Consider the following 71,791-nt stretch of genomic DNA (forward strand, 5'->3'; position numbering starts at 1 on the left):
GCATTAAACACACAGATAAAAGAGCCCAAGCTGATGCTGAAACAGGGTAGTTCCTCCACAGACTGACGCTGAAGCACTCTCCCTGCAGAGGCCGGTCAAACCATGTGCAGTGGGACATTTCTAAACGTAGAGAATTCACTTTTAGTCTGATTTATCTCATATAGCTTTTTTTCAGTATAATAAAATATATGTTGGAACACACAACCATCCCCCCAGGGGCGGCACGGTGGTGCAGCAGGTTAGTGTCGCAGTCACACAGCTCCAGGGACCTGGAGGTTGTGGGTTCGATTCCTGCTCCGGGTGACTGTCTGTGAGGAGTTGGTGTGTTCTCCCTGTGTCTGCGTGGGTTTCCTCTGGGTGACTGTCTGTGAGGAGTTGGTGTGTTCTCCCTGTGTCTGCGTGGGTTTCCTCCGGGTGAATGTGTGAGGAGTGTGGTGTGTTCTCCCTGTGTCTGCATGGGTTTCCTCCGAGTGACTGTCTGTGAGGAGTGTGGTGTGTTCTTCCTGTGTCTGCGTGGGTTTCCTCCAGGTGACTGTCTGTGAGGAGTGTGGTGTGTTCTCCCTGTGTCTGCGTGGGTTTCCTCCGGGTGACTGTCTCTACAGCAAGCATTACCATTAGTAGACCTCTTTCCAGACCTGATCTGAGTGATGATTCATTCCGAATCTGGGACCAATATTTGATGAATTATTAAAAATAAAAAACAGAGGATTGTGGCTGATGTGCAAAATGCACCGCTGATTCAGTCAATAAGGCAATAGCATCACTGAATCAAGCCAATGAAACTGTTAGTTTAACATGTGTGGCCAGTTCACTAAAGACAGCTATTGAGGCGCGAGAGTGAGGGCTGCAGGGTTTGGTTTAAAAATAAGGCAAGTGGAAAATGTACCTCTTGTTCCACTGTGCCCATGTACCTTTTGAAAAATTTTGTTATCCATTAATTCTTGGGGTTGTTTTTGTCTGTATTTTTTGGTAGTCGTGCCACCTTTTCATCATGTTTCTTCATGTTAATTAGAAATCTAACATTTGGAAACAGGAGCTGAAGGAGTTCTTTTGTATTTTCATGTTCACAAAACCCTGAGTGAGGTGAAAAACAAGGCCCACTGGATTCATTTGGAAACACACTCTGCTCTGAACCTCTTCATTAAAGGTTTGATGTGAGAGTGTATTTTGCCGTTGGCGATCAGAGGTACATGATGATGCGAGCGGTGGAGTGTGTGCGGCTGAAACAGCGTGGTGCACACTCCGCACGTGTGCCAGGGACAGGGCTTTCATCTTGTGGCTCTGTTCCTCTTGTTTACTGCTTGGTTGCTGGGTGTGTGTGTGTGTGCGTGTGTGTGTGTGTGTGCGATCAGTGTGGGTTAGTGTGAGGACAGAAATTGATCATAGCAAGCGCACATTTTCTACTTGAGATGTGGACCCCTCACAGTGGCAGTGAATCTGCTTAGCGTCACTTTAATAACAGCCTATGTGTGAGGCCACAGAAAATGTATACACCCGATCAAACAGACTTGTTTGGCACAGAGCCAATAAGCTAACACAGTTTTGGAAACAGTATGATACGCACTGATACACACCTATCCACAAGCACCCAGCCCTTTTCCTTTCTACTCGTTTATTCCTTTCCTTTCTTCCCCTTTTCCCTTGGCATCACAAGTTCCCTGCTCCATTTACAGTGTGAGTGATGGAGCGATTCCCTTGTCTCTCTTTCTCTCTGTCTGTGATGGCGGTGGTGTATTGACCCGTGTGATGTTGCTCTGGAGGGGCTAGGAACCGGACCCTCGGTGGAAAAGTGAGCAGAGGGGAAGCTGGCTGAAGGCTATGCACTTTCCTCATGCCTCAGCACTACAGACTTTTACTGCTGCTCAGGCCTCAGTGAGAAGCAATGGCAGAGAAGGCAAGCCTCGGGCATCAGGGTGACCTGCTTCTAACAGCTTATTAACCCTTTAAACTGCGGCCTTATTACTGAGCTCTTCAACTCAATCACATTTCACTAACCACTCTACTCACAAACAGAAGGGGGTACTTTATTACTGTAGCTCTCAACCAGGACCTAGCTAATGACTGCAGTATGAAATTTAATGGTGCGCTGGTTGAGGACTTGAACAAATTCATGATACCAACTACTTTTCAGACAGGAATAACTACTGATTTAGGCAGCATGGAAAATGATAACGTGGGCGGCACGGTGGCGCAGCAGGTAGTGTCGCAGTCACACAGCTCCAGGGGCCTGGAGGTTGGGGGTTCGATTCCCGCTCCGGGTGACTGTCTGTGAGGAGTTGGTGTGTTCTCCCCGTGTCAGCGTGGGTTTCCTCCGGGTGCTCCGGTTTCCTCCCACAGTCCAAAAACACACGTTGCAGGTGGATTGGCGACTCGAAAGTGTCCGTAGGTATGAGTGTGTGAGTGAATGTGTGTGTGTCTGTGTTGCCCTGTGAAGGACTGGCGTCCCCTCCAGGGTGTATTCCCGCCTTGCGCCCAATGATTCCAGGTAGGCTCTGGACCCCCCGCGACCCTAAATTGGATAAGCGGTACAGATAATGGATGGATGGAAAATGATAACTAGGTGGTGACTTATTTCATAGTGTGTGAATAAGTAGACTCCAAGTTAAAGGCAATGTTCACGTTTTGTAAGGAAAAAAAATAATTAGATTTGTCTGTTTGTGTGCTCAACGCCGATATAATGTGTTTATAAAGCCCTGGTATCTGTAAATGAGTAAATAAACAAGCTGTCTCGGTCCGGTATGCTAGGTTTCTCTCTCTCTCTGCTCTGTCCTACACGGACTAAATTCTCCTGAGCCCTTGTAAATGTTCCGGGTAAAGTCTGAGTCAGCGCTGTACGTTCCGGAGTTTCTCCCGCACGCGCTGTACAAGCGCTGTACGTCACGCCTAAATCACGTGATTCATCTCCCGCTGCAAGAGCGCGCCTGAGGCAGAAAATCTCCCGCTGTGAGCTGCATGTCATAACGACCGTTCCGGGACATCTCGGGACCCGAATATTTCGGAGTTTCTCTAGAAATTCTGTGTGAAAGGGGCAATAGTACATCTCCATTAAAGTATTTGCTGGGGTTGCCCAGATTTAAGGAGATAAATGTAGTTAATATATTCCTTGTATTTTTCCATTTTACAATATTTAATAGCATTTTTAGCAGCATAAAAACATTAATTTATTACTTTCATATATTTAATCATTTTGGGAATTGCTACAGATGGGAATTTATTTTTTAATTAATAGGAGAACTTAAAATTATGTTTAGGCATAGCTGCTCAAGATGAGGGTGGGTACACGAGCTTTGCCTGACGTAAACAAGGGCTACTGACGTGCAGACTGACCAATTAAATGTTTACAGAGAAGGTTATCGACCAATAACGGTAGCTCTACAGTCAGACCGTCCAATCAGAAGATTTTAGGGCACTTCACCACGCCCCCTTCTCACTCAAGCGAACCAATCGGAGTAGTGGAGGGCGGGACTAGTTTGTGAACGAAACTTCTCGAAGTTCTATGTAAGCGCTAGAAAAACAAAATCCCGGACGTTTGTGAAATTCCGGCCGGACATTTTTTTAAGTGTAAAAAAGAGGACATGTCCGGGTAAAAGAGGACGTCTGGTCACCCTACTTAAATATTAAAAGAGTAAATCGATTACTGGGCTACTGAGTGGTCAGTGTTGACCCTATCTTAAGGCAATCTTATCTTCAGTCCCCTGCGGGAGACTCACTGTTGTGAAGAACTGGTGATAACTAATAATTATTTAGCAAAATCACCAAAAACTTGTGCTGTTAATCACACAGCTCCAGGGTCCTGCTGTTGTGGATTCGAGTCCCTCTCTGGCATACTGTCTGTGAGGAGTTTGGTGTGTTGTCCCTGTGTCCACGTAGGTTTCCTCCAGGTGCTCCAGTTTTGTCCCACAGTCCAAAAACAGACATTGGCTTCTCGAATGTGTTCCTAGGTGTGACTGTGTGAGTGAAAGGGTGAGTGTGTGGTGCCCTGTGATGGACTGTCCCCTTGTCCATTGTGTGTTGCCCAGGCATTCCGTGTAAGCTCCGGACCCAAAGTGACCCTGAACTCAAATAACAGCTACAGACTATACATGACTGAATGAATGATTATATAGCACCCCCTTGTGTTGTGGTTCCTAATCATGATTAAGTACGTATGACTGTGAATGTGATTACAAACCAATTCCATGTGGAGTTTTGCATTTAGAAAGTGTTAGAGGTTGGCCACTTTAATGACTATCCATGACTAGTCTATAACCTTGGGATTAACATAACACAGAAACTTCCATAGTGGAGCTTCTTGAGATGTGTTTTTATGGTGTGTGAGGGCTTGCAGCATGTCTAGCATAATTTTTGTTCCTTCCAGCATAAAGATGGAAATGAGTTCCTCCACACATGTAAATCAATGTAAATCAAGGATAGTCTTAATGGTGTTGGACCAGGGAAGCATCCTTACGAAACATCATTACACTCATAATGAAAGGTGTTAAATCAGCTTGCAATAAATACAAAGAGCTCATGGGCTGTTAAATTCCTACTCGCGTTTGTGTTTTGGGGTATTTTTGAGCAACACCACAAGTCCTGATTCTCTTTTTATTTAATTTTATTCTGGAAAATATTTGTGAGAAGAACAGCAGGGGCTTTCAAATGAGGCTCATCTTTACCCTGATGAGGAAAGGCATCAAAGCATGCGCTGTATGTCATTTTATGGCATTATTAGTCGACATCTGCTCATACTTTACTAGGATTTTTTTTGTCGTTTTTTGCCATGCCATCTATTGGATTACAATTAATTAGTTTATATATGTAAATATATTATAGTTCATTTAAATTAGATATTTACAGCTCAATTTCCACTGTCGGGATGCAATATTTCTTTCATTCTTAGACTCCTGGATACAATCATAGCAATGTAGCAACAATCTGGGCATCAGCACATCTCTCTGCCACTGGATTTTAGACTTCCTGTCTAACAGACCCCAATCTGTTAAATTAGGCAACTTTCATTCATCAACCATCACCTTGAACACTGGCGTTCCACAAGGCTGTGTTTTGAGCATGATTCTGTTCAAACACCATAGTCAAATTCGCAGATGACACCACGGTAATAGGCTTGATTACAGACAATAATGAAACAGCCTCCCGGGATGAAGTACAGCATCTGTCTTTATGGTGCCACAACAATAACCTGGCACTAAACACGCTCAAAACAAAGGAGATCATCATGGACTTCAGACGGACTAGGAACCAAGCTCACACCCCCATTTACATAAATGGAACTGCAGTGGATCAGGTGTCCAGTTTCAAGTTCCTTGGTCTCCACATTTCCAGTGATCTCACCTGGTCCTTGAACTCCTCCGTCCGTCCTCATCAAAAAGCCGCAGCAGCGCCTCTATTTTCTTCGGAGTCTGAAGAAAGCTCACTTGTCTCCCAGGATACTGGTGAACTTTTACCGCTGCACCATCGAGAGCATACTTACCAACTGCATCTCTGTATGGTACGGCAGTTTCTGTGGTGCAGACCCCAAAGTTCTCCAGCGTGTGGTAAAATCAGCACAGCGCATCATAGGCACCGAATTACCTACCATCGAGGACATCTACCACAAACACTGCCTGGGCAGGGCAAGAAACATCGTCAAGGACGTCACCCACCCAAATCATGGACATGTTATATCACATGTTATATCACAACTGCACTTTATGTAAATAATCACAACTGCACTTTATGCAAATTACGTAAATAATGTTATATATTGCACTTCTGGTTAGACGCTAACTACATTTCATTGGCCCTGTACTTGTACTCTACACAATGACAATAAAGTTGAATCTAATCTAATCTAATCTAATCTAATGTGTAAAGCATTTTTTAAGAGTTTAAGAAGCGAGAACGAGAGCAGAGGTCCTTTTCGTCCTGTTTTTCTAAGATGGGAGCTGATGCTTTGGTAATGTTTCTAGTTTTGCACTGGTTTTCATTGACTATTCCCTTGTACATTCTATGCATTTTCCAACTTTTACACGTGCATCCACACACATATTTAAAAGGGCTGTCAGATTGTACTCATAAAGCCAGAGCACCATCGGGCCTGTGTGTGTATATTTGTGTGTGTGTGTGTGTAGGGGGGTGAGTGGTAGTGTATGGCACTATTTTTAGGATGAGAACAAATTTCAAAGTAGCTTCAGCAAATTCTCCCTCCCTAACCCCCCAAACTGAGACAATCCCAGTCCCTCTGTGTGTGTGTGAGTGTGTGTGTGTGCGTGTGTGTTTGCAGAGCCTCTCCTCAGACTTCAGTGCACAGCAGAATTATTTTGGGGGTGAAATCTGACTCACTGGGCTCACAATGACAAATCTAACCTCATTTCAGGAGTCTTTCACACAGCAGAGAGGCACCGTTGGCGTGCACAGATTTTCTAACTGTACTCATTCTGCTCTTCAGTAACCTATTTATCCCCCTTATTATCCACAGACCCCTGTCCTGGAGCAGACAGTATATTGGCAGATGCTGTTTCCCATAAAATGAATCATGTTACATTCATTCATTCATTATCTGTAACCCTTATCCAGTTCAGGGTTGCGGTGGGTCCAGAGCCTACCTGGAATCATTGGGCGCAAGGCGGGAATACACCCTGGAGGGGGCGCCAGTCCTTCACAGGGCAACACAGACACACACACATTCACTCACACACTCACACCTACGGACACTTTTGAGTCGCCAATCCACCTACCAACATCTGTGGGAGGAAACCGGAGCACCCGGAGGAAACCCACACAGACACAGGGAGAACACACCACACTCCTCACAGACAGTCACCCGGAGGAAACCCACACAGACAAAGAGAGAACACACCACACTCCTCACAGACAGTCACCCAGAGGAAACCCACGCAGACACAGGGAGAACACACCACACTCCTCACAGACAGTCACCCGGAGGAAAACCACGCAGACACAGGGAGAACACACCACACTCCTCACAGACAGTCACCCGCAGCGGGAATCAAACCCACCACCTCCAGGCCCCTGGAGCTGTGTGACTGCGACACTACCTGCTGCGCCACCGTGCCGCCCCTGAATCACGTTACAGATGTAGGCTAATGCAGTAAAGTGCACTGTGGTGGCCCAGGCAAGAAACTGAACCCCAGTCCAGCGTGCGGAGGGCAGTCTGTGTCTGTTTACTTCCACAAACAACAAACCAGGGGCATCGTTACACACCCACCCCAACCGTACAATACAGAATTGTCCCATATTTGGACACCAAAAGGCACGTTTCATTTTGAAGCGATACAGGATACTGTCTGTGAACTTTCCACAGGTGTGAGTGTGTGTTCCTGCCTTGCACTCAGTGGTTCCAGGTGGGCTCCAGGCTGACTGCAACCCTGAACAGGAGGAAGCAGCTACAGAAGATGAATGAATGATATGGTAACAAAATAAGTGTTTGTGTGTATGTGTGTGTGTGTGTGTGTGTGTGTGTGTGTGTGTGTGTGTGTGAATGCATGAGCAAGTGCCTAGACGTGTGTGCTTCTCAGATTTCTCGTTCAGTTTGCCTACAATGTGTATTACGGGATGCGGTCAGTCAGAGAGATATGTTTTCTACAGTGTCTGTGTGTTTTATGACCCAAACTGACCGAGAGGAAAATCAATATGTGCCTATAACTGTCTTCTGTATCAGTGACAAAGTGGAAAAAGAGTGCTTTCTCTCTCTCTCTCTCTCTCTCTCTCTCTCTCTCTCCAGAATTAGACTGAAGGGATGAAGAATAGAAGAATGGAGGAGGGAGGGATGTTGAATAATGAAATTTGAATAATGGCTGTCTAGACATGGCGGCATGTGTGGTATTCACTGCAGTCAGGGCCTCCATCAGTGAGTTAAAGCTACTGCTTCATCTCTGGATGGCTCCTGTGCCACAGCGTTATTTCACAATTAACTATCACAAGCGTCTTCAAGCAGTGGCTGTGATGTGATTCGTCCTGGAAGGAGGCTCCGCCTCGAGAATGCGCAGAGCTCTGACTGTGGGGCTTGACGATATATCAGTCACGTGGTCAGCAGACTGACAGCCACTATTACTGCGCCAGTCCTTCACAGGTCAACACACACACACATTCATTCACACACTCACACCTACGGGCCCTTTTGAGTCACCAATCTACCTACCAACGTGTGTTTTTGGACTGTGGGAGGAAACCGGAGTACACGGAGGAAACCCACGCGAACACGGGGAGAACACACCAACTCCTCACAGACAGTCACCCAGAGCAGGACTAGAACCCACAACCTCCAGGTCCCTGGAGCTGTGTGACTGCGACACTACCTGCTGCACCACGGCACAGTGTGTGTATATATATACACACAAAATACATGTACTATTTAGTCAATGGCCATCCAATGTCAGATAGCAACCAATGATCCAATGATGAATAGGGTTGACAAACTGCACACTGCCAGATACATGTAGTGGGTCAATGGGAGAACGCTATGCTCAATTGGCCACATGTAGAAACGTAAGGGCCATCCCTTTTGGACACATTCTTTCTGAAGATATGTTCAGAAGGATTCCCAGACTGAAAAGAGTGAAGTAATACAAACTGTGGAGGAGCTGGTTTAAGTCTATTGACAGGGTACAGTCTAGCACATGAATTTTTCCAAACAGGAACCACCAACTGTGGGCAGCCTATAGCACAGCAGGGTATCAGACCTGAGTCTCAGCAGCACACCTCACTTCTGCAGTGGAAACAGTTCTGCTTCTGCTTTGGCTGAATGCTAAAGTGTGTTTTCAAGGGGAATTCCACTCGTTTTTCACAATGTCTGCATAAGTAAATGTTATATTGCAAATGCTTCATTCTGGAGAATCTCCGGCAGAAACAGAAACTATAAACATATTGGCTCTAAAATCTTATTTACACACAATACCTCTCGTCATATTTTTAAATTCAGGTTGGATGCTAACTGTAGTTTGTTGGCTTTCTACTGCTCAAGGATGATAAAGTAGAATTTAATCTAATCTGAACACATACAGAACTGTTATGAATGTGCTACATGGTGCCTTTAACCCTTTCTGAAGTGGTCCAAGTGAACACCATGTCTGTCGTTTTGTTTACTGTTCTGTTAACAGCGTGATGTGGCATTACACATGAATATGCACATGCGGTGACTCCTCTATCGGCCGATTTAAAAAAGTGAACATGCTAATTACGCCAGCTGACCTGCAGAAAGTGGCTCACATTGTTTAAAAACAAAAGTGTGGCCTAAAACATATTGTTAACAATACACGTTCATGTTGGAGATATTCATGTGTGCAAAAATATAAGATCAATATTTCATATTGCATGGTGCTGCATAAACTACCCAGTCACATGTCGTCTCCTGAGGACAAAATTGGACAGCTTTTTCCCTTCCCCTTAAAAATGAACTTACTGAGAGTTTAATGTACTGACATGACCCCGTGAGACCCAGTGAGGACCAAAGTAAGTGCTGGATTTGGCAATTACAGGGAGCATTCTGACTTGGCTGGAATCCCCACATGAGTCTGTGAGTGTGATGGAACTGTGCCTGCTGACTCAACCTTTAAGTGTGTGCCAAAACCCACAAACAGCAGCTATATCATTCATTAGCTCTCACTCCACTCAGATCCAAATAATCAGATTAGATGGGCTCTGATACACACCCCTAGTCCGTGAATGTATTATCCCCTTGTTTAAAAAAAATCCTCCCATGTTCCCAATTAATTTGCTTCACTGTCTGGATGTTGCAAAATCCTTGATCAAGATTTTATAAGATCCCCGCATTAGGCTGAAAACTATTTGCAAATGTATGTTGGGGATGATGCATTTTCAATGGCACTGACATCTGTAGGTGAATGGATTGATTCCATGACTGGACACGGACTGCTAAATTGGCTTTAAAAAAAAAACAAGGATTCTAAGTTTTTAAACAGCTTTTTATGTATTTTAAATTTTTCTATTAATTCACTTTTTGTCAAACCCCAATGCAAGCTTCAGCCTTTTCAGTAAGATCAATGTTTATAACTTAAGTCTTACAAATTTCATGAAGGTATGAGAAGTCTTGGAAAGGGGACAGTTGGAGTAAGACTCATAAACTAATAAACCCTCATGGTGTAAGTTCCTAAATGTGTTCACTTACATGATCTCTCATTAGTGCCATTAGCATTCAAAGAAAATTGGGTGCTGTGTTAAAGTAGTGCTTTGGACCCTATGACAAAATAATGTGTCCATGTTTAAGCCATTTCATTCATTCATTGTTCAGGGTTGTGGTGGGTCTGGAGCCACCACAGAATCACTGGGCGCAAGGCCCATCACACCATGGATGGGACGCCAGTCCATCACAGGGCACCACACACTCATACATTCACACCTAAAGACACTGTTGAGTAGCCAATTCAACTACTATTGTGAGTTTTTGGAATGGGGGAGGAAGCTGGAGCACAGGGAGGAAACCCACACAGACACGGGGAGAACACACTAAACACATAGAGTCAGGGCTCAAAGGTCCCAGGTCCCCGGAGCTGTTCGCTGTTCTTGTTTTCTTTTGTTGGTTTTGCTCCATTTAATATGTATTTGTGCTCTTACATAAACATGAGTCGAGGAGGCGGGACAGTCCTTAAGTCCCTGCGCTACACGTAAGACGCAGCACAAAATCAGAACTTATTTTAGGCCATGTTTTCTGATTTAGGCAACCCTTAAAAAAAAAAAATAAAAATAATAATAATACCCAGGGGTGGCACGGTGGTGCAGCAGGTAGGTGTCGCAGTCACACAGCTCCAGGGACCTGGAGGTTGTGGGTTCGAGTCCTGCTCTGAGTGACTGTCTGTGAGGAGTGTGGTGTGTTCTCCCTGTGTCTGCGTGGGTTTCCACCGGGTGCTCCAGTTTCCTCCCACAGTCCAAAAACACACGTTGGTAGGTGGATTGGCGACTCAAAAGAGTCCGTAGGTGTGTTGCCCTGTGAAGGATTGGCGCCACCTCCAGGGTGTATTCCCGCTTTGCGCCCCATCATTCCAGGTAGGCTCTGGACTCACGTGACCCTGAACTGGATAAGCGCTTACAGATAATGAATGAATGAATAATACCCGGGTGCTCTTGCTTCATGGTGCATTGGTAGGCTTCAGATATCTAGTTAATGTGCACATGCACTAAAAAAATGTGTCCCCTTTAAATAACTCTAGCGAAACCACTCAAAGGAAAGCTTTTTGGATCATTTTTTATTTTGTAAAATGTAGTAAAAATCAATGTATTAATGCAGGAACCCATATATTTTGCAATCCTTTTCTCACTGTTGTGCACAGCAAGGTAATACAAACTCTGGTGGAGTTGATTTAAGCCTGGTGATTGGGCACAGTCTTGCACATGCTGCTAATTTTTCAATCCAAGCCCTCCAGGTCATGAGCAGCATACGGCACAGCTGGGTCTCAACCTTGAGTCACAGCGGTACTGCTGCTGTTTGGGCAGAATGCTAAAGTATGTTTTAATAACCAGCTTGGTGAATGGCTCTAGTGCTGAGGCATTGCAGCGCTCGTTGCTTGCTGTAGCGTAGTGATTCATGGCGGAGAGGGATTCACACTGGTTGTATTTGATTTGTCCAGCCATGTAGGACTGCCGAGGGAGCCTGAGGCTAATAACACTTTTTTGCGAGTTTCAGCAAAGGACTTCTGTCTTAACTCTTACTGACTTTCTACACAGAATAAAGTGCGTCAATGTTGCTGTAGCCATTTAGCTTCCTGCTGCTCATTTCATTTCAGATTAGGGCCCGTGATTCAGGCGTTTAATAGATCTCTGTACTTCCGGAGTGGATGAATTTCATGGAAATTCTTGCTGATGATGATCCAGAATGTCTTATTCCTTTTACCTTATAAATATCCACCTGTGATAGTATCAGCATGATGGCGCAATAAGCTCAGAGCAGATGGATTTCAGTGTTATTAGACACAGTGAGGATGCTGAGGCGAATTTTTGTGGTGCTTTTTGTACCTGGAATTAACGTTACGTAAGAAGTTAAGAGGCTATGTGTAATTCATCAATAGGCCTGTTCCATCCGCTTAGCCACACTACATCACTTCAGTGTGAGATGTGAGGAATATAAACAGTGTATTAGCGTAGGACAATGGCTCTTTCAGCTCCCATCTCTTTTCGAATTTAATGTCATCTGCTGTTCTGCTGGCACGACAAAGATCTCCTCCTTTTATGTAATCAGAAGGTCGCACACAATCTACCGGCTTTAATTTATTCAACGTGAAATGACACACTCGGTCTGTGCAGGCAGGCGCGAATGCACACTTGCACACAGACTTCCTGAAGGCGTTTCAGAAACGGTTTCCGGGAACATCCTCTTGTCTGCTCGCATTATTCCATAGGTTTGATGAGTTCAGTATGTGCAGTGAGGTGAGTCATAAGTGCATGCAAACAGCAACATTAGTTCATTCACGCAACCCCAGACATCCTTTCAACAGTTTCCCCGGCCAAGGTCCAGGCACAAAGTGCAACAGACGATACAAATCCCTTGTTTCAGTACCTCTTGCCACAACGTGTGTTAATCTACACATCATGCAGTTATTCAAGGGGTGAACATGTAGAGTGCACAGCTGTTCTAATTACATACTTCCCCCTCTCTCCGTCTTTCTCCCCCTCCATGATCCCCAACCGCATGCTGGTCTACTCCATGTCTCTTGTTTTCCATCCATCCTCTCCTTCACTATCCTCTCTGCAGGTGTGCGGTAGACTGATCCCTCCTGAGTGAGGTGGCGGGGTGCTCATGGCTACCGCACAGGGCCTTGGCTGGCTGGGCATTAGCCTGGCACTGCTGGCCCTTAGCGCGGTGTGCCAGAGCTGCCCTCCACGCTGTGAATGTGCAGCTCAGCTGCGCTCCGTGTCCTGCCAGCGCAAGCGGCTGTCCGGCGTGCCCGAGGGCATCCCCACGGAGACGCGGCTGCTGGACCTCAGTCGGAACCGGCTGCACTGGGTGGCCCCAGGAGACCTGGTCCCGTACCCCCGGCTGGAAGAATTGGACCTAAGTGAGAACCTCATCTCAACGCTGGAGCCCAATGCCTTTGCCAGTCTGCAGGCCCTCCACACATTGCGTCTCCGTGGAAACCAGCTGAAGCTGGTGCCCATGGGCGCCTTTGCTCGCTTGTCAAACCTCACCACCCTGGACCTTAGTGAGAATAAGATTGTCATCCTGTTGGACTACACCTTTCAGGACCTGCGCAGCCTCAAACATCTGGAGGTAAGAATGGTAGACTAATAGATTATGGGTGGAATTAGCATATCACAGGGAGAAGATCCTCATTAAAATGGGTCTAGAAAATACTACATTAACGTCTATGTTTCATCATGTATGTCCCACAGGTTGGTGACAATGACTTGGTCTACATCTCCCATAAGGCTTTCTCAGGGTTGCTAGGCCTGGAAGACCTGACGATAGAAAGATGCAACCTGACTTCCATCTCTGGCCAAACACTTTCCTACCTGCGCAACCTGGTCACGCTTCGACTACGACATCTGAGCATCTCCGCCCTTGAGGACCAAAATTTCCGTAAGCTGTCAGCTCTCAGGGGACTAGAGATCGACAACTGGCCATACCTAGAGTACATCTCCCCCCTTAGCTTCCAAGGCCTTAATTTGTCTTGGTTGTCCATCACATACACCAACATCACCGCTGTTCCTTCTGCTTCCTTCCGCAACCTTGCTTACCTGACATCTCTTAACCTGTCTTACAATCCTATATCTGTGCTGGAGCCATGGGCATTCAAAGATCTGATAAGGCTGAAAGAGCTACACATGGTCAGCACTAACCTGCAGACGGTGGAACCCCATGCTTTGGGTGGTCTGAGGCAGATCCGGGTGCTCAACCTGTCCAACAATGAGCTGATCACCTTGGAGGAGCGCTCATTTCATTCTGTCAACAGCCTTGAGACTCTTCGAGTTGACGGGAACCCTCTGTCTTGTGATTGCCGGCTTCTATGGATCCTGCAACGCAGACGTACCTTGAACTTTGATGGCAAGATGCCGGTGTGTGCCGGACCTCCTGAGGTACAAGGCAACATGCTGAGCAGTTTCACAGATTCAGCACTCTTTGATTACTTCACCTGTCAAAAGCCCAAGATACGCAACCGGAAGCTTCAGCAAGTGACGGCACGTGAGGGCCAATCTGTCTCTTTCTTGTGCCGTGCTGATGGTGATCCAACACCTGCCATCATCTGGATCTCACCACAGAGGAGAAGGATCACTTCGAAAAGCAGCGGCAGGATCACAGTCTTGCCAGGGGGAACACTGGAGATCCGTTACGCCCAGGTGACCGACAGCGGCACATACATCTGTATTGCAAGCAATGCAGGTGGCAATGACACCTACTTTGCCACGCTGACAGTCAAAGGACATCCTCTGGACTCTGCGCTCTTTGCCAATCGCTCATTATACGCAGTAGACTTCAACGACACGGGTCTAAACAGTACACGTGTCTTCCTAAAGTTCACTCTGGACCTCACCACTATCCTGGTGTCCACAGCCATGGGCTGCATCACCTTCCTGGGTGTAGTGCTCTTCTGTTTCCTGCTGTTGTTCGTGTGGAGCCGTGGAAGGGGCCAACGCAAGAACAACTTCACAGTGGAGTACTCCTTCAGGAAGACGGAGGGGCCCACAACCAGTGGGACCTCCGGAGGGACCCGCAAGTTTAACATGAAAATGATATGAAACAACGCAGCCAGGGGCCCCCTGGGGGAGGCATGAACACCCAACACAAACACACAGCGCTGACTCGCAGATATACACGCAGCAGATACAAAATTTCAAGAAGATCCCAGGTCGAGATTTGATCTTAGGGACTAAATGTGATTAAGCTTACTTTGATCTCACTGCCTTTGGATTGCAGCAGATGGTATCATAATTAACGTGACCGTAAGTCACTTTTTAAACATTGTTATATCAAAGATCTTTGAATTCTAAGCTGAATGTATAAGTTTCCTTTCCCTAAAATTGCTTGGGTGGTTGGTTGCCACTGTTCCACAGTTTTGAAAATACATCTTATTAATACTGCTGTAGATTTTGCAAATGCAAATGTGAGCAGCAATTAAGAGGAACAGGACCCCTAACCAAACCTAAAGCGCTTTTATTGAATACATACATTTAATATAGAGTTGCTTAAGAAAATGGCATGCAGATGGTCTCTTTAGAAATTTCAAATATGAAAAAGTATTTCCATAATGTCTTTGAAACATCCAACATGATCATCATGTCACGGCTGTAAAAAAGTCTTTGAGACCAGAAACTACTAAGATATGTTTGGTCTAATTTTTTGAAAAGTAATCAGCCATTTGTACTTCTTCACAAAACATTAGCATTAAAAATTACTTGGAAAAAGGTGCATTACAAAACAATACCATCATTTAGAGCTTGACATTCTGTTGTGTCTGCGATTAGGTGCTGTGTGAGTTGGGGCAAGCACACTGGCCGCAACACTGAGTGCACAGCTGCTATAGTGGTACGACGGTACCTTTGTAGCAGATTTGCATCACAGTGGATATAAGCTAACGTGCAACCAGGACCTCAGGGTCTGGTTAGGAAGCCAAGCCGTGGGTACTGGCTGCACTATTAGTGGATGTATAGTGCTCAGGCCAGAGTGGTGGAGGGCTGATATGGGGGTCCTAACACCTTCATATCCTCCCCACCGCTGGGCCAAGGCACAAGCCGACGACCCATAAGCCTTCATGGGGGGAGGCTTGCAAGGGCGTCTGGGCCATTTGATGTCAGAAAATGCTGTATGCATACACACAAGTACATGCAAGCACACACACTCAAGCCATATGCATTTATTATCAGGCACAGCTCGATGGAACAACTATAGCTTTATTCGTTCACAGTGATATGCAGGGAAAGATCCACACAAGCTTTCCTCACCACACTTGAGCTTCTCATGATTGATTTTCAGCTTATTGTAAAATAGTAATATAACCAGAGCGAATTTTATTTTTATATTATACCATTGTACAAAATTTGTGTTTGATTAACTGACTTAGTAATCAATTGATTCTCATGTTTATTGAAATGCATGTTTTGATCATGGTTGTTGCCCATGCCTCATGCACATTCATTTCATTATGTTAATTTGCAGGCACAGGCATTGTTAGCATCAAGTGCAATAACAGATATGGTTTATTACTAGAAAAATCACTGGATTGATGAAGGTAAAGGCAGTTCTTTAAGGGTTATAATGACAGAGCATACATAATAGTGTCATAACGCCATTGAAAGTCTTTTAACGTCATTTATTGACTTGGAGATCGATGGTGTAGAGAAGTTTAGCATCATATCACTGACACAGACATGATTTATATATCACTACAATGCAACACGACACCCAGAACATCTATGAGACACAGTGTTTGGTGATGTCATCAACCATCACTCCAATCTCGGTTTACACTCTCTGACACCATTGGCGGCCTGTGTGCGAAGGTCTCTGCTTCTCCTGCCCAGTCTTCACCCCCCATTAGTCCCCATCCCCCACGCCCCGACTGGGTCTCAAAGAGGGAGGGGTCCCTGGCTGGTGACCACGGATGTAAATGAAACTCATGACACCCATCTAGCCCATGTGTATTTGACTGTAGAAGGTATCTTTACATGTTGTTTTTGATCTGTGTTTTATACTTATTTTGAACTGATCTTTTGTTGTTGTTTCTTTGTTTGTAGTTTTATTAATGTTTTTTTTTTTAAACTGCCAGCTGTTTTTCAAAAAATGTGTTTGAGGAATTATCTGTTCTCAATACTGTACCTTTACCACAGAACGTTTTACAGCGACAGTAAAAAGTCAAATATGATGTAATATCAACACTGCTAAAAATGCTGACGTCATGTTTTAGGTAAATCTTCACAAATACTGGTTATTTCCCAAGTTATAATTACAAGTACTTTGATTATTATATATATATATATATATATATATATAGTACAAAAATAACGTTAAGTAGCCACTAATTAGGCCATGGGTATTTGGTTTCACAATGGCAAAAACCGTTAACAAGTCACCAAAATAATTTGGGTTAGCATACCGTGTTTCCAGCTCCAATGCAGTTGAACACAGACTCACAGACTATCAACCAATTTCAGTAACATTCTAACAGACTCTCATCAGCTTGGTTTTGCCATTTGCCCTTTTCCCTCAAGGGAGTCCCTGACACCATCTTTTAATTCATTAGTACAAGTTCAGTTGATTAGAACTGAAGAACATACCCAGACATAATCATGACAGAACAGTTTGGTAGCAATTAGCCTCTTACCATTAGCACTAAAATATGGAAGCCAGATTTAGACTTAAAACATGTCTTGGCCAATCAGCTGTCATGTTAAGAGGACAACATATTAAGAAACCAGATCAATAAATAATTTCGATAGCAAATTACACCAGCTGTTATACATGAATTTCTTTACAAGACTAGCTTGCTAGCTAGCAACAACAAAAAATAAATGCAATTCTTCAGGACTAAATTTCACACAGAAAATTTCTAAAGTATGGACTGAATTATAAACATATAAAGCAAGGCCTCACTGAAGCCAGTCTTGCATAAGGCAAATATTTTCTAATTAATACAGGAGGTCCTCGGGTTACGTCAGTCACGAATTACGATGTTTAGTGGTTACGACACATCTGCCATTTACTGTATAAAGCCTTGTTTCGACTTAAGTGGTTTTGCGTCGTAAACGTTGTAACGTGAACTTCGTGTGTGGTGTGCGCTGCGCGGCGGAAGAATACACGGTTACGCGGCTCGGGACCGAGGAGGATAGGTGTTAGGATAGGATAAGTGCTTACAGTATGTTATTTACGTACAGTATGTACGTATGTTCTGACTTACACCAAAAATTGGTTTACGACGCGACGTAGGAACGGATCAACGTCGTAAGTCAAGGATCCCCTGTAATTCGTGTTTGTCACCCCCTCCTCTACTTGTATTTTATTAACTGTATTAACAGTTTAAAACTGTAATTATGACTTTGCAAGAGCGAAATATCAGTTGACAAAACATGATGGCAGCATGACTTTGAAAGTAAGCTGTGGCCGCTCCTCACTGGCATTCTTTGTTAATCCTCCACAGAAATTCAGTAAAATGCTTCAGCTGATAAATGTATATTAAATTCAGCCTTTAGTGTCTGTTTGGTGCTGTTGGTAAGAACTGTGGGGTTCAGCTGGGAGCTGGTGTTGAGAACAGATTGATAAACCAAAGAGCCATAGGTATAAAGATGATTTTAAGTCTATTTTTTAAAAAATGCTCTTATTTGGTGCCCCACCCCCTTTACTCTGTTTTATTTTTTATGTTTGAAACATAGTTAAGTGTTCTCAGACCTCACCGACATCATCAGCAGTGAAGTAGGTTGGCGTGTGCTTGTCGTGAGTACAGTCGATGTTGTCCTTGTGGCCTGTGACTCGGTGTTGTTCGTTCAGTTGGTCGGTCCAGTTCGTTTTCTAGTTTTCTAGGTTCTTAGCTCTTTCTGTTAGCGTTAGATCCTTAGCCGTGCAGTCAGTCACTGTGTGTAGGTGTGGTGGCGGAGGGAGAGAGAGGAGGCTCAGCCGGGATGTGAAGCCATGCCCTCCCAGCATCACCTGACCCTATATCCCAACCCACCTCTAGTTTGTGGACACTTTTTTTCCCTCCTACAATGGCATCAATGGACTGTAGCCTCTGCAATGCTACATTTCTGTCATAACTGCATTGATTTCCTGTTTACACTTCAGAATATAGAACACACAGCTGAAAGATGTTAAAGGGGTACATTTTGCAGTTGAGGGAAAGAGTTTGGGGTTTAGAGCGGTACAGCAGTGAGACGTGTTAGCATGTTAGCATGATGTGTTCCCTCTTCTGAAGTGACAAATTGACCATGGAAAAAAAAAAGCATGTAACTTCACAGTTATTTAAGATCAATATGTTCGACCTTATATGGAAATAGCTAATATACCGAAATGCAAATGACTTATGGTCTATGGAAAGGCAGGTAGAATCAGGGGGAAGGAGAAACCATGACAATTGGAACGCTGTTCTGACAGAGCAATATCTTCTTCTGAGCGTTTGACGGTTTTCAGGTTTCATCAAACACACTCAGTTGAGTTGCTCCATTTCTGTCACTGACTCTGCTCTGCCCCCTACTGAGAGCAATATTGACTGGCAGACAGGAATCCCTTTGACCTCCATTTTCCTCCATTCTTTTTCTCTCACATTCTGTTTGTCTGTTTCTCTTTCCTGCATGTCAGTTCTACCTCACATTTCTTTAAGTTTTTCTTCTTCTAATTTTCTCTTTCTGTCTCTTGCTTAGTTTTTGACTCTTATTCAAGGTCTCAGTCTTTTCTCCCTATTCCACACTCTTTTTTTTCTTTCTTCCAGTCCTTTTTCTCTCTCTCTCACTCTCTCTCTCTCTCTCTCCCTCTCTCTCTCTCTCACTCACTCCCTCTATTTTGGTGTTTTCTCTATCTCTCCCTTTCTCGCTGTTTTCTCTCTCTAGGGACCAAAGCTCTGACAACTGCCTCCCAGACACACATTGTGCAGCAATAACTAAAGACCTAGTCTACAGAGGAGCTGTAGAGCTTCACATATTCTACTGGCTGAATTTGGTGATGACAACAGTGTTTAAAACTATGACTGTCAACTAGGTGCTATAGTTATTTATCCATCCATCCATCCATTATCTGTAACCGCTTATCCAATATATATTATATTATATTATAGTTATTTATATTCAATTTAATTAATCAATACAAATGACAAAAAGTCAAAAGTATGATTTTATATACTGTTTCCATATCCACAATTATTTTTTATCAAAAAACACACACCATATAGTGATATTTAATGCAAGGTGCACAAAAACAAACCTTGTGAAAGCTCGTGAAAAATTAATAAATTGGACTTACTGGCCATTTTGACCACAGTAACATGCAAGTAACTGAAAATATATTCATGAAATAAAATCAATTCAGAAAAGCAGCTGTTAATTCTGTTAAAATACTGATACTATGCTATATATTTGAAATAGATGACATACATTTTCCTCATGCTGGCATTCGCAGTAACTTTTCTACTCTGATGTTCAGAAAGTAGGTCTAATGCTCCCTCGCCCCCTCATCAGTCTGGCCTTGTCTTCGGGCTCCTGCACACACAAGCACCTGTGGACCATGGTATATCTCTTTTTTTTTTAAAGAGAGAGAGAGAGAGAGGGCAAGGATACATATTTTATTTACAAAGAAAGATTCAAGAGCATATCAAAGGCAACAGTATTTACAGTTGAAAGCTGTTTTTATTGAGGGGGCGCTAATAATTTCCCAATTGTTAAAAAGGTCAAAAAGAGCCAGTAAGATTCAAATCTGATTGTTGAACATCCTAACAGGAAATGGCTTAATATATAAATTGTCTTGAGGGCAGATTTTGGTGCAATCCAGCACCAAAGCTTCAGCAAGTCACCTCCAATTACAAGGTCGTGTCTAGTGTCATACAATGATATTGCTGGCTCTAATCAAAATGCAGTGTTAACTTAAATAGTGCTCAGTGCACTGTAGATAAAGAGCCACATGCATAAAACACTGAATTTCTTTTAAAACTCTGTCATATTAGAATTATTTATAAGCAGTTGCAGTGAAACCATCTTGAAATTGTGGTGTGCTGCAGCCCCCCCAGCTCTCTCATACTTCCCATGTCCCTGCTACTGCTCACACAAACAAACTCATTACCAGCAGTCATCTGCAGACACACACCACAGGACACCACTTCACACACCCCAGCACAGAATTTATTCAGCTGTGGTCTAATGGCTCAAATAAAGGCAGTTTTAATTTGTATGCATGCATCTCTTTCATCTCAAGGTCACTGAGAGTTTTATTATTGAGGCGTCAATTTGACCTTTATTAAAGGTTAATGTGGAAAGGTCCTCAGTATTCCAGCGTGTATAACCTCCAAAACACCTCTCATTCAAAGCTACTAAGGCTTTTTTCTCATCTTATGTAGATAAGAAAGGGATATGTAGGCTATTTCCAATGTCATGGTAATGATGTACAGTGATACCCCAGCTGTGTTAGGGAATAAGCTATCAGGCCTGCGTTAGCTTTTATTTAAGCAAAGCCTTTCTTTAAAGTGTCTGGGCGGCAGATGAAAATTCAAATGGTGGTTAAAGGGATTCCATTTACATTAAAGTAAAGAGAAAGGAGCGGAGCCTAGGGGTTAGGGAAATGGACATGGAGACTCCAATTTATCGCCTACAATAAACCATCCTTATAACTCTTTCTTCCTCAGTCAGAGAAGAAACTATTTAATGCACTCTATATACATTTTCAGATAAAGGAAATGATCTGTACTCTTATACGTGTTGATAATTATTACACCACTGCCCTCTGGTGGTGAAGAGCTCTAATACAACACAAGTCCTTCCGATTAAACCAAGCAGGGAACTATTAACTCTATTTCCCTCCACATTATCAGATTTTTCTTATAAGCTTATTACCTGCCATATGCTCTAGAACAGTTTTACTTAGAGCAAATTATGACTGTTAGCCTTAAAGGATATTGCAGCGCTAAAATCTCTACAGTCAGAGGGCTTTAGTTTAATTAAACAGGGACAGGCCTCATTTTAAGGAGAATTTTCCAGATATATCTTATGTTCAAAGCTTTTTTTTTTCACAAATCAGTATTTTCTGAACTTGATGTATGTAACAAACATCGTTCTAAGCTAGCCCTGAGTCTGTTAGCATAGCAGTGTTTGTTGGAGACGTGAATAATATGCTAGTAGCCTTTTTGCTAACTATGAAAAACAAAAATAAAACCTGACATAAAATAGTAGTAGGCTTACATGAAGAAGATGAAAAAGTGCCATGGTTTGGGTGACACATTTCCTGTTAATATTTGTATTTATGAGAAATAAATCTTGGTTAAAGAGATTCAGGAATGATACTCTCGAAATGGTTTTCTCTCTTGTGAACTTGCAGCATTTGAACTATGCATGCCTTTCTTAAAATCCCAGAAAACTCGCCGAGCACACGTGTTCTTGTATTTAAAAGCTCATTTAATGTGCTTTAATCATACTGTGGGATTGGATGAAAAAATATATATATATAAAATATTTATTAATCCAGGTCTCAGATCTCTATGAATAAGAGCCATATGTGCACGATTACCCACTGGTGTGATGTGCTTTGATTATTATTATTATTATTATTATTATTATTATTATTCTCCAGACGTACTACTAGTCTACTAATATTTATATAGATATCCTTTGTCTTCCTGGGACCAGTGTGCTGCTTTCAGCTGCTTTAAAAAAACATATAATGCTTATGCGTTTTTATTATGTGATTGCAAGTGTTCATACTGTGATTATCTTTAAGCCATTCTGTCTCTAAGGCATTATTTCTTGTGGCTTTTTGCTCTTTCTGGTCTATGATGACAGGATTGATCTGTGATGTGACCATGTAATGCTGATGATTCTCTCTCTCTCTCTCTCTCTCTCTCTTTCTCTCTCTCTCTCTCTCTCTAAACGTAATCCAGACTTGCTGATAAAGAGAGCCACACACACACACACACACACACACACACTCAGTGCCACAGAGAAACTAAGCAAGCTTATAAGTGCAGAACAAGTGCCATAGATACTGCCACAGAAGCACAGAGAAAATGTACTAATCAATATATAATATGCCATTGATATTTCATCCAGGAGAAAGGACCAAAATGAAATATCTGTCACAACAGTGCCATAGATGCGTAGAGAAGACACTTGCTAATGTGTTCAGGTGGCATCACTGACCCCAGGTTCTTCAAACAGCTAATATAAATAAAAAAAAGCTAATATGCTTGTCACACTATGAATACCTATAGATTACAAGCGATAGGTTATTGCTTTTAAACTGCAGTAAAACAATACCACAGTGGGCTTTGTTTTAATATTAAATGGCTCACTACCTATGTAGTGCACTGCCTACAGACTGGACATAGCCTACACCATATTGGAAACGCTTCTGTTTATGAATAACCTATATTTAGTGGTGATGGTTGACCCCTTATGCCTCTCTTGTACATTTAATGCACCATTTCACGACCTGTGTAATGCACTATGGAGGAAGCAGTGATCCATCTGAGAGTTGGCCATTGCGATCACAATGCCATATTTTACAATGTCCAATATCCCTAACACAAATATGCTTTTATTATGATGTGCTATTACAGTGTATATTTTTAGCTTTGCTTTATCATAGAGACCAATTTGTGTGTGTGTGTTTATATATATATATGTGTGTGTATACTTTCCCAAACCATTCAGGGACTGTGGTCGGCAGTAGAATAGCTGAGCTGAGCTGGTTGTGTGAGAACTGCATGCTTACTTTGATTAGGATCAGTCGAGCGTTGATGATGTACATAATATTTCATCCAACCCCACAGCAGCCTGGTCCTGTCTGGAATAATGTGTTTTTTAAGCATATGTTTGTTTTATACTGTTTGTCTTGTAACAAAAGGAGGAAACCAGACACCTTTTATTCATAAAAGCATGTTGTGGACACTGTGGACTGTCTCTCCGTCCTCTTTTTCTTATCTGTATGTGTAAATGTGTCCCCTCGATCCACTGTACACACTGCACACGAAACAGTGTGCTGTGTTCTGATATGCTGTTGTTGTTCGTGCTGGTGTTTTTTTGTGTGCCTGTAGGTGGCAGTGTAGAGCTGTAATTGAGCTGTAATTCAGGGCTTAGACCACACAGCAGTGTGTAAAGTTAAAGCCCTGCTATTCAAAAGATTTTCTAAGTGAAAATGAACTACATGTCCTTCTGGAGATTTCATGCAATGCATGTTTACTGTCTATTTGCTGAATGAAACATACTGGAAAAAAAACACATTGTGTCAAGTGCAAAAGGTAGTGTACATTGTATATTTTATATCTTTTTTCCGCAACATGTTAAACTCAGCAAATAACACTGAAGTCAAAGGCCATGTTCATGTGTGATCCCTGTGGAAAATGTATATTTTGGGGATTATTTTCACTTAAAAATCAATAGCACACATCACAGTTTGCGTTCAACTCTAGCTCCAATTTATGTCCAACTTCTGTATTTAATGAAATCAGACGGAAATCCACAATAGTATTTCATTTGTTCTGGGTGGGAGTTCCTCTTTTTTTAGTTACACAAACATATATTCTTTGGTTGTGTGTGTGTGTGTGTGTGGTTGCTGTCCAAAAAAAAACACTTATCAAAACAAAATAAAAAATAATTACTGAAATTATTACTAAAATAAAAATAAAAAAAATGGAAATACGTGTTTTTTTGGGACAGCGACAATGTGTGTGTGTGTGTGTGTGTATATATGTGTGTGTGTGTGTGTGTGTGTGTGTGTGTCCCTTTATATATATATATATATATAAATAATTTTGAATGACACAGTCACAAAACCGAACTGAGACTGAGAAATGTCACAATGTTTACACCCTACACCAGACTACAGCTAAACCCCAAAATCTGACATTAATGAACAATAATAATAAATCAAACACAATCACAACGTAACCGGTAACTGAAAGACAGAGGTCACAGCTTTTTTTCCCAATTATTTCTTTATTTAATTAACCAAAACACACAATTGATTTATTTACCCATACTAGTCATTTTAAGATCATTTATGTTCTGTTACAGTTATTACTCGGTTTTTGCCTTCTTTAAAGGACGCAACACGTGAACATAAGTAACTGTACAGGCCCACTGGTTGCTGAGAGGCCGAGACTGGGAGAACAGACTCTCAGAGAAATGACAGCGCTCCGTATATCAGCTATTTTCATTGACGTGGAAGTCATGCATGGCTGGGCAGGTCACTTTGGGAATGAAGAGATGAATCGAATGGTGAGATTTTAGATTGTCAATCCCACAATCTTTGCTTCCCCATAGGCACTCTCATAGTGCAGGTTATGTGTGCGAAGATCATGTGTCTTTCTTATTTCACTGGTCACCTGTCTGTCTCCCATCCCTCTCTCTCTCTCTCTCTGTGTCTTTGTTTATATCTCTCGTTTGGTGAACTCCTCCTGTTCATTCCCTTTTGTACCTTGCCACATCTGTCTGTTCGATGAATCAAGGTCGTAACCCTGAAACAAACAATGCTACCGACCCTTCCTGCCAGGCCCAAAGCTATTAGACTGTAATCCTGTTCTGCACACGAGTATGTGTGAATTGAGCTTGAGATCCACAAGGAGCTCAAGTACATAGCCCCTACAGTGTCTCTGGTAGCTTCTGGTTTGTAGAGAAAGAGTGAGAGAGAGAGAGCGAGAGAGAGCCAAGGATTTGTTAGTAGCGTAGGCACTTCTTTGAGAATAAAAGTTGATATTGTGTCTGATATGGGAACAACACGGTGGCTGTATTAAACAATAACTGGGTTTTAATATTCTGTGCTGCGATTCCTCCTCCAGGCATTCAATCCCAATACCCTGAGCAAAAAAGTGACGTCAAAGAACCTAACAGATGGAGTGAATACAGGAATAAATGAGGAGGAGAGGAAGAGAAAAAGAGGGGTGTTTGCATAGCTCTCTGTGCAAAAATGACTCACTTTTCACTCCTCGGTTTTCAGATTCTCTAGACACCACACATTAGAAAGATGATAAACAAACGGTGCTGTTATAGAGTGTTGGGAGACAGTTGGGAGGAATCCCCCCCTCCTACCACACCGTACAGTCTTCAAAATAAAGATCCCAAAATAGACTCTGCGAAGCTATATCCTGCCCACCTCCAAAAGTGCAGCGCCGAGCGCAGAGTAGCAATGACGGAGGTTCTTTTTGTTATTACAAGTCAGTGAAACATCGCAATGCTTCTGAAGGTGTGATTCTAAGGTAAAAAATACTACCTAGTGTTGCTTTATCTGTTTTGTTTGCAGCTAGCTATAAAAGTAAAGGTTCCTAGTGGTGGAAACTTAAGTGGCTCCTGACACAGCTCACGCTCCAGCACCAATCAGAAGCTGAAAATGTTTGTTGCTTTTTGTAAGACCATGGTGTGTCTCGATAAATCTGTATTTTAAATTCACAGGTGTTCACCTTGAAACCAACAAAGAAAACGCATCCTATTCACATTCAGATCCTTGCACCGTAAATATAAAATTGTGAAACTACCGGTGTGTAACATTTCCCAGACTCCAGGTCCTGTACTAATCAAAGGCTCCCCTGGAACCCTACATTCAAGCCAAGCACTAATATGGAACCCTTATTTTACAGAGTGAAGAAAAGCGTCTGGAGTGTTCTCTCTAAAATTAGACCACCATCAACCAAACTACATCTTAACCTTTACATTCAGAGGAGGGCATTAATCTGCTTCCACTGGGGCAGTGTGTGTGGCCTTTATCAATATCAATATGAAGGGAAATGTCACGGTGAGAGCTGTATGATGTCAATGGCCCATATTTATCAAAGGTCTCCGAGCAGCGCTGATCAGGACTATGAACCCTTAGAATCATTCTCTTTGGGATACTTACCAAGCACCGCTTTTTCTGCTCTAACATGCCCACATCAACTCAGGAAGGGCTTGGTATTGAGGTTATTGGTCAGAGTCAGGTGTGTTAAGAGCACCAAATGTTCAGGGCAGGAGTTCTCCAGAACCAAAACTGAAAAAAAAAAAAAACACTCATTTAGTTTTGATCATTCTGCCCTCACAGGGAAAGGTCTGATAAACAAGGCCTTGGCGACATGTAACCCATGCCTGACCCAGCGCATGTAAATATGGAGGCTCAAGTCCGCAGAGATCTTATGAGTGGATTGGACGTTGGGATGCTGTTGTCAAAGCAACCCTCCCACCCAAAAAAAAAAAAAAAAACAAATATCATGACCTATCATAGATTGTATTCAAAGGTCATTGGTTGGAACAGAGCTTTAGTCATTTCTCTAAGGGTCCATTCTCCTGCTCTTCCAATCTCCGGCCGCTTGACAGCGACTCAACCTTCCAGCTTTCTTTTCTTCTTTCCTCGCTTTCTTTCTGTCTTTCTTTTTTCAGTTCTGGTCTTTCTCTCTCCTCCTCATTGGAAATTGATTGTCTTCTACCATCACAAAGACACTTGTAATCTGATTGATTCTTGGGGGACCAGAGGAGGGAGAGAAAACATGGCTGCCTCTGGCTCGCCTCAGCTCTGTTTCTCTCAGAGGCTCTGAAAGCCCTCGCTCAACGGCAATCTGACTCAAAGAAAAAAAAAAAAAAGAAAAGAAAAAAAAAAAAAAAAAAAACGTAAAATAGTTTAGACAGTAAAAGAATGAGACAGCAGGCTAGGAGGGTCCGGCCGCCATGCACACAGACGTCTGGGCATTGTTCCCTCTAAAGCACCATTTGAGTTGGGTAAGTTTTACCAGGGGATGCTCCATAATGTCAGTTTATAAGAATATCAATTATTATAGGATAAAAAAATGAATTTCACTATATTACCAGGGAATACTACAGATACCAAAAGCAACAACAATGATAAAAAGGCAGATGACAATGTCTATTACTGGTACTGTATTACAAGGAATAACAACAATAACAGCAATATCGGGTTTTGGTAATAAGCCGATTGGGCTCTATTATTCATTAATTATAAATATAAGGTTCATCAGCTCCTGTAACAAATCCAGCACGAAACAGATTTTATGCTTCTTTTCTATATATATATATTTTTTTGAATACGAGTTTTATATTATGTGAAGTGTTTAAATTAAAATACAAAATTAGTTAATATTAAACCTTAGTAGGTATTAAAAGAAAATTATCAGAAAGGAGTCAATGGTTTTTATTATTATATTGACATTAAGTAGATTTGAACATGACCTGGGTTCAGGCACTCTGGGGCCATTTTGTTAACAGTTGGTTTTTGTTTTGTTAAATAATAATAATATACTACAACTAGAAAGACTAAAAACATATTATCCTTGACCTGCACCAGAAACAAAATCATTTTTTAAATATGGGTCGTATGATTATTTTGGCCCATATTAACAGACACAACTTTTACTTCTAAATATATTATTTGCTCTTGGAGGGAACAATGCTTGTGGGCTTTGGTAAGTAAAATGTCAATGATTTAAACGAAACTATGTGAAGAGCAAACGCATGGGGGCGCTGTAGCTACATTGTTTTTTTGCGGCCGAATCCCTCCATGACCCTTTATAGCGTTTGAATTCACTATTTACATTTCAAATGCAACGCGAGGAAACGAGAGGATACAACGCATGCGCATTAACAAGAGAAAAAAAAAAAACAACACAAATAACAAAATGCACAGGAAAGTATATCCAAAGAAATAAAGATGGCTTTGTATCTATTTTTGACATCTCTCCCACCCCAGTCGGCCTTTTGTTCCTCCTCATCTCCTTGGCCAAGACGGACGAGTAATCCTGCAGTTTCTAAACACTTAAGTTTAATATCCATGCATAAAAGAATGGTCTGCATCTCGCTAACGACAGAGCTGCTGTTTCTGGGTTTCTTTATCTTTTTTTTCTATTTTAAATATCAGAATCACTTGAACAACACACAAGAAACATTAGAACAGAATTGCATTTGCATTTTGCAACACAGTAACAAATGACTTGAGGGTAATTTTTAAATGAAAATAAATCAGATTTGCTCGTAATGTCTCAGTAATGGTCTGAGAAGGTTTTGTTGATGAATTTTCAGGCCATCTTCTTCCTTAAGTGACACTTAATATCTCATTGAAAACGCAATTTTCTACTCGTAAAACGGACATCTTTCCCTCTATGATGATTCATACTCGAGTTTTCGATTCCACCTGGAGAAAAATCCAATCTTACGAACGGAAAATTCCAGCAATAAGAAGCCAACTTAAGCTTCGTCGTCAGGCCATTTACAGAGACAAAATGGCGCCACGTCTCCAACAGAGGGCTTTTCTGGCCCTTCTGACAGCAACAGGTACATTTCTTTCTTCACCATTTCGTATTATTAACGACCCGCCACAGTTCTGGAAATGCTGTGTGCCCATTCAAAGAAAACAAAAAGAAATGGGTGGAATTTCAGAAAGCATGCCATTGCGATAGAACGCAAAACATAAATAAATAAACAACGGTAAACAAAGATGGCGAAGCAACGAGAGAAAAGGGAAACAGTATAAAGCTTCAAGTCACAATATTTCCAAAACTATTATTTAGCAATATTCATTATCTTTAGGTATCAGTACTATCATTGTTATTGTTTCATTACATAGCCTTTACATTAAAGTTTTTGAGGTATATCAGAATTTTCATTGTCAACACATGCCTGCCAGATTGTACCGGTAGCTAAAGGACATGTAATTCATCTGGGGCTAGGATGGGATTTGGCAAGATGCTTATGAACATGAAAGAATGATTTGGTGATAGATCATATTTACACAGCTTTCCACTTACCTTAGATATAACTGCTCTGCAGAAATTTTGGAAACATTTTTTTTTATTAGTTTTAAACAGGAGCCATGAACTAAATTGTGCTAATACACCTGAAGTCAAATAAAACTTGAAAAAAAAAAGGTTTTCTATAAATAGATTATTAAAAATTCCTCTAAACGTATACAAATCACATTCAGGTCACAGCCTTGATATGGTTTAGAGAAAGTAGGATTTAAGGTGAGCTCCAAAAATGAACAGATACATTATTATTATCATCATGTAGCTAAAAGAGTGCCGTGTGCAATGGCTTCCCTCCATATTTCAGCTACAAGATGAAGCTTTAATCTGCCAATTTTTCAGAAAATCAAGGTGTAATCTTAATGATACCTAGAGCACAATTTAGACAAAAAAATGATTTCATGGCTGTTTGACAAGTGGAAAATAATATAAATAAGATTTTTCACCGAACCATTGATTTGCAATGAGGCATGTGATTGGCAGATCACAGAATAAGAAAACCTAACAAATTTAATTCATTTGCTTCACTTGTGTACATTATTCCCAAATAAATAAAACATATCACTTTAACACAGTTCTGTTATTTTACATACCTTTGGCAACATGTGTGTTGACATGATATATTTTATTTGGAAATGACACATTCAGTGAATGACTTTTTCAGATGCAACTCTAGTGTTTACATTCACACACGTACACACTCCATTATACTGTAAGTCACATAAAAATATCTCTGTTAGGAGTGTGTATGTGTGTGTGAGAGAATGTGTGTGTGGAGCCAGAGGTGCATTCCTCTTCAAGCAATCTTCAGGTGGTAAAAGAGCATCCGTAAATAAATAAATAAATACATAAATAAATAAAAAATGAAGTTTAAATCACATTTCATACAAAAACAAAGTGCTTCTTTCAGAATGGAAAGTGAGGCCCTGTAGCTACAAACTCCTGTTAAAAACCTCAAACAGGAACAGTTTGTGAAATGCAACAGCAGAAAGCAGGAATGTACTTATATGTTCTTTTCTTTTTTATATCTATTAAGCCTCCATTCAAAATGATGCATGGGGCATGCTCCAAAAACAGGAACGTTTAAGACTAAGGGAGATCTAAAATTTTAAACCATCCCAATAAAGGATGGATTTAAAAGGGACACCCAGGACAAATAGACATAGTTGTTTATGAGTAAGGATGGGCTCATCATATTATCAAATAACAAGTTCTAGGGTCCAGACAAGGAAAGAATAATCCAGGTTGTTACCAGAGTAAACTTTAAAAGCCTCTGTATATTTGCCCAGCTGATGATTTATATAACAGAAGTATGGCAAATATATTCAGCTTGTAAAATTAGAACAGTTAATGTCTTCATTCTGGAAATAATGGACACCCATTAACATTCTAAAAATGTAACAAAACATGGACGTAAACATGCTCCCGTATTAAACATCAGACTGGGAATGCTTGTAAAAACATCAGGTTTAATGTTTTGTTTTCAATTTAAAAAACAGTCCGAATGTAATTGTCTAATTACTAAGTTCTGCTGTTAATTGCATTTTACATACTGCTCCAATCTTATGAGATTTGAGGTTTGTACAAGACATCAATAGGTATGCTCTAAGTGTATATGTGTGTGTGTGTGTGTGTGTGTCCAGAGCAATCCCACCCGTGGTTGAAGGAAAAAGGCACTCAACATGTACTGCATAGGAGCCACCTCCTTCACCGTGGCATAATGCAGTCTGACTGCTCTGTGTGTGTCTGGATGTGTCTGAGTGCGTTTGTATGGTTCACGTCATTTGTCGCTACATTTGTATGTGTGTGTGTACATGTATAAAGCAACACATGGAGATGAATTAAGGGAGATGGAGGGTATGATTTGGTAGAACTGGCAGGCTGAAATATCTTTGGTATCAGTGGCTGTGTCGCGTGTGCCACTTTTATTCGGTGAGGTAGCCGCACTGGTTCTCACTACAAACGATGTGTTTATGTGTGTTTTAGAATTTTTTTCACATTTTTGCTTCACATTTGACTCTGAAACAACATTGTTTAAGAACCTTGCTTTAAAAAAAAACCCCAAAAAACACACCTCTAAACCTCTCTGACCCTTTTGGCTCATTTTGGTTTCCCTGTTTTGATGCTACAAGTGTACATTGGCCTTTTCTCCGTAGCCACACTGGGTCCAGCTTGAGTTGACGATGGTCAAGAATACTTCTCGATGACTACAGTTGGCAGGGTTATTGTGTGCAGCTTTTGACCGACAAAATATGTTCTTCCGCACCAACAGAATCTGCTTAACCCAGACCCAGGACCACGGCATCGTTTGGTGATGATCCCAAATCGGCCCGCATCCAAACGGACCCTCCGGTTCAGACGTCAGAGAGGTTGAAGTTCAGAGGTTGCTCCAGGTGGGAGTCCATTGTTACGAACATTGTCTTATTCCAGTATACACAACGACCCTTTTTTGTCTCGCAGTTGCAAAGCCGCATCTTTCTCAGAGCTTTTGCTTCGTCGCCTTCTTCGCAACTTCGTCAGCAAGGTGCTTCTTTACTTGTAGTTTATGCACAACAGAGCACAAAGAGTTACATTGAATAGAAACTTTGTGTCTATGGTACTAATTACCCGCATCATTATTATAGAGGAGAAAAGACAGAAAGAGGGGTATAAAGGGGGTAGGTGGGGTAAAAAGGGGGGCTGGGGAGGGGGCAGGAAGAGAGGAGGAAAGAGAATATTTACATTTTCTTTGCAGTAGCTTTTGTTGTGATTTTGGTTAGAGCTTTTGGAATCGTACAGGGCTGTTGCAACACATTTGATGTCAGGAATAAGTGGATTTCACCCCGGGTCGGTTTTGCATGATTTGTCTGTTTCATTTCGTACGGACCCCCATTACCGTACAGAATGGAGGGAGGGAAGAGAGGGATTTGGAGAGCGTTGTGGCTCGGAGCCACGCCACCCCCCATGATTATCATTAAGGCATCTGTCATTGGCACTCAATCATACACTGACATGTTACCTTTTTTTACGTTTGGCCACTAGACACTGCCTTCCTCCGCGTTCAGGAGAAAGCAAGCAGCAGCTGTATCCTACCTACCCTACTCCCTTTGAGTAATGATTGTTTCTTCTTTTTATCTTTGGTAAAGTAAAATACCTTTGGATATAAACATCGAACCTCATGCAAAATAGAGTAACTACATCAAAACAGGTTTCTCACTGGATGGCATGGCACTCAACATATTTACTTGGCCCCCTAAACTCTCACGGAATTATGAGATTGCTATGGTTTTGTGTCCAGTAGGTGGCACCGTTGCTCTGTGCATGAGGACCGCTCTGCCTGGCCCCCCCTGGGCTAAAAAATGATTCTGCAGGGGCCAACACAGGGGACTGATTGATTCTTCCCATCCCTATCTCATTGTGCTGAAGCAAGAGCACGGAGCCACGCTGGCAGTGAACGGGAAAAAAAGAGAAGGCGACACGATCGAGAAAAATCAGGACGTGGCCTGAGAATTTAGACGTCTGGCGCGTCTGAGGCATATGATTGGGACGCGCAAACTAAATTCTCACAGCCAGTCACCACGACTCAGAATATCGAAGATCAGATTTGAATGGCGTCAAAGAAATGTAATGTACACTTATGCTAATCGTAATTACCTCAGCAGTGGGTTAGCAGTGAAACATCAGCACGCAGGCTTTCCGGTTTGACGTCACTGATTACGAAGAACAATAGGGGCATGTGCTGGGACGCTTATTGCCATCTCTTCCTTATTGGTTCCTAAGACAAAGGTCCTAGAACATTAAGTCAACATAAAGACCAGCTCTAAGAACAAAGGGCGATGGAGAGCGAAGGCTTAAGGCTTAAATATCAAGCCAAGCAACCTACAGACCAGGCCTTAGGCCTTATTTGCGCTGATGACCAACTTAAGATGGATGCCGTATTCAAATAATAAAACCACCACCGGTGGCATTCCGATGTGAAGAAAGGACCCAACCAAACAAATTAATAGATTAAACCACAGGCTAAAAGACCAGAGCATGCCCTCAGACCCCCTTATCATCAGTCGTAGGGCAGCTTGTGTCCATGTAGGGGCTCTTGAGGGGCATCCGGTATTGGCCATGCCCCAGCCGAGCTGTTTGAGGTTTCTCGAGCTTCAGTGGACCTTGTTGCTGCTGCTGCCACTGCTGGTCTGGACTCTCCAGAAAGGGTCAAGGCTCCAACGAGTGGCGGCCGCAGTGGGCCCCAAGCGCTCAGGCTTTGGAGAAGGTAGTAGCTGAGGTGCCAGGCTGGCCTGGGCTTGTGTTGGCTTCGTCGTGCCAGCGGTCCACGCAGCGGCGGCGGGCGTTCATGAAGAAGTTGCTGACGGTGGAGAGCTCCAGGCCCAACTGCTGCGAGATGGTGATCTGCATCTCTTTGCTAGGCCGCTTGTTCTCTTTGAAGATGGCGATGAGGGTGCGCCGCTGCAGGTCGGTGAAGACCAGCCGCTGCTTCTTGGGCGCCAGGGTGCGGTCCTTGTGCTGCTCCTGCTCCTTCCTCTTGCAGGCTGCACGGCCAGTAGAGGGAAAGAGAAAGAGAGATAGTCAGACAGGTACAGTCAAGTGAATGCAACTTCTTACAGTGGTAAGGTACATGGTGCTGAGTGTAGAAGACTCAAAGGGAGAACGGAGGATCTGGAACTAAGCACATCTTTAATTGTATCTTTAATTAGGGAACATAATTGTATCTTATTCTATTATAATTGTAGATTATAAATTAAATCATCTTGATTTCATAAGCCCAATTTGACCTCCAAGAGTTATATTATGTTCTTCTATTTCACACATTTCTATAATGAACTCGTACAAATATTCTCCTCTTTGTCTGGAGAAGAAAATATATTTTTAGGGAAAACAACTACACTTTAAAACCATTGTTGTACCAATAAAGGGGCGATTACACTGTTTGTATCATCATTAGTGAGTGTGTAGCAGCTCTGAAGTCTTAATGAAATGTCTGAAAATACCACAAGCATCAAACAACAGCACCATTCTTCCTCTTTCTAAACAGCCTTGTTCAGAATGACCATATGTTTATGTGCGCCTGTTCCTTTAAATGATAACGAGCCACAGTTCAATTCAGAGCAGAAACTCTGCTTTTTTTCGTCATTTTCACTTAGTTATCTTTCATGTCCGTTCTCAGTTTCTCTGGATTTAATCAGTACTCCTACGTCTGGCTGTTTTTATTTCGCTCTGAATAACCTCATGTTTGCGCTCTCACATAAACATAGGGCTGTGATTGGAGAGACTCAATACTTAAGTCTCTGCACTTGATGTAAGAAGCAGTGTGAAATCAGAATGGCTTGTTTCACCCAATAAACTGAGGACTGAGTCTTGTTTCACAGAAAGAAAAGGTACGTTAGCGGTACATTATTGGTCACTAAAGCTACAAACAATGTAAACTTACCTTTAAAGGTACAAAAGTAGTTTAAAAGCCCAGTTGTGTTCCCTAAAGGTACATTACATTCTCTTTAACTGTGTCAAATAAAAAAACAATATAAGTCCTGGAAATCAAATGGAGCATATGACATCAACACAATAGTAAGATCTACATTTATAATAGAGTAAGGTACAGTTATGTTCCTAATTAAAGGTACAAATATTTACCCTTGAGGGTACCACAACGGAGACACTGTAGGCGCATAAATAAACCCAAGCACTGTAAAGCACCTCATACAGTATCAGAATCCGTTCGGATCACAATAGCTACGTAAACGTCTCTCACCTGTTTGCTACATTAGCCTTGCTGCTCCATTGGCGAACAAAGGACACTGATTGAACACCATTTGTGTTCATTTGATTTTCCACCAAGCCACTGCTTTAACCAAATAACCATGTCCATAGGTTTAACCGCAAAAGCCTCAATCGTTTGAATATGTCAACCGTGAATGCATGAAACATGTAGAGTTCTGACATATGTGTGTGTGTGTGTGTGTGTGTGTGTCTGTCTTTAATAGGAAGAAGCCATCCTCTGGGACTCATGTCGGAGAACCCTCAAGCAAAATCCACTCTCCCTCTCCAAGCTGTTCTCAGTCATTCAGAGGATTTACATTCATGTTCTAGTGCTCACTTCCAGCTGCACAGAGCACTGCATACAAGGTACTACCACCATATGGCTGCGGATCGAGCCGGACCTGCCTGGAAACCAGCAGACGATGAAAGGTATACGCTGAGATGATTTGCCTTTTAATGTAAACACTGATAGTCAGGACTACATTTAATTACATGGGTTCAAGCCCTGAATCCTCTCCTCCAACACCAAAACATCACAATATATAATATAATACATCACTGTTATACTCTTATAATGTACCTCTAATACCTCAGCCTCAACACAAACATACGCTTCTGATCCAATCCGTATAAAGCTCCTTTGTTGTCGTTCCATACAGAGGCCATACAAATGAAACTGAAATCAATTCTGCACATTGTCATGTTCCCACTTCATTGTGTCGTTCTCCATTATGTTCAGACGTGTGCCATTGTTCCACGACTGAATCAAAAGTAGAGAAAGTTACCAACAGTGCTATAAACATTTACGGTGAAAGGGCTCCTTTGGGTGAGGTTAAAAATGCACACACTGCACAAACCTCCCTGTTATTGTTTACTGACCGGTGGAAATATGAATCCTTATTACAGAAATAAAGTCTGTTTTAGAACACACACAGAGATTAAAAAAGGACCCTCCTGTGTCCATCTTACACCACGAGTCCTTTCTACTGTTTCCTGTCTAATTTCATTCCATTTTACAAATGTCCATTGCTCTCTCTCTCTCTCTCTCTCTCTCTCTCTGCTATCTTCTTTCTTTCTCTCTCATACAAATACACACATGCTTTGCTGCGTGTGTGTGTGTGTGTGTGTGTGTGTGTGTGTGTGTGTGTGTTGCTGTGAGGGTTCCCCCAGTGAGATTGTGCTGAGAGTGTGAAAGCCAGGCCCTGGCGCTGTATGTCTAATTACAGAGAGCCATGAGCCGATCGATTTCTCCTACACAGTCAAATCTGTTTACTGCTGCCATCTAAAGCAACTGCACGCTCATCCATCATTTTCATATACCACTGCACATCACCACATCTCTCACCATCGCTGACACAAAGACATACACACACAAACACTGGCTGAAACCATCTGCACTGCTCAGACACACACACACACAATTACATACAAGTACATTGGTGAAATTATTACAATTATTTAATTTTGTATGTCTATGTATATATACGTAAAAAAAATACAAAAATTTACATCGATTAACAACCCTTCTGTACATGATATTTATTCCCAAACGTGTCACCAGCTGATACACAGCACTTAAACCTTTTCTCTTTGAGAATCTGAAGAAAAGCTTCACATTTTCAGATCTAATAAGCTACAGGAGTAGAACAAATACACGTAAATAAATAGTTACGTTTCAAGATTGTAAGCATTACACAGACAGTCAGTAAATGGTCCAGTTGCCAGCCGTACAGTTTGGCCACAACATGCTGTGACACCGATCGGAGACCACTGCTATAAAACCATACAAAAAAAAGTGTAGAAAAACACTTCTGTAATTGTAGCCCATAATGAATGGTGGCTGTATTCTCTGACCTATATTTAGAGCTCTTTTGTCCAGTTGTGTCTCGTTTTTTTATTTTTTTTTTTTCTGTGTGAAGCTCGTTCCCACATTCGGCCTGCTGATGTCCCCCCGCTCCGCGCGCTCAGGGCTCGGTGGGATCAATACAGATCGATGGCGCGGGAAGGGGCCCTGATTACTGGACCACGTGCGCAGGAGAAAACAGAGGAAAATCGATCATTGCAGCTTTTAGGGCAACAGCCGAGCGTAGACAGAAAGAAGAAAGACGCACATTCTGCCTCGTGCATTAGAGGCAGGGCCTTGCTGGAGAAAAATATTCTATAAAAATTCATCTAAAATGTTCGAAACCTGGGTAGCAGCAGAAATGACGGCTCAAACTCCACCCAAATTAGGCTTTTTGATGTATGTCCTGCTTGTGGTTTTGGCTGTATGTTTCCTCCTTTACCACAACTACAAATGTGGATGATGACATTTGTGTTGCGCCTAATTATTGCTGACTGTAGGCTAAAGCCCTGTAGGAGAGTGGAGTAAACAGAATAAGGCCCAGCTTTCAATACAATACAATACTACTCTCCCCACGGCCCAATTTCACGCATAACCTCTTCTAATCTCTTAGGGTCAAACAGTTTGGAGAGAAATTAGTCTTGTTCTGAAGCGCTTAATGTTTGCAAACCTATAATTACAGCACGTACACGACAAACTGTGCAAAACTGTGAATTTATAAATGTTTTTTTGCATATTTGAATGTGTAGCCTACACGTATACAAGCATAACAACATGTGTGTACATAGTGACATATTTATGAATATTAAACCTTTAAAACCTACCTATTGATGTGAAATGTTGTGCTAGCATATGCCTATACCTCTGTGGACGGCTTGTTTGTAAGTCTACGGGGAAAACAAAAAGGCCTAGTTGTAAAGCTAGCTCTCATAACCATGTAAACATTAGCCTAAGTGATTCAGGCACTTTCCAATTGGCCTATTTCCATAAATAAATAAGCAACTGGATATATATTTGTTTGTTTTGTTTTGTTTAATTGTTATGATAAGATAATCATTTGAATTTACAGTTTTGTTCTGTATCACACTCTGATGACATTTTAAAACCAGTGGCTAAATCCAAAATGGCTTCCCACTTCTTAAACCGTGTTCCTCTGTGCACAGGTCATAAAACCATGACTTCTACACCTCAGTGTTGGACCAAATGTTAACCAGGAAGGTGTCCTGCTTATGCCAAATGCAATTGTGTGCTATTAGAACACCCCTCCACCATATTATTACATATAAATGTTTTAGACATACTTTTCTCTTAGGACAAACATAATTATAATGTGAGGCATTAGTTAAAGTATTTATTTTATTAAATTCTGTAGGTCTGTACTTTTTATATAAACATTAACATCTCACATCCAACCATTAAGAATAGCTTTATTTATATCATTACATTATTTAAAGGAGCCTCAATTGGAATCCCGTTTTACGTCTGGCTGGAACTGTATGTACCTATGTTAATTCATAAAATGTATCTGGTGACATCACTAACACAAAAGCATTTAAAACGGTCTGTTTTCGTAGCCTGGTTTCCTTCCATGGATCTGTGCTTTAGTGGCTACATATCAATTCCAACTGTTCTATAAACATGCAATAATTCCAGCAGGGTCTCACAGTGGCAGCTTTCTGGAGAAAAGCTAGTTTGCAGAATAGAACTTTGAACCACAAATAATGAGGTTTTTCTCCTCTCTAGGTACCAGCTCCCCTGTGGTATATGGCTCCATGTGTAAAATAAGATTAATCTTAATGGTATTATGTTGTATTAAAGCCATTAAAAAGGATTTCAGGACAATGCTGAAGCTCAGTTCAGATAGATGGAGGTTTAAATGCAAGCAGAAGCAGTCAACATCAACCAGATTTAAAAACTCTCAGTGGTCTGGATTTGCTGGGTTTCTGAACAGTATAGACTCATATATGTATTGATGTAGTCTGTCTGGAGAATAAGCATTTCAAATGCGTTAGAAGAAAAACAATCGAGAAAAGCCCTAAACCCAGAACAGTTTTATCAATCCATAGCTGTATTTTATATGATATAACTGAGGGAAATTCTTAGTTTAGAGCATTTTGGGATGCAGGGATGACTGCTAGAAGAGGCCTGTATTATGGAATATATATGTGTGTATATATATATATATATTGTGTGTGTGTAAATTAAGCAAAAAATAGTTTTTTATCCTGTTTTGAATTCACTATATTTGAAGTCACAAACAATATTATAATATTACATTGACATATCCAGCCTTAGTGGTATGCTGCAGTTTCATATGTTTATGTTATAGGGAGTGGACTGCTTTTTAAATGAGGCAGCTACAGTGAAATTAGTACAGAGCACAATAAAAAATAAAAATAAATAAATCAGCCTTAAAGACGCAGTAACCAAAATCTTATTCTAATGGATAAAGAAATGTAAGGGTTAAAACTATCTGTTACCGGATATGGTACACAGAATCACAATCAACAAGTAGGCCTCCTAGGGGTAAAAAACTAAGAAAACAGATAGCATATGGACCCTTCAACCTGTGTATAATTCATCAGGCAGTCAGATTACAGCTCGTCATTTCTTAATCATCGCTGTTGTTTCAATTGTTGGGATTTTTTCTTACAGAATAATATTAGTCTCAACATCGATTGACCTGCGCTTTTAAGTCCATTTCATGGAGCATTTATTTAATTCAGTCCCCCATGCCAAGCTTTCTCTGGCTCCGAGCTCACGACTCAATAGTCTGTAATGGAATGAGTGAGTGTTGGCGCTAATATACTGATAATTTAATACATAATGTCTGTTTGCCTTAGCAAGCCATTACCTCCCGCCATTTTACAATGCCAACAACGCGCGCGCTTCTCCGTCTTCCTCTCCACGCCATTCCGTTTAGAGTTAAACCCTCACCTGTAACAAGTCTCTCTCTCTCTGTCTGTCTCTCTCTCTCACACACACACACACACACACACACACTATTGGTCGCATTCTCTCTCTCCAATTTCTGTTTTACATCCTCACTCTCTCACACATGTCGTATTTAACGTTAAATCTCTCTCTCTCTCGCTCTGTTTACATTCTCTCCTTTTTTCTGTTCCATTCTTTTTCTATGTTCCTCTTACATTTTCCCGTCATTGTATTTTTTTTCATTTCGCCTCGGTATTTTGTCATATTCGCCATTCCGTATTCTATATCTGTTTTTGTCCATTCTGCCTTTTTATTTCTTCCTCTTTCTGTCCTTTTACCCTCTCTCTCTCCAGTTAAAAACTGAAATATAAAAAAAAACTTACCGTAAACTGATTATTTTTAAAATCTGAAAATATAAAAGTCTCAACACTACCCCGACGCTCCACAGGAAACAGAGCGAAATATGGCATTTACCTCTGTACCTTTTGTTATATATCTCTGTAAATAATAAATAAAATAAATTAATAAATACCGAACACAACTAATAACTTCGACACATGCCACGTTTTGTTTATATTTTATTTGTAGTAAAAGTAACAGTGCAGCTGTCTGTTCTCTGTAGAAAACTTCGACTCGTTTTATCTGCGAAGACCAGCACGTCATTTGACGAGGGGCGCGCGCACATTTATTAAACAGACCGTGCTCCACTTCACGAGATGAAAAGCTGTAAGCTCGGTCTCATTCCCGACGCGAGCCACTTGTCCTCTGACTGTTTGCAAACCGCCTTTTAATTGGCAGAGTCTGTTTAATTTCGTAATCCAGTGGTAATCACAGTTATTGATATGTTATCACTAAGATGGATGAAGTTCTCCGTGTTTGTGTCCGTGGGCGATATTTTACGCCCCTCCTGTTTCCTCCAACCTGAGCTTTAGCTCTGGGGCTACTCGCTTTCTTTAATGCCATTTTTCATCAGCTGTGGCTATTGAAGCACTGGCCTTTGCTTGAATAAATATTCACAGGTTCCAGTAGAGCGAGGGCCAGCCAATCAAAGCCATGAACCTCAACAGTGATTAGAGCACGGAGCACTTAACGCCTCGTGCCTGAATTGGGGCGAACTTTTACTTCACTTAACACTGACATAAAGGACAGACATAAGGTCAGACCCAGAGTCGGCTTTGAAAGTTTTGCTGTTTTTTACGTATGTCCATTGTCCCCGCTGGACTGAGAATAGACTACCACCCAAAAATACCCGGTCCAGACCAGGAAATGACCAACACAAACTGTGCAGCGACAGGTGAGCTACTCTGACTGTACATCTACACGGTGGGAGTGTCTAAAAGAGTGGACAATGAATGGGCAGTGTTTATAAATAAAAATAAATAAACTCCAGCAGCACTGTTGTGTCTGATCCACTCTCAGCAGGCCATCACATGAACCACCACCACGTCAGTGTCACTGCAAATTATAATCCACCCAAATAATACCTGTGGCCCTCTTGGGGACCTTATGACCATCGAAGACCATGGTGAAACAGGTCTAACAAAGCGTGCAGCACAACAGATGATCCATGGAGCTGACAAAATGGACAAGGAGTGTGGAGACAACCCAGTAAACAAGGAACGTCCCTAGACGTTCAAAATAGGTCTAAAAGTAGTCTGTCCGTCAAGGACATATTTTAAACGTCAATGGACGTCCAAAATCCATCTTAATAAGTTAGTTAAGTGGTGACCAATCGATAACGTCAGTGGACGTCCAAAACGCGTTTTATACAAGTAATTTATTTCGGGACCAATTAATAACGTCAATGGACGTCCAAAATACGTCTAATAGTCGTCTTTTCAATGTCTGTGTTTGGACGTCTTTTCAACTTTCATTTTCAACTTTAAGAGAACGTTGATTAGACGGCAGTCATTACGTTATTTCAACGTTGAATCAACGGCTAATTGTTTACTGGGAAGGAGGAGGCTTTAAAGTTGTGGCTGGTTTGTGCAGCTCTTATAGCTTCACACTCTACAGACCAAAGTTTATTAACTCAGCAGATGTGAGAATGTCCGCGCTGTAACTGTCTGCGTTGATTGAGCAGTTCAACAGGTCCGAGACCGGACTTTAATAATTGAAGTATTTCACACAGTGTTTATATATATGTGTGTGTGTGTGTGTGAGAGAGAGAGAGAGAGAGAGAGTGAGAGAGAGAAAGAAATGACAACGACCAGTCGCGCTCGTGTGTGTGTGTGCGGTCTGAGAGTGTGTGTTGGGGCGATGGAGGCGAATCGATGCTGTAACCGCACTGTGCGGCACACCGCGCGGCTGGAATCGATGCTCATGAGCGGGACTCGGCTTGTTTTGGGCCGAGGGCTGAAATGCGCTCCTCTACCGAGCAACGATGATGATGATGATGATGATGAAGGATAATAACCATCATCATCATCATTCACTAAGTCCAAACACGAACCCGTCCGTTAAACCGAGCTCGCGCTCTGAATCGCTGTCGTTTGAGTGGTGTATGATAAGTGTGTGTTTCCGGTTGTGATGATGACGGAGGCGGGAGAGGTCTGACGAAGCCGAGGGCTCTGGCTGATTCCAGCATGATGTCAGTTTCCTCCATCAATACATTACATCCTGCTCACGACACGAGGACCGAGCAGGAGCCGTTTCGCGTCGATTATTCATCAAAAAGTGAAAAAATCCGCCCGTCGGCAGAGCCACACCATTTACATATTCCGTATGTACACACACACACACACACACACACACACACACTCCATTACAAAAGTTTCAACACTCCTTTTGGGAAAAAAATCAAATCAATCAAATAAACACGTTCCCACACTCTCTGGAAGAACCCGTTAAAATAAAGAATGTTTATTTTATGTTCAATATTTAACTGAAACCTAAAATGCAATCCAATCCGGTAAAAAAAGAGCGGTGTAAATTAAAGGGTAGAGTCCATGTTAATTTCTACAGCTGATAAAAGTCGGAAAGCGAAGCTGTTCTCTAAGGGTTCTTCAGGAAGTGCCCTTCTTTCTGTTGAATAAAGCAGTGGTTTTTTTTTTAAGACGTGTCCCGTATTTTTGAACACCGGGTATTTTTCTGACCGTGTGTGGAGTATTTCACAGTAATTTCAGTGAGATCCTGCGGCTCGGTGAATCAGAACAACGCTTTCCCAGCCCAGGAACAATCTGTGGGTAACACTGATAAACAAGAGAAATAAACACAACTGTATTCAACACTTCCCTAAAAGCGCAGAGCTGTCTGACGGAATGTATTCTATAACTTAATTCTTACGTTAAATATTCCACTGAGGGATAATATGTTCTGTGTGTGTGTGTGTGTGAGGGAGAGAGAGAGAGTGTGCGCGCGGGTACACACACAGCGCTAGTCCTGCAACATAATTCTCTCTCTCTCTCTCTCTCTCTCTCTCTCTCTCTCTCTCTCTCTCTCTCTCTCTCTCTCTTAAATACACACATAATTGTAAATAAATCAATAAATAATACAGCACAAAATATATTTTTACATTTTACAGAAACGAGTTTATGCGAACACTCTTTTCACTCGTCTCTCGTTTCTAGACATCGAGTAATATATTAAACAAACTGCAGCAAACCTTAAAATATTATACTTCTAAATAATACCAATAAGCGCCAAACCGAGCCCCTCTCTCTGAAAATATCGATCTCAAATAAAAATATATGAAATAACGTAACAATATCGTGTATATAATATGTATTAGACATCATGTGTGTGTGTATATATATATATGGGGGTGGGGGGTTGTGTGTGTGCCTGTGTTTTAACACATCAACCTGCACTATTTTTTTGTATTTGAAAAAGTTATTATTAAGTTATTATAATTATTATTTTATTTTTTGAGAATTTGTGTACAACTCTAAAGTTGTAATACAAGTACAGTACACTGCAGTTTCTCTTTGCAGTTTAATGTAGTTTTAGTACACATATGCCTTTCAAAGGATTGTGTGTGTGTGTGTGTGTGTGTGTGTGTGTGTGTGTGTGTGTGTGTGTGTTATACAGATGTGAATTTCTTGGCTCTAAAACCAAAACATCTTTATTGATCTCCCAGTGATTTGCTCCTCTGTACTTTCAGGACTATCTTCGCACCTGTAGTTGAAAGGCTCAGCGTGCAGAAGCTGGTAATGAGTTCATGGTGTAGCACCTGTTAGCATTAGCATTTGCTATGGAATGTGTCCTGAGCCCCAGTGTAATTGGATATGAGGACTGTGGGAACACACAGAGTGAGCCTGGCCTTTGGAGAACGGTGTAATAGAAGCTGAGCATTCCTATAGTTCAGGTCAGGGCCAGTTCCTCTGTGTCTACTACGTTTTCTAACTGGTCTCCAAAATCAATCGCTCAGTGGACAAACATCTGACAAGCCAGATCTATCCCTACCAGCTCAATTAAATGCCATTCATAGACAGATTGATTGATCCAGATGCAGAGGAGCGAAGGATCTATAACAGATCTTATATTAATCCCACATTACACCATTAGAGGCCTTTACCAGGTCTAGGCTCTAGTCTTCATTTTTAATAATTATATACAAATCCACGGACATTACAAGGAATTACAATTACTGTCTTCGGCTGTGTCTTTGGGAGCAGTAGCACTGGTTGAAATAAACCCTCAAACCCTAAGCTCATTTCTATATTAGTGACAGAATTATTGCTAGTAACGTCAGATTTATCTCTGAATGATAAACCTGCAGTTTAACGGCTTCGACACATGACGTACAAAGACATTTCAAAAGCATGCTCACAACAAAAAGCATCTGCTTTGCTTTTCTATAGAACAGAACCAGCTCCAGTCACATTTAGCTTTCTCTAAATCCGTGCCCTGTCATTAAAGCTCATTTCACATTCAACGTCTGTCCAACATGTGCATTCTTTAAAGTGGCAACCAGTGTTTTGTCAAGCTGTTTTTGTCCAAGTTATATATTTATATATTTTTTCCAATAATTTCTGAAAATCGCATCTTTAACTGCCTCATTTTCCAAAGCCAAGTACTCTAACCTATTGTGAGCCAGAAGAATACAGGGTCTGAGCCCATTGTTTACAAGTAACTCAAATATACACAGCTATAGAGGGGGTGTTTACGCTTCTGTTTTTGCTATTGACTTTGGTTCTTGCATTCAGAATCATTTCGGAGACAACGTCCTCCCTGGCAACTTTCAGCTGGGTTTTAGCCACTTGTCGTTGTTGTTGTTCTCTCTTGGCTTGTCGCAATAGTGCGATAAATCAGTAGCAATATAATGTTGTTATTGTCAAAAAAATCGCAGCAAGCTACAGAAGTCCCAGAGTTTAATTCTCTGTCACTTAATGTTTCTGTGGCATTTTTACATAAACAATCTGTGTGTGAATAAACCCCAAACTACCACACAAACTACCACAGTTCTAGTTTCTTAGAACATTTCTATTTCTATTTGTATTGATCCATTACTTAATTCTCGGGAAGGATTTTCATATGGTCAAATCTCTATTTCTAATCTCTGTTTCATTAATATATATATATATATTTATTTATTTTTTTTCATTTTTCCACAACAGAAAAAATGCACACCTAACAGCTATGCAACATCTAATAACCTACCAAACAATCCCCATCAGGTAAACAGCTCCACTCAGCAGGTGTTCTGTCCATTCCTACACTGGGAGAAGACAACCCAATGTTGTGGTTCTTAAAATAGGTCCCGCAGACAGGAAGCTGTTACGTAGAAAAGGAAACAGACTCAAAAAGTAGTAAAGATGCTGCTGGAGTTCCCTGAACAATGTCTCGACCAATCGGAGCCCAGACTTCAACATCACTGGATGTGGAACACCTGGAGCAGAAAATGAACTTTGGAGTTGAGTAAAGTCAAACGTTGGAGATGCTAATTACTTAAGAGTCCATTATATTTCATTGTTGTAGCTTCTGTGTAATGAGATGTTTTGCTATTTACAGGTTGACATATCAGTGCCTGGAAGAATTAATTAATAAATAATGACGGGTGAATTTAATTGCTAAAAAGGTAATTGAAGTTGGTCTCAGATTGTGCACAGTAAGTTATCATACTAATGGAAAAGGTCAAGAGATAAAAAGGGCAGCTACTGCTAAGTGTGTAAAATAATAAATGAATTTTAAACCCAATAATAATGGAGATACAGTGTTGTGATGTGGAATCTATTTATACTTCACCATTATAGCCTATTTACCAGTATGAATTGGCTGTGTACCTTATGCCATCTTTCAAACAAAATCTGCTCTTTTGTCTGTGTCTTTGAGTGTGTGTGTGTGTGTGTGTGTGGGAGGTGTGTTGCACAAACAGCTCTGTTGGTGGGAAAGTATTGTGAGTGGTGGGCCTTGCTTGGCTGACTGCTGCTGCTGGCTGTTCTGTGTGTGTGTGTGTGTGTGTGTGTGTGTGTCTGCTTGGCTAGCTGCTGCTGGTGGGAGCCCCAGAGATGGAGGGAGAGAGCAGGGGAAAGGAAATCAATACAGATTCAGCGCAAGTCAGATAAGCCTTAACAATGTATAGCACAGGCACACTCTATAACCCGATCACATACACACTTACACACGCACACATGCACTTTCACACTCGCACCATAACACACATTCAGACACACACACTTGCTGTCACACATTCACAGAAGGACATAAAGCTCGGCCCAGGCCAACATACCTTCACACGCTCAGCACACTCGCAACAAGCGCACGTTCATTTGGCATGCAGAGGCACACGCAGCTACACAAACGCATGCGACCTGTGTGACCCCTCGCCTTCTGCCTGAACACAATGCACACATCTAGGCACACAGCGCACTTCAACCTTCAAATATCAAATGATCACAACCTTGGATTGCATTGGAGTGTATTTTGCTGACAAGCACAAAATGATAATCAGTGGGGCATGTAAATGAGACGGAGTGATGGCTGTGGCTGGGAATGTTCCTTCACTACAAATGTCTCTAATTTAGAGCAAGTTTCACATGCGCAGGCTTTTCCTGAGCTCAGTGTCTTTTGTTTAACTCCCATTCTATTTTTTTCAGTAATGTTGAAGTTATACATTGTACATCCTCATAAGTTAGTAGGAATTAGAAAGCCTCCCCACACACACACCCCTCCACCTCCAGTAGATAGTGAAGGTCTGCTTTACAGATGCCCTTCCAACTCATGCTAAAGGTACTGTATGAATGGATACACACTCCAAAGAACAGACTTTTGCTGTTCCACCGTCCACTGCTGTGGGGTTTTGGCTAAAAGTAAAGTGTTTCATTGTGCAGAAAGCTTCAGATCTATATCTTTACAGTGGTTGTGACAGGAACCAAACATCTATCTACAACGCTAATCTAGCCATTTTATTCACTCTGGACAATCTGTGAGTACATTTTTTGGCTTTTTGTATGAATCAACATTTCAAAAATGAAAAATATTACAGAAAAATGCTGAAAGGTTATACATTAGACTTTAATATTCTCAAATAATGTATGTTTTGGCCAATGCAGTATCTGAAAATGATCAAAAATAATTCTCATGAAAAAAGACACCATATTAATAACAAGCTCATGTAATAGTTTTTTGTGATTGGCTTAACACACTTGATTCCTATCACAACCTCGAGAAATTCCTACATATTCATACAGTGGAGAATTTAATATAAACCACTCCTAATATAATTGTTTACAGAAAATGTGAAAACTAGGTGAGGTATTCCGAATATTTTTGCACTGAAGCGTATGAATTCAGCGTATCCTCGATTAATGTCGATGACGTCGCGCTAATTTGCTAGTCACTAATTTCTGTTTATAGTTAGCATTAGCATTTCAGTCTGAGGTAACGTTTTTCTTAATGTGGTCTCTTAACATTCGCCGCACGTTTTTTCTTTGCTTACCGAGAAGCTGACTCGGTTACAACAGCCAACCCTCTCCCTCTCCACCCCTGTAGCCCCCCCTCCTCCTTCCCCCTCACGCTTATCAATTATTAACGGCAGAATCGATCATTTCAGCAGCTCGCCCTCAATCCGCTGCTTTTCACAAAGTCAAATCTCTCCCACCCTCAATCAATCGCAGCTCGCCGCCGTCTGCTTTTATCTCGCATAACACACATTTTCTTCGTGTACGATTTGGCGAAGAGGGTTTTTTTTCGCTCCCTCTCCCTCTCTCAGACTTTGTCTTTGCTTTAAAGAATATTTACATTCGTTTCCACAGTTTGGAGGAGATGAGAGAAAGAGCCAAAGCGGCTTTGGTATTCCTGTGAATTTTTGAGCAGGCCCTAGACGTGTGTGGTGGTTTTGAATGTACAGTAGCTCCAGCCCCACACTCTGCCTCTTCACTCCAAGCACTTTTTTCTCGTTTTAAAAAACTGGGTCATCAGAGACTCCTCTGGTTTCTGTTTGATGAGTTTTCAACTTTTAAATCCAGCAATTCACCCATGAGCTGGAATGTTTAAAGCTGTTTGTTTTTTTATTTGCACCTGCCTAGTTATGAGTGTTTAACCCGTAACGGCTCAAGCTCAAGCTAGTTCTCCACAGGCCCAACACAGGTCCTGCGCTGATAATAAAGACTATATTATGTTGGTTTCATATTTAAAGGGGAATTATAAATATACTTTATTTCTTACATCTGGTTCCTCTCACTACCACAATAAACAATTCTGTCATTTCTGAAGAATTTCACATAAAACTACTCTAAACAACTTTATATATCAGCAAAAAAACAAAAGTCTTAAATAGTTTAATAAACTCCCCTTTTTAAAAAGTTCATAGTCAAGTTGTACCAATGTTTTGTGTGACTCTGTTGCATTAACTCCTTAGGTACATTCACACAAACACCCCTTAGTTTAGGAGTGTAACCATGACATGTTTCTTCTGTGCTATTATTCAAACGTTTATAGACCTCTACCTCCTAGTGAGTCAATTCAGCTCCCTTAAGGTTCACTCAACAGATCTCAGTCACAGGTGTTCAGCTGCAAGCACATTTTGCATAATCTCCAAAGAAAAGCCAGGACCAATAAAATGGGACTTTCTGGTGCATTTGTTTTTATTTATTTTTAATGTATTTAACATTACACTTATATAGCGCCTTTCTAGAAACGCAAGGACACTTAACAATCAACACAACATTCAATTCACACACACTGGTGAGAAGCAGCAGCCAAACACACACAGCATACTCTCGACTGTCCACCTGGAGGTCTGCGTCGGGCACTAGGGTTTCACCCAGGACAGAGCGCCAATACATATCTGGGCACACACACATTCACTCACACACCAGGACAGTTATTAGCCTAACCTCACTAATATCACTGCCCTCAATTTTATAAAAATATTAATATGGACAAAACCAATATATTTATGTTTGACGACAATGTCAGGTTTCTTGTTTGTTTTTGGCAGTTTTTCTGTGGCATTTATGTTGTTTATATCGATATCAGAATTATGTTGTATCGACTTAAATTTAGAAATATATTGTGATATCAATTTTGCCAATATCGTCCAGCTCTAAATGAAATACCCACAGGACCGCCACTGTGCTCCTGCAGTCAACAATATTGAGTCTCACACATCCACAGTACTGTACATCCTCATGTCTAGCACACCTCACACCCTTCTACTCCAACACAACACATTTGCACATTCTCTCTCTCTCTCTCTCACACACACACACACACACACACACACACACACAAACAAACTGCAGCCTAGACGTCTGGGCTGAGCACACAATCAGCAAACTTCAGTATTGCAAACTACTATTGTTCACTGGAGCTTTCATGCGGTCGTTTGCTAGACCCCTCTCATAGGCATCCTCTTACATCGTCAGCCATTTTGCACCAGCGTTTGTACTCCTCCAGTGACCACTGCAATACCAGAGGGACTGTGATTTCTTTTCCTTTTTGGGTGAATCCACTGCACCAACAAATCTTATTCAGTACTACTGTGGCAGTCATAATGGATGGTGGGTCATCTTTTTGTGATGTGCTGCAGTGAAAGAGGGAGGGAGGAAAGGAGGGAGGGAATAGAGCAAAAAAAAAAATAGAGAGAACAGAAGAGAGGAGAAGAGAAGAGGGGGGATGGGAGGCTATGTTATTGATCTCTCATACGTGCAAAGCCAGGCAAACATATGAGAATGACAAAGCCGCAGAAGCAGCAGAAGCAGTGGTAATGGCAGCGATTCCTAGCCACTGCTGACTCTCACTTTTGCATTCACCCCACATTTAATTATGAGATTTCCTGAGATGAGCAATTTGATGTGCTCGCTTCTCTCAAGCCATTATCCTACCACTTGTTATTCACTGAGAAATGGCAGATCCGCAGATGTATTCCACAAATATGGCGGGCTACTGCCTTGTAGTAATATATCTGTATATAGCAGCGACTAGTGTCTGCACTGCGCTGAGGTAAATGTCACTGCTTTCATTCATTAGGTGCAAGTCAAATTGTCCATGCTATTTATAAAGTGTTGTGCCAGTGTCAAAGACTACGTTTTCATGTGTTTAATTTCCACAAAAACATCCACAAAGTAAAAATTCTAATCTAACTAATTAATCTATTACATCTAATCTAACCATGGAGTCGGAAACAATAAGTGATGCTAAGCTCTGGGCTCTCGGTGGCTGGCCATTTGTATTGAGTATGTCCACATCCTTTCAGACCCAACGCACTAAGCTGAATGGACAGAAACACCTGTATATTTCTCAGAGTGTATCACAGATAACAGCTATATGTGCTCTTTAATTGATAAGGACTGTTTTGGTGCTCTACAGGTCTTGAGGAGATATTAAGGATTCCAGGTGGTCTTTGACTTTTGCACAGTACTGGATAATTTATAAGCTTTTACAGAGCTTAAGCATCCTTTAAACTCCTTTAAAATCTTACTGTCCACAATTAATCGTAGGGCCTATTGTCCAGTATTAATTATTCAGCAGCTACTATGAATGTAATATGGAGTATATACAGTTATAAGAGTGTGGGATGGGTGTCTGGAGCCAACAGTAAGTCCTGTATGATACAGCTGATGGTAATAATTTTTATGTAATTTCTAATATCAGAAGCCAATGGCCAGTTGGTTCAGGGCTTGCTGAGGTGTATCTGTGGCTACTGGTTGTAGCAGCAGATGGAGATTAGTCGGAGTATTCCTTTAAGACTTCGGTTGCCTTACAGACTGCATTTATCACACTGCACCCCGTCATATTGATTATGATCATGAATGTCTACTTTGAGAATACTTGAGGTTTGACCTTACTTTGTATAAGTGGTGGGATTTCGATAAAGTAGGCCTCTTATACACACTGCTCATTTTAAGGATTACCAGCAGCTCTGAGCGATCCTGAAACAGTTGTACGACATAAAGCGCTCGTGCTGAGGCTTTCTTAATTAAGTGCTGGAAGCCACTTGACTTTGGCCTACATTCGGTTCGCTCTTATAAGCCTACTTATTGTTTCCATGTTCCTGTTATCTGGAGAGCACTTGTAGAATCCTAGCTAAGCCTCTCTGAGCTACAGACATTTCTACAGAAGCCCTGGCAACGTCACGGGAGGGTCCTTTCTGAGTGGTGATCCCCATTCTCTTCGCTCTTTAAAGGATGGTGTAAATGCGATATATATATGTATTTGTATTAATTAGCATTAGCAATGCTAGGAGCTGTGTTAGCGTAATGCAGTGACATTCTAACTGTGTGTCGTAGCCATATTTGCATGTTTTATTGTATTTACAGCAGAGTGGGTGGTATTACTATGATGTAATGCTCTAATCATGTTCAAAAACTCAGTGATGAACTGGGAGAATGTGTTCTAGGCCGTCAGCCAATGCCGTAAATGTCAAAAGTCAAGCTAAGCCAGAGAGAGACGGAGAGAGAGAGAGAGAGAGAGAGAGAGAGACGGAGAGAGATGGAGAGAAAGAGAGAGAGAGAGAGAGAGAGAGAGAAAGAGAGAGAGAGAGACATCTACCGTAATTCTAAATCCTGCTGGCGTCTACCATCGGACTGAAATGCATTGATTCACAGTCAGTGACATATCTCGGACTGCCAGGTGGTCTGGTGTGATGATTTTTTTTTTTCTCTTGATATTGGTCCCATCAGACATATGTTGATTCCGCTGTCAGTTTGTGGTTAATCTGACAATTTTAAGCCTTCGGTTCAGTGCCTGAAGGCCTAAGCAACAAGACTGATATCTTGCCCCTGTGTTTACATAGATATCATAGAGGACAAGTGTATTAGCTGGAAAATATTCAACCTGATATCACTTCCAAACCTAAAGAGATCAGTAAAACTATAGCTGCTTAAATGTTGTCATTTGTATGTTTTGCGTAATTATTATTATTATCCACTGGAGGTGCTGTTTCACTAAATACTTTCAAACTCTCTGTTGTATACCTAAAGAAGAGCTACGAACAGTCTGGTTTTCTGTTAGCAACAGCGTGACACAAACACACCACACTACATTTCTGACCTTTTAGAGTTCACAGTCAGGTTTTTCAGTTATGTTTAGGATTAGTTTTAAAGTTAGGTTTAGGTTAAGGATTAGGTGTTTATATGTGAGTCTTTAATCTGCAAAAAATGTTCTATTTCTAATCTTTTGGAGATTAGTGTTAGGTTTACTGTTCAGGTGACAGTTAGCGTAAGGGCTAAGTGTGGGTTGGGTTTCACAGTGGGTTGCCAGATATTCACGTTTTATTCAAAATTTAGGAATCCTGGGAATGCTCGTTTAATGAAATACATATGATTTCACTTTGAGACGGAGGCAAAAGTTTTTCGCAGCGTATTTCAAGACTTTAATTCTTGACAAAAACAATGACAAGAATTGAATTCAACATTTGCAAATTTGAAAAAAAATGAAATAACTAATGAATAAAAATGGAATAATGATAAATAAATATTTAAAAATCATGAGCACTGTCCTTACAACTGACCAGAGAGCTGTTTGTTTTAGTTGTGTCTAAATGACCGGTCACTGTAATCCAGAGTCATCATGAGGGAATAGAGTGAAAACAATACCATAAAAAAACCACTGAGATCCTGCATGGGGTCTTAGCAAACAGGCTTTCACTATTTCACACTGTCACACTTCAGTCCATTTAGACATGTGGCCTGGGGAGCATGGAGTGGAGTGAATAGAGCCATTTCAAGACTCAAGACTGTACCACAGGACGCGACTGGTTTGGTACGCACTAAATCCATTTCCAGATTCTGGAGCAGTTTAGTTACCTGTGAAGTGAGAGTTTCTCATGGCAGAGAAATTCCTCTTATTTTCCAAAATGTCTGCATATATCTCATTCAGATGGTTTTGACAGGAAATCACATGCAGTTATTGCAGGAATTGATTAGGAATGCGCCGCCTGGACACAGTGAAAGACAAATCTAACCACTTAAATCAATGCATGGTGTAAAAGTGCTGCTCAGCTACGTGTTTAACCAAAGGCTGCACTGAATCTTAAAAGGTTGGTCATGAAATTATAGGCTTGGGTTCATTGTACTCTGCCCTGATTGGCCACCAACAGAAGACACTGACCACAGTGGATGCACTGGCAAATGTCCTTTTAAAGTCCAAGGACGCGACCACCTTTAAAATCCATATGTACTCTGTAAACACTGGGCTTAATGGGAGGTGGAATGTTGAAGCCATATACTCCACCAAACCATCCACATCCAGACATTTTCAGTCTTTTCCTGCCTCTAAATCTGGGCTTCATTATGAAGGAACATGAATTTTAAAATGAAACCCTACTCTTAAAAACAAGATGAACGTCCACTGTAGTTTAGTGTGAGCTGAATTTACATGAACTCCTCCCCTTTATACACTGCAGGTTATCATATCAAATTTATTATGATCCCAATCGATGCCACATTGAAGTTCCTTTCTCTTTGCTTTTTGGTGGCAGTATAGATTCCCCATTGGCCGGACCCCTGAGACAGGGAGGCAGCGGCCTCGTGGTTAGAGAGGGCAGCATTAGTGACCTGCAAGTGGACACACGTCCAATCTGTGCACATTTGAATGCCTAATGGATAGCTCGGCAGCCGTGATTAATTGCTTCTCAGCACAGTCAGGACACTGACTCTCTCTGTCTCTCTCTCGCGCGCGCTGTCTCTCTCTCTCTCACTCTGTCTCTCTTTCATTTCTCTCATTCTCTCCCCCTCTGTCTTTCTTAAGCCACTCATCCACGATGATTACATTCATTCTGAATAGTCAGAATCTTAAAAGATGTTGGAAATAGTGTTGGGTTGCAGTAGATGGTAGAATCACGGGAGTCTCTCGTGAAGATAAAGTATCCGTGGATGTTCCGGGGTTATGTTAAAGGGTTTGTAATGATTTTTACAGCGCTTGTTTTTAATTGCTCACAACACATTGTTTGACTCATTCAGAAATGCAGCAGTGTAAAAAAATAGTCCATTCCCATAAGAGAAAATAGTAAATATGAACTTCTAAATAAAGTTTGAAAATGGTTATATGATGGAAGAACCGTGTTTTTAAAAGATAAGTTTAAGAGTGAGAAATACAGGTTTCTTGATAATTAAAGGGAACTTTTATTTTGAAACACGTACGCAGCGTCATGGCCTAGCGTCTCTGTTCGTTTGTTTGAATGTGTTTCTAACACTGTTTACTTTTTTTGTTTCCCCGTCAAATTACATTCATTTCATTCATTCGTTCATCAATAATCTTTTCTGTAATGACTTTATCCTGTTCAGGGTCTCAACACGAACACTAACGCTCACATCTATGGCCCCTTTTGAATAGAAAATCCACCCGCCAACATGTGTTATTGGACTATGGGAAGAAAACCAGGGCAACCGGCGGAAACCCCCGCAGACACGGGGTGAAGTCCATGCCGCTGTCAAATGACAAGTTTTTTTTTTTTAAATAAATAACATAAACATGGCATTTACAAGATTTACAAATAAACTAAAGAAATGTGTTCACAATTTTAAAAATGTATGAATGTAACACATTGGCCTGCATCAATTATTTCACCATATTTTAAATATATATTGTGATTTTTCAACATCATACTCAAACCCAAAGACAAAAAAAAAGCAACAAGGGAATTAACAAAAAAATAACCACATTTGACCGGGAGTGACCGAACTTTTAAACATTGGTGCGGCGCGGAAGTGGACACAAAGAAATCCGCCGTTCAATAATTTCCCACTTTTTGAATAATTTAATGCCTTTTTTATTCATCCCAGCCAAAGAAACCCACAAACAAACACACTGTCAAAATCCAAAGGTTCTCGTGCAAACCTCCAGACCGTCGTAGCTGAACGGAAGTGGGGTAGTCGGGGTCTAATCAGCGCGCGTTAAAAAACAAAGCGAGCTCAATTAAAAGCAGGCGCAGCCGCGCGCTTATCTGCCTCCGCGCTTCCCAATCGAGTATCGATCCGCGCGCTCCATTTAAAAGGGACGCGGCGAACTGCGCTATCGATCAGCTGCAGGTCGAGAGAAAGAGGGGTTGGGTGGATGGGGGGGGCTGAGTCAGAGGCAGGCTCGAGGGGGGAACGCGGGGGGCGCGAAAGGCCCAAAACACACCAATCTGACCTTTTTTTGTGCAGGGAAAAGCCCGTCGGAGATCCCCCCATCTGCCGCGGGAGCGCGCGCGAGCCGGACACTCATCAAACCGCTGACAGAAAATCGTTCTTTAAGTGTTTGATGGCCGTCCGCTTTAACTCTCATTCAGCCTCTGTTTGCTTCCGCCGTGAAAATGCAAAGACCCCAGACCCTAACCGCGCGGAACACATCCATTGACATCAACGTGATTCGGACACCAGGGAAACGGAAGCTAGGGGTTCTGAGGCTGTTTGACGTGTATTACATTACAGTGTGGCTGGCTTTAGCGTAAACAGTGGTGTGCAATTTTAATCATTAAAACTGAAGCTGATTCGCCAAATCTGAGGAATATATTGTATTATATTTACTTTGTGGCTTCAGCATTAATTTAACGACTAAGAAGAATTATTAACTGTAATGGGACAGGGTATTTTATATTATGGGCCCAGAATGGCCTGCACTAAAGACAAAGACAGTGCAATGTTCCCCTCAGAACTTCAGCAGGGGTCTTAAAGTCCAGTTGTGTGCTTTGAAGGTAGACATTACACTCTCTTTTCAGAAGGAAATTGAATATATTTGCGTTTTGTGATTAAATGTTGTGAAATAAATATTCCAGGGTTGAAATGGGATTTTATGAAATGACCTATATATATTATACAGTCTGGTACAATTCTATTCCCTCATTAAAGGTAAGAGACAGTGAAAGGTACCACCACAGAGAAATAAGAGAGTGTGGAATTGTGCTTCGCAGTGCATCAGTTATGGCTTTTTAAAAGACATAAAATCAGACATAAAATCAGCGAGTCTGATCATATTTTAAATGTTTAAAGCACCACCACAAATGTCCACAAAAAGGATTTTTATTCCTAGAACGGTTCAATCAAGCCGTGAACCGTTTAGGGGCCATTTTAACGGTGTATACTTTAACATGCAGTAGGTTTCAGAGAAATAAAGAAGATACTATTACACGTGGATCATTATTAACCCCTTGGTTCTGTATATACATAGAGCTCAATATAGCTTTCTCAGGTGAACACCAGTGTGTATGCACAGCCCTAGCTTTCTGTGTCCGGAGGGTGACAATAAGATTAGTGTGATGTGCTGAAGAGATATGGGGTAATGGGAGTGTGATAGGAGCCATGATCAGAGTCAGCGCCCACTCAGTGCAATCAGTGCTCAGTAAACTGGAAAAGTGGTGAGTGCCAAGGAAAAACGGGACATCAGACCATATGGGACAAGGTCATTATGGGACAGGAGGGGTTATTCAGGCCAGTGAGATGGGCTCGGACTCCTGGACACCTTCATAAGAAGCGTATTGTTTTTCCAGCAGCAAAAGGCCATATTAAAAACAGGCGAATATGAATCTGAAAAATATTTTAATAGGGAATAATACCAGCCGATCAATACATGTGATCAGACCTTATGTGTGTAAATACTGACCTGCAATGCCACATATTATAACACCACAGCTTGGTTTCAGTGATCATTCTCATCGCTGCTCTGACTCTGACGTGGTGGTGGTGTTGCAGTGTGTGTTGCCCTGCTACAGTGGATCAGACACAGCAGTGCTGTGAGTTTTTAACCACTGTGTCCACTCACTGTCAACTCTGTTAGACTCTCCTACCTCGTTGGTCCTCCTTGTAGACGCAAAGTCAGTGGTAGTAGCTCATCTGTCGCTGCACAGTTTGCGTCGGTCGTCCTCCAGTCGTTCACCAATGGACACCAGACGCTATTCACTGGATATTTTTGGGTTGGTGGACTCTTCTGATTCTACTAAAAACTCCAGCAGCACTGCTGTGTCTGATCCACTCGTACCAGCACAACACACACCACCACTATGTCAGTGTCACTGCAGCTATGAGAATGAGCCACCACCCACATCATACCTGCTCTGTGGGGGGTCCTGGGCGTTTCAATGAGAAACAGAGGGCTAACGAAGTCTACAATGCATCGGATGGACTACAGCTACTAATTGTAGAACTACAAAGTGCAGCTCTACGGTCGGTGGCACTGATAAAGTGGACAGAGAATGTAGAAGCAAGGAGGTGGCTTTAAAGCTTTGGCTGATCTGTGTAGAACTGAGTCAGATGTTACAGCATGACACCAGCCATCAGACCGATCCCCCTGTGAAGTGTCAATAAATATTTTATGGATCTCTTGCACACGGTTTTAGCAGGTAAGGAGACTGTCAGTCAGAAATCCCTGTTGAATATTAATAAGTAAATAATAACCACTGCAGAAAGCGGAAGGGAGCATGTGCTAACCATCACACTTCTGTTTTCACGCCAGCACTACGCAGCACTCGTTGCTTTTTCTCGTATCTTTTGCATCAGATGTTCACGTTTGACCTCGTATGTATAATAAATGTCTCAAAATGATAATGTGATCATTGTAAATGTGATTGAGCTCATATGCAAAAGTTTGGGTACATCAGTGTATAGATTTCCTATGACACGCTTCTCATATTAAAGCACGATTACTGTTTATCTGTTGGATTTCACACATTGTGGATGGAAAAATAATAATAAAAAGAATCCATAAATTTATGGCACTTTTCATATTTTTATAAAATCATCGCTGTCCAAAACAAAAATATATATATATCTCCATTTTTGTCGATTCTTAGTTTACTACATCATTTAAACCCAGAGCTGTCCTTCACACTGTGTGAAGAAGTCCACTTTCCTTCCTGAGGTCCATTTGCCCATTTGTTTGTAAAGTGCCGAAGCAATGGTCAGTTCAAATCTCCCTATGGTTTCAGTTCAGTTCTCTCTGCTACCTCACAACTCACAACGAACCCAAACGCTCAGCATGACACCTGTGGTAGCCTGTGTGCTGTCTGTACAAGGGTAAACATCCAGACTGCCTTTAAAGACTGAGTTCAGGTATAAACAGCACCCCCCCACACCCCCACCCCAGCTGGCAGTGTGTGGTTAACAACAGAGAGCAGAGACTTGTCATTTATTTCTAAACTAAGTTCATGAGGAACAGTGTCATGTTGTATTCGTGTAAAACAGAATCATTCACCACTGCTTTCTGCTGTCACACACTATCCCTGGGTTTGGAGCAGGGTGTGTTTGGGTTTGTAAAACACTGAAGTGAGGAGTGGAGCCATTAAAGGTTCCAACCAGCTTAAGACTTTAAGACCACGTTGTGACTTTGGTTACTCTCCTAAGCCTTTGACTAAACCCAACCCCTAAACTTCTAACACAAACATAAACCCAGGCCTAACCATAAACCGAAACCAAATCCTACACTAACTTTGAGACTATCACCTAAGCCTAACTTTAAGAGTAGACCTCAGCCTAAACCTGATCTTTACTTTAAGAGACATCGCTCCCTAAACCTATCCTTAAGTGTAAGACTAGACATCATCCTAAACCTCACCGTCAATTTAAGACTAAGAATCACCCTAAACCTAAACTTACCTTTAAGACTAAGGCCACCTTAAACCTAAACTTAACTTAAAGACTAATGCCACCTTAAACCTAAACTTACCTTTAAGACTAAGGCCACCTTAAACCTAAACTTAACTTAAAGACTAATGCCACCTTAAACCTAAACTTACCTTTAAGACTAAGGCCACCTTAAACCTAAACTTAACTTTAAGACTAATGCCGCCTTAAACCTAAACTTAACTTTAAGACTAATGCCACCTTAAACCTAAACTTAACTTTAAGACTAATGCCGCCTTAAACCTAAACTTAACTTTAATACTAATGCCGCCTTAAACCTAAACTTAACTTTAAGACTAATGCCACATTAAACCTAAACTTAACTTTAAGACTAAGGATCACCTTAAACTTAAATTTAACTTTAAGACTAAGGATCACATTAAACCTAAACTTAACTTTAAGACTAATATCACCTTAAACCTAAACTTAACTTTAAGAATAATGTCAACTTAAACCTAAACTTAACTTTAAGACTAATGCCACCTTAAACCTTAAATTTAAGACTAATATCACCTTAAACTTAAACTTAAATTTAAGACTAATCCCTAAAGTTACTAAAGTGGAACAAAAGCGTTACAATAACTCGGTGTTTCCAAGTTGGCAGGCGTGTGTATCTCACGCTTTAGACGTGACCCCGGTTTGCCTGTGTTTACATCCTTGGTCTAAAACACTCACCGGCCAGGCGGAGCGCGGACATGCGCTGGAACTCGGGCTCCTGCAGCCACTTCCACATCCTGCGGAAGGTCTCGCGGCCCGATTTGAGCTTGCTCCAGGGCTTGGGGTTGCGCAGCAGGTCGGAGAGCGTGCCCTGCGAGCGGCAGAGGATCCGCTGCGCGAAGATGGCCTGCGGGATGCTGTAGCGCTTCAGCTCGGCCGTGATGCGCTGCGCCACCTCCTTCGTGTTGATCTCCTCCACTTGGCCCCCGGGGCCTCCGTTCGCGCCGCCCTGGTTCGCGCCCGGGTTGGTGCCCGGGTTGGCGCCCCCGCGCTCCGCGAGCATGGCGCTGGCGGCCTGCATGTGCAAGTGTCCGTGCGCGTGCATGCCGTTGAGGTTGATGTTGGAGAGGCCTCCTCCCGCGTGCGGCTCGAAGCTGGCGGCGCTCGGGGCTCCGTAGGCGGCGGAAAGCGCGTTCTGCGAGCCGTGGAGCCCGTTGGAGAGCGACGAAAGCGGCGAGAGTGGCGAGAGCGGCGCGCCCATGCTGGTGACGTCCTTGGCGTAGTGGTGGTGGTGGCCGTAGAGGTTGCTGACCAAGCTGCCCGGACCGCCGGGGCCACCCGGGCCGGCGGGGCCCCCTCCTCCACCCCCGCCGGGGCCCCCTCCGCCGCGCTCGTCGCGCATGAGCGTGAAGCTGCCGCTGACGTTACCCACGGAGTGGTGCGGGTGATGGTGCGGGTGGTGGTGCGAGTGATGATGCGCGTGGTGGTGCGGGTGATGGTGCGGGTGGAATTTGTCCGAGACGCTGGAGATGGGCGGCAGATGCTGCAGGGGCGCGAGCGTCGTGTAAGTGCTGGAGAGGCCCATGCTCGGCTCGCACATGCTCCGGTACTCGCCGGCGCTCTCCAGCAGCGACGCCGCCATGCTCGAGACCATGGCCGGTCGCCCGTGAGACACGAGCCCGCGGTGCGGCGGCGGCGGCTGCGCGACTGCCTGCGCGTGCGAGACACCGTGCATGTTGCTCAGGCTTTCCATGGTGAGCTCCATCGCGAGGAGAGAAAGACGCCGCTGCCTTCCTCTCTCTCTCTCTCTCTCTCTCGCTCCCCAACGGTCTTCCTCTCTCTTTCTCACTCTCTTTCCCTTTCTTTCTCTCTCTGCCTCTATCTCTTCTCGCTCTCCCTCTCTCACTATAACAAGAGGAGAGATGTTGCCTTTACACCTCCCTCCCCCTCACTCTCTCTCTCTCTCTGTCTCTCTCTCTCTCTCTCTCTCTCTCAGACCAGGGCAGCTGCTTTTGTTTTGTTTTTCTTTCTTCTCTTTTTTTTTCTCTTTCTTCTTTTCAGCAGCAGCCCACCCCCGGTCAGTCCAGTCCTGTTCCGTTGCGGCTAAAGCCAGGAAAAGAAGGACAAACAGAAAGAAAAGAAAAACAAAACCCTCGCCGCCCACTCGCCGGTGCCGGACAGTGAACGCGTGCGGCTCGCTCGCTGTGCAGCTGTGGCGCTTATGCCGAGAGGCTCCAGCGCCTCCACTTCCATGTCCGAGCGCGCCTGCGCGTCCGCTGCCTCGAGAGGAGAGGAGGGAAAAAAAAACAAAAAACGCGCGCGCTGTCCACGGTGCTGAAGCGTGAAGGCTTCTATTCGTGCGGGCGTCTGTGCAGCCCAGAGCTAATGAACACCTTCATATACATCAACACGCTGTGCATAAGTCAGAGACCACCCGGGTTTCATTTCCTCTCTATTGAAAAGACCAGTACGTTCAGCGTCAGGAAATTAGACAACATATCATTATAACAATGTCCTAAAATACACGGAGGCTGCTAAGAAATGAAATATAATTTCTCATTGTGCGATCTGAGCGCCCTCTGCTTTTACCACAGCCTCCACTCCTTTCACACCTGCTTTAGACGCTGTCAGAATAGCCCTAAAGTTCAGTCTTAGAAGTTGTTTCTTTGTAATTTTCACGGTCCAGTGCGATATTCCCGAGGCCTCCTGGAGTGGACAGTCCATTGTTCAGCCGCTAGGATTAATTCCTCATTTCCTGTTCTCAAGGGCTTCTTCTCGCCGGCTCCACATCCTTTCAGTCCCACCTCATAGCGTGGAGTTGTCCCCTCGGAGCGGAAGAATGGACACAAACACCTGTGGAATTGATCTGAAGAGAGAGAGAGAGAGAGACACGTCCCGGTGGCTGTTCTCTGAGAACGCTCTATAACTGAAGAGCCAATAAAGGGAATAGCCATCAAGTCGTAGCTCTAAATGGCTGTTGGAGTGGAATTTGAAAAAGTAAATAAATAAACAAAGGGTGGTCTCTGATTTACACACAGTGTAACAGAGTGCATTAATAAACAAACAGGTGTAATGAGACTGAAGTGTTTACAACAGGTTTACAACACAACCACACTTCCGGGTGGACATTACGCCAATTAAAATAGAACAAGGTACAAAATAAAAAACACAATTGAACAATTGCAGTAGCTTTAAATGCCTTGAAATTTAAAGAAAATACATTTTTTTATTATGTTTAAAAGTATCTAAATCCTAAGAGCTTCCTGTCCTTTCTAACAGCTCATTTATAACAGCGTTTTTATTATATTTCATAAATAAATATGCTGAATGCAAGCCTGGGAACATAAACAATATAACATTAACGTGAGTCAGTAACACACCCCCATTAACAGTGACTTTAACATCAATATTTACCTCTGTATGAATATCACTGCATCTGGGCCTTCAGATATACGCCTACGACCACTCTTTCAACCTGTTCATTAGCCTCTAACCGCATCGCTAACGCACAGAGACCAGTTCAGAAATGCAGCGCGGTTATAAATTAATATAATTACAGTTACGCGTAACATATGACATTTGTACTTTCTCTGTCATTTGACATTTACTCCATTAATTTTTCATGGAATTATACTTCAGCGAACGGCAGTGAAAGGCACGGAGGCAGGTCTGGAGTCAGTCGGTTTCTATGAAGAATATAACAACAATAATGCGGTGATAGAACGTGACGTATTTTTTTTTAAAGATAAGGCGTTAAAACAAAACCCACGTAGAAAAACTGGTCTAACGCTGAAATTTGGAAATGTAAGAAACACTCTTTAAAAAAAAATCACCTTAGTAAAGGATATGGTTCTATACAGAACCCTGAACACGGGTTCTTCAGACTGATGGTGAATGTGCTATGGTTCTATACAGCATCTTTCAGAAAAAGGGTTTTGTATGGCACCGAGACAGGGTTCCCCTGTTGTTACGATGTCAATAACATAGAGGAACCGTGTTGTTTGGTGCCGTAGAACCGTCTTTCTGAAAGGTTCTTTTTCTCCAACAACCTGAAGAACCCTTTCATGAAGCAAACAACTCCTTATTCGTGTAAAACACTCTCCTGGGTTCTATATAGAACCATATTCTTTTGTAAAGAACCCTTGCAGAACCATCATTTTGAAGAGTGTATAATTACTTCTGCATTTTCCAAAGACACGTGGTCAGAACACACGCGCGTTTTTAAGTAGAACGTTTCAAAACCGTACATTAACGATATTAGACTGTAATTATAGAAATGTCTAACTACTGCATATAAAGCTGTAATTCTCATCGTAAACTCCTGAATATAACGGTTTTCATTGTTTACACTGTGATATATTGATGGAGGCCTATGCACAGTTCATAGTGGAACATCCGAGCGTGGCCCTGAGGGGTTCACATTTCTGCTCGTTTTCTTCCGCGGTCGCTGTTTATCTGCATTTTGAAACGCGGCCTGTTCTAAAGTTGTAGTAAACTTTTGTACGAGCTCTCGTTCCGCTGCTCGCGAGAGAAAGAGCGAGCGTGGGAGAGAGAAAGAGAGAGTGAAGTGCTGAAAGAGTGCAAGTGGTGTGAAAGCTCGAGCTCTGCGGCCTGTGTTTGGCGCTTCTCGCGCGGCTCATTGATAACTTGGATCGATATATCGACTGACACTGATTAATTCTGTTTTTTGACCCCTGGGCGCGGAGGGGAGCGCGCGGGTCAGAAAGTTTGGAGCAGAGCGCGAGGCGAAGAGCGCGCAGCACACGGACAGCCCTGCAGCACGCGCGCGAGAAACGGAGAGGTAAAGGCTTGGTGTTCCGTCAGCGGAGTTTTCTCTCGTCACTGCGGCTCTGCGGCTGCTGTGGTGCGGGGTGTGAGGAGGACTGACGCGCTGGGAAAATGGGGGGGGGTGTTACTATGGCGGCAGAGTCAGCAGGCCTCGGCTTTATTCACTTAAACTCGGGCTTGAAATAAGCAAGGAACTATGTTTCTCTGTAGAGGGCATGATATCGTAATGTTAATGTAAACAATATAGTCCTAAATATTTTATTAACAGTGGGATTACTACTATATTTTATTTTAAATTGGGATTGGTGGCGGTGCACATGCGCATATCCAATGTTTTTATTTTATTGTCTAATTATTATTGTATTTATTATTATTATTATTATTATTATTATTATTATTATATTTTTATATAAAATATTTAAATTATTATAAACAGTAGTTGTGCTGATGGTGGTCATTTAGGTCCAATTTTCAGATTGTTATTAAAAATGTTCTCCTCCTTTTTCCTCTTTTTCTTCTAAATTCTTTATCTACTTCTTGTGAAGAATATATTGAGTGTTTGGGTCATAGCTGGTGGTGCAGGTGGTGTCCAGGGTGCACTGTTAATTAAATGAGATGATAGTGATTATTTATTTACATTCCTACCATTCTTTTGTTTACTAATATTAAATGTTATTGTTGTTGCTGTCATTGTTATTGTAATTGTTTTACATGTTATCGGTAATAGAGGTGTTCTCGATGGGGCTTTTATTGTCACTGCCTTTATTGTCAGACTAGATCATTATTTAAAAATAAATAAATAAATAAATAATATATATTTATTATTATGATTTATTCATTTATTATTATTAATATTAGTAGTAGTTTTACTGTTAATATGTTACTGTTAATAATGTTAACGGTGCCCAGATGCACTGTCAGCTGGTAGTTATCATTTTTATCATTTATTATTATTATTATTATTATTAATATTATTATTATTATTATTATTATTATTACTGTTGTTATTGCTGTTAGTGATAGAAATGCACATAAAATGATAGGGTAGAGGTACATTATTGGTCACTGAAGGTCCAACAATCTAAATGGACCTATAAGGAACAACGGTGTTTTTAAATCTGACTTCTGTTCTGTAGAAGTACATTACACTCTGTTCTCCAGAAAAAGAGGTGAATATTTGTAATATTTCATTAAAGAAGTGTGTAAAATAGTAGAACATACGTCATGAAGAAAAGCTGGGTTTATCAAATCAACACAACTTTTACAATCTATTTCATCTGGGATATGGTACAATTGTGTTCTAACTGAAGGTAAACTAATGTAGGGAACCTTGAGGGTACCACCACAGCGAGAGCAATTGGTACCGCCACAGTGACCGTTGTTTTGAGAGTGTGGGATGATGCCCGGCCCAGTTGTAATACCAGATGGTGATTATTATTATTATCATTATTATTTATACTATTATTATCAGTGGTGTTGGTATTATTAGAGGTGTGGGTGCTGTAAGTGTGTGTGTGTGTGTGTTGGGGGGGGGGGGGGTGATGACTGTTCTCCTGCTCTTCTCTAATGTCTCTCTATCGATGATTCTGTTTGGGGAATAAATCACCGTGGATCGGTTCAGTCCGCGCGCCTTTAAGCCTCTAATTTACACACACACACACACACACACACACACACACACACGCGGTCGACTCGGTGTCTTGTTATTTGATTTAATTTTTAAGTTTAAATTCAATTACCACTTTGATTCAAAGTTTTAAAGTTTCTAAGATCAAAAAAACTTTCCCGCGCCCTGCGGCGTGGAGCGACTCGAGACTGAAACACACGAGCTCACCTTAAAACGCAAACAAAATCATTTTATACTTTGTCTAGACCTGTATTTTGATGAATACATTCGTGTCAGTGGCGCCCCAATAAATAACAAAAACTGTAAATTAAAAAAAAACTGCTCTACATTGTTTTAATTATGTTATATTTTATTTTATTAAACTGCTCTACTTTATTTTATTACGCTTCATTTAGATGCCTGTTATGATCAAACATTCACCAGTTGCTTTAGGCTTCCGAATCTCTCTATGACGTAATCATTGTTTTTGTTACGTAACATTCATCAATGGGTCTGTTTTTCCATTCGTTTCAGCTTCAGAAAAAGTATTTAATCGCTTTAACAGGCGTTAATCAATGATGCTGATGTTTACACCTGCTGTAGGTGTTTTTTTTTTTTCGTTTGCTTGTGTAAATGTTTTATTATTATTATTATAATTATTATTAATTTGTATGCATCACAAAAATTAATGTGCAATGTTAATAATAAATATTTACTTTTATAATAATTATATAATACTGCACAATGATATGACGTCATAAAATGATATTATAATGCACTGAAATGTTATTATTGATTATTCTGAAAGAACAGAATTAGATAAAGTTATTTATTGCAAATGTGTTACATATTAAAATGCTTAAATATTTATATTATTTTTTCTAATATGTTCGAACTACAGCTCTGTTACTTAAGAATAGTTTTAAAGTTATGTTACATCCCTCTTAAGTACGTTATAACACTCGTCTTTCTGGGTTCGTGGTAAAAATAAATCCCGTAGTTTAAAACACGTGAAAAAAAATGTAGTAAACGGCTTATAACGAAAGAATCCGTCATTATTCTAATCGCGTTTATTCTCTGAGTGAATTTCCCCGGATGTGGAAGAGAGGATTATTTTAAACTCTGAATACAACAAATACACTATATTTACTCCATTGCAGTGGAAGTTTGTCTCTGGCGTTTTTCGATGACGGAATTGGAACCAGGCGGCCGCATTGATGAGCTATTGATTTATTGATTGGGGCCTTAGAGCTGAGCTGGAGCCTGGAGAAGAAATACGCCGAGAGTGAGCTTCACCATTTTCCACATTCTACTTCTACACATTACATTAAAGCACATTTAACTCAAAACTGAACAACAACATTCGCGTTCTTACATTTTATTACAAGCCTGTGACGATGTAATAAAATACAATGCTGTATATTGTGTTACTTGGTAATATATATTTTATTGGCCTTTTGTTCATATCTTAATTTAAAGTACAGTTATTGTACGATTAGAATATGTCTTGGGTTTCCACTGACGATAACGCATTTGTTTCTCTACATTTTTCTGCTACTTGTTTTATTTATGTCTCTTACTTACCCTTTTCCTATTGGGCGTTTAAAGTTTGTGTTTATGTTTTTCTGTTTATTATCAATTTTTCTTGCTATTTTTATAATTATTGTTATTGAAGTATTAACAGTGACAATACAATAAAAAGACAAACAGTGGTTTATTATTTTATTGTATGTGTAACTACCTATTTTTATAGAATGTGAGAATTTTGTCAAAATATGAATCTCAATTCCAGACGTAAAAGCATAAATAAAGGAGACAACAATAAATTTGATTTGTTTTTAATTTTCCCTGCAATAAATTATGTATTATTTATTTAATCTTTGCTTTCTTTTTTAATATATTTTTTTAAATCTACTCCGTTTCTCTGTGAGCAATGCACTCGTGAAATGTGTAACACGTGTTTTTGTTTTTTGCAATTTTTGTTGTTGTTGTTGTTTTTTTTCAATTAATTTTAAAGATAAGCCTGTTTCAGGGCCTCGGGCAGCGCGCGAGTGTGATGGAGGGGAGGCAGGTGATGAAGTGGAGCTCGTGCTGCTTCCATTCGATCGGAAATCAATCACCGATGGAAACGGGCAGATCTGTTAGAATAAGAAACAAAGGAGAGCGCCTCGGCCTCTTAAACACGCGCTTTAAAGACACTCTGTATGCGACCTCTATTTGGGCACGAGAGCTTAATTTATCTTATTTGAGGGGATTACTCAGTGGAAAGACACACGTCAACGCTGCTGCTATAATGACAAAATCAAATAAAACAACAATAATAATATGAAATGAATACACATATATTATTGGCTCCTAAAGCTATAAACAATGTAAATGTTCCTTTAAAGGTACAACAGTGGTGTTTAAGGGCTTTACATTCTCTTCTTTAGAGGGAGAGGTGGATATTTGTAAGAATTCATTGAAGTACTGTGTAAAACACAAGAACATGTTTCCTGGAGAAATGGGGCAAAAACAACACAGTTTCAAAGGCTACAATTAGAATGAGGTAGAAATATGTTCCCTAACCAAAGGTATGAAGATGTACCCTTAAGGGCACCTCCACAGTGACAGAGTGTCTGACAGTGTACTTTACAAAGGCATATAATATAAGACAATTATGAGCTCTGTTTTTTTATGTTCAGTTCATTAAAGAAGTGCCAAGTGTTGGCATTCGGATGATGCCTATTACAAACTGGACTCCAAAAAATTTGGGACACTAAACAAATTGTGAATAAAAACTGAATGCAATGATGTGGAGGTGCCAACATCTAATATTTTATTCAGAATAGAACACAAATCACAGATCAAAAGTTTAAACTGAGAGAATGGATCATTTTAAAGGAAAAATATGTTGTTTCAAAATTTCATGGCGTCAACTAATCCCAAAAAAGTTGGGACAAGGCCATTTTTTACCACTGTGTGGCATCCCCCCTTCTTACAACACTCAACAGACGTCTGGGGACAGAGGAGACCAGTTTCTCAAGTTTAGAAATAGGAATGCTCTCCCATTCATGTCTAATACAGGCCTCTCACTGTTCAATCGTCTTGGGCCTTCTTTGTCTCACCTTCCTCTTTATGATGCGCCAAATGTTCTCTATAGGTGACAGATCTGGACTGCAGGCTGGACATTTCAGTCCCCGGATCCTTCTCCTACGTAGCCATGATGTTGGGATTGCTGCAGAATGTGGTCTGGCATTATCTTGATGAAAAATGCAGGGTCTTCCCTGAAAGAGATGCCGTCTAGATGGGAGCATATGTTGTTCTAGAACCTGATTCTCTGCATTAATGGTGCCTTTCCAGACATGCAAGCTGCCCATGCCACAAGCACTCATGCAACCCCATACCATCAGTGATGCAGGCTTCTGAACGGAGCGTTGATAACAACTTGGGTTATCCTTGTCCTCTCTGGTTCGGATGACATGGCGTCCCAATGTTCCATAAAGAACTTCAAATCGTGACTCATCTGACCACAGAACAGTCTTCCATTTTGCCACACTCCATGTTAAAAGACCCCTGGCCCAGTGCAAACGTCTGAGCTTGTGGAGCTTGCTTAGAAATGGCTTCCTCTTTGCACTGTAGAGTTTTAGCTGGCAACGGCAAATGGCACGGTGGATTGTGTTCACTGACAATGCTTTCTGGAAGTATTCCTGAGCCCATTCTGTTATTTCCTTGACAGTGGCATTCCTGTTTGAGGTGCAGTGACGTTTAAGGCCCCGGAGATCACGAGCATCCAGTAGAGTTTTACGGCCTTGACCCTCACACACAGCAATTGTTCCAGATTCTCTGAATCTTTTGATGATGTTATGCACGGTTGATGATGATAACTTAAAAGTCTTTGCTATTTTACGCTGGGTATCATATCAATACCATTCTGGTATTGCTGCACTCTCTTTCTGCCCAACAATGGTGGAATTGGTGATCCTCTTACCATCTTGGCTTCAGAGAGACACTGACACTCTGAGAAGCTCTTTTTATACCCAATCATGTTGTCAATTGGCCTAATTAGTGTTAATTGGACTTCCAGCTCTTCGTTATATGCTCAGTTTCCTTTTTCCAGTCACTTATTGCTACTTGTCCCAACTTTTTTGGGATTTGTTGACACTGTGAAATTTTGAATCAACATATTTTTCCATTAAAATGTTACATTTACTCAGATTAAACTTTTGATCTGTCATCTATGTTCTATTACGAATAAAATATTGACATTTGTCATCTCCACATCATTGCATTCAGTTTTTATTCACAATTTGTTTAGTGTCCCAACTTTTATGGAATCCGGTTTTTATTTAGTGTTGGTTTGTAGGGAAGGGTTTGGTTTAAGGTGCTGTTCTGTTGAGGATAGGGGTAGGGCATGGTTTAAGGTGCTGTTCTGTTGAGGATAGGGGTAGGGCATGGTTTAAGGTGCTGTTCTGTTGAGGTTAGGGGGTAGGGTTTTGTTTAATGTGCTGTTCTGTTGAGGATAGGGGTAGGGCATGGTTTAAGGTGCTGTTCTGTTGAGGTTAGGGGCAGGGTTAATGTCATTAATACTTGACCCTTAGCTACACTTGGATGCAATAACACTTGGGCTTTAGATCCCAAATGAACAAAGAGTAAATAAAAGGAGTCCAATAACCAACAGGAAAGATGCAGGGTGTTACTCAGTTGGCCTTTTCCAAACAAACACTTGAGTAAGTTCTATCAGTAAAAATCACTGTGCTCTCATCTGTTAAATCTTTTCAATCAGAGAGAACCAGAGAGCCATTTCACTATAAACTATGATTAGCAAGAGATTAGCAGACATCAGGCTTTAAAGTGATTTCAGCATTGAGCTTTCAACATTTGAACATTTACTAAAGAGGTCAATGGAGACTAAACGTTGCAGACTGAACAGTCCATTACAAGACAGATTATTTCTGTAGATTGTGCTCCTGTATGAATAAAGACGAATACAAGATAAAGGTTCTGACGTTCTGCTCTTGGTGCTATCAGCTACTACTGAAAAGTGAAATGTTTTTAAGCATTGGTGCTTGAGAGACTTCCTTTTTCAGGCTTTGATGGCATATGAGTTTTTAGGCCGTGGAAAACCTAGGGGTTTTTACATCTAAAGCAATGGCAGTATAAAAGTATGATGTCTTATTCTGCTTTATGGTGCTCTTTAGTGATTGGTTCTCCATCTGTTTTCTAGTTTAGTTCTACAGGGGTTGGACGATGAAACTGAAACACCTGTCATTGTAGTGTGGGAGGTGTCATGGCTAAATTGGAGCAGTCTGGTGGACAATCTTCATTAATTACACATTGCACCAGTAAGACCATGTGCATCCAATGGTTCAAACATTGTGTCCTGAAGGCGGCGCCGTGTATCAGGACGACAATGCACCAATACACACAGCAAGACTGGTGAAAGATTGGTTTGATGAACAGGAAAGTGAAGTTGAACATCTCCCATGGCCTGCACAGTCACCAGATCTAAATATTATTGAGCCACTTTGGGGTGTTTTGGAGGAGCGAGTCAGGAAACGTTTTCCTCCACCAGCATCACGTAGAGACCTGGCCACTATCCTGCAAGAAGAATGGCTTAAAATCCCTCTGACCACTGTGCAGGACTTGTACATGTCATTCCCAAGACGAACTGACGCTGTATTGGCCGCAAAAGGAGGCCCTACACCATACTAATAAATTATTGTGGTCTAAAACCAGGTGTTTCACTTTCATTGTCCAACCCCTGTAGTTTCTTGGTTTGTTTCTTTGTGGCTGTCAAGGTTTCTAGTCTTTCTGAGTATTTCTAAGTATAAGTCTGATATTTTCCAGATACTTGTTGTCATTCCTTTGCATCTTTCTGTTCATTTATTCAGTTCATTTTCCTTATTCTAATGTTTATACGTTCTGCCCTTATTCCTCTGTTTTGGTTTTTAAAGTTTGGAATCTCAGCTCTATGCCTGACAAACCTGAAGGCTCCTAAAGACTCACACTCTTCTCTAACTTACATCTAATCAGTTTGCTATGTACTTCACTTTCTGGGTCTCAGTGATTTTTCAGGGCTTTTTCGGCAAGAAATGACCTGTCCTCCATTGCTTGTGTTTGGGAAGAATGCTGCACTGTTATGAACCCTCCGCACTGGGCCCTGTTTCTTTTTAAAACTTTTTAAAGAGAATGTGTGATTACATTTTTTTTTATTTTTAAAAAAAAAACTGTTTTCCTTTTTAAAATTAAATCGGTTCTGAAACATTTTTTTTAAGAAGAACTGTTTTCCTTTTTAAATTTACATAAAAAATGCTGTTTTGAAATGTTTTTAGGTTCTGAAACATGACTTTTATTTTGGCATGACTGTTAATTAAAGTCCACCTGCATTCGGCAATCCGGGGGTCCAAGCTCATTAATACGGCCAACCACTGTGTGGTGATTAAAGATAATGACGATGATAAAGATAACGGAACACAAAGACTGCTAACCACTGCCCTTTTTAGATTTCTACGTAGTTATGAAGTGGAATGAAATACACAAAAAGCCCTAACAGTGCTTTGACAGATGTGAAATAATATGAAATGAATGGGCCCAAGCACCTACACCTGGACCGTGGATCTTTTCAAACACC

The 71,791-nt window shown here is 41.5% G+C and overlaps 2 protein-coding genes and 1 long non-coding RNA gene across 4 annotated transcripts in view; 2 read left to right on the forward strand and 1 right to left on the reverse strand.

The window, feature by feature from the left end:
- LOC136679178 (leucine-rich repeat and immunoglobulin-like domain-containing nogo receptor-interacting protein 3) overlaps positions 1 to 19,280 on the forward strand; it is a 52,853-nt gene extending 33,573 nt beyond the window's left edge. The window contains exons 2-3 of the mRNA XM_066657550.1: positions 12,704 to 13,219; positions 13,342 to 19,280. Of these exons, the coding sequence (XP_066513647.1) occupies positions 12,749 to 13,219; positions 13,342 to 14,685 (1,815 nt within the window). The 5' untranslated portion in view covers positions 12,704 to 12,748 and the 3' untranslated portion in view covers positions 14,686 to 19,280. The remainder of the gene's footprint in view (positions 1 to 12,703; positions 13,220 to 13,341) is intronic.
- Positions 19,281 to 28,613: 9,333 nt separating this feature from the next.
- On the forward strand, positions 28,614 to 45,915 carry LOC136679173 (uncharacterized). Of its 2 annotated transcripts, none has more exons than XR_010796533.1 (4): positions 28,614 to 28,875; positions 31,618 to 31,738; positions 35,315 to 35,519; positions 45,426 to 45,915. It is a non-coding gene; the product is annotated as an uncharacterized lncRNA (long non-coding RNA). The 2 variants fall into 2 exon arrangements; XR_010796532.1 differs by lacking the exon at positions 45,426 to 45,915 and adding an exon at positions 37,010 to 37,876.
- On the reverse strand, positions 33,095 to 60,549 carry LOC136679172 (one cut domain family member 3-like). Its single transcript, XM_066657542.1, has 2 exons — positions 59,523 to 60,549; positions 33,095 to 33,865 (listed from the first exon to the last, which is right to left on the reverse strand). Exons 1-2 carry the CDS (start codon positions 60,547 to 60,549, stop codon positions 33,573 to 33,575), a joined length of 1,320 nt encoding a protein of 439 aa, XP_066513639.1. The 3' UTR covers positions 33,095 to 33,572.
- Between the last annotated feature and the right edge of the window lie 11,242 nt (positions 60,550 to 71,791).

The sequence above is a fragment of the Hoplias malabaricus genome, chromosome Y, assembly GCF_029633855.1.
Source record: "Hoplias malabaricus isolate fHopMal1 chromosome Y, fHopMal1.hap1, whole genome shotgun sequence".
In the NCBI taxonomy this organism is placed as follows: Eukaryota; Metazoa; Chordata; class Actinopteri; order Characiformes; family Erythrinidae; genus Hoplias; species Hoplias malabaricus.

Bases quoted from the DNA above. Each gene is read 5' to 3' on its own strand.
- LOC136679172 (XM_066657542.1), bottom strand. From the start codon at position 60,549: ATGGAGCTCACCATGGAAAGCCTGAGCAACATGCACGGTGTCTCGCAC. The intron at 33,866-59,522 runs GTGAGTGTTTTA...CTGGCCGTGCAG, and splicing joins GTCCGCGCTCCGCCTGGCCG to CCTGCAAGAGGAAGGAGCAG.